The 72,089-nt window shown below is 36.3% G+C and overlaps 1 protein-coding gene across 2 annotated transcripts; it reads right to left on the reverse strand.

The window, feature by feature from the left end:
- Nucleotides 1-11,486: 11,486 nt before the first annotated feature.
- ONECUT1 (one cut homeobox 1) lies at nt 11,487-50,728 on the reverse strand. 2 transcript variants are annotated; one of them, XM_063449065.1, is made up of 4 exons: nt 49,458-50,728; nt 22,114-22,218; nt 19,303-19,395; nt 11,487-13,695 (listed from the first exon to the last, which is right to left on the reverse strand). In XM_063449065.1, exons 1-4 carry the CDS (start codon nt 50,536-50,538, stop codon nt 13,409-13,411), a joined length of 1,566 nt encoding a protein of 521 aa, XP_063305135.1. In that variant the 5' UTR covers nt 50,539-50,728; the 3' UTR covers nt 11,487-13,408. The 2 variants fall into 2 exon arrangements, with proteins under 2 accessions (XP_063305135.1, XP_063305136.1); XM_063449066.1 differs by lacking the exon at nt 19,303-19,395 and having other exon boundaries at nt 49,458-50,727.
- Nucleotides 50,729-72,089: the final 21,361 nt, after the last annotated feature.

The following is a 72,089-nucleotide window of genomic DNA, read 5'->3' on the forward strand; positions in this document are numbered from 1 at the left end:
GTGCACACCCTAATGCAATAGGCTGCGCACGCCTATGCCTCTACATTGAAGTCAGTGTTCTGACTTAGGACTTCTGATACTTGCTCCTGAAAACATCCTGTATCCTATGAAGTCAGTGTTCTGATATTGAAGTCAGTGTTCTGTATCCTGGCTCCTGAAAACATCCTGATCCTCTATTGAGATTCCGTGTGTCCCGTCGCCGGAATCCTTCTGAAACTCTTATCTTCAACTACTGAAACCATCCTCTATCCTGGCTCCTGAAAACATCCTGATCCTCTATTGAGATTCCGTATGTCCCGTCGCCGGAATCTTCCTGAACTCTTAGTTTCAACTACTGCATCTCTGCAAAATCCTGTAAGCAACCTGTACTATATGATACTGGAATCTACTTACCTGTTTCAACTGCTGCAACACTGCATGATCCTGTAAGCAACCTGTATTACATAATTCTGGAAGTACTTACCTGTCTCAACTGCTGCAACTCTGCATATTCCTGTAAGCAACCTGTACTATATTACACTGAAAGTACTTACCAGCTTTAGCCATTTCAACCCTGTACCATCCTGAACCTGGCTGCAGTGTGACATTCCACAAACGATTAATCTACTTGGAAATAACTTCAAACCTACTTGTATATAAAATACTTTATTCATTTACTTCAAGATATCCTGTTTGGGGCATATTGCCTTTATTCTGTTTCAGCTCTCAAAGTATCCTTTTTGTGGCATATTGCCTTAATTCTTACTTTCAAGTAAATCGTTATGTCTAAAAAGACAAAGTTTCAACCAATAATCCTGGCAATTGTCTCCTCTCTGACCTGCTCAGGAACATGACAGTCTAAAAATAAGTTAAAACAACAACATTTTGGACTTGTTCCAGCTGATTTTAGCTCATTTTTATATCTACTTCTTTAGGTAAATGAGAGAACTTTTAATATCTAAGACCATCCTTTATGTAGATAAGTAGAACCAATTAGGTTGATAAATATTATCAGTAATTCTGTAACATTTAGTAGGTGGATAAGTCCTTGTCCAATGGTCAGAGCTCACTTTAACATACTGATTTCTTGTTTTACATTGTAAGAATCCTATAGCAACATTAATAAACAGATCCGGCCTTAGAGGGTTAACCTTTGTTTGCAATACTTGGTCTCGCTTCATTCTCCACATGGAACAAACCTATCTGGATTGGATTCACATCACACGAGTGTGTCTGTATGTGTGATTGGTAAGATGCTCTGTAGGGATGTGGGAGAGATGCACATTGGGAATGTAGGGAGATGCACTAGGGCTAATAAGGGGCAATTCCTTTGGAATACGTTTATGTTCTAGTGAGAGTGAGTCCATTGTGTGGATGTGGTTTAAGGGGCTAGGTTTTAGTGACCAGAGCTGCTGTACCCCTGTGACCTTTGACCTCGACTGCACAATTTCTTGGGCCTGTCCTGCCCCTAACCCAGAGGACAGTAAGGCCTTCTAAATGTGTTGATTTTACCTTCATGATCAGAAAGGTTTAGAGTTGGCCTTTACACAGGTGCAGGAGCAAGCGGTGTGTACATTCCTACAACAAACATACCTATCTCTGCCTTAGGGATTAAAATGGTTGGCTTTATTGCCTTTCCTCTTCCATATTAAATGGTTGTGTATTCCATTGTTTTTGTCTCCTGCTATACAGTGGTTAAGCCTACAGATAAGTATGGGTTTGAGTCTGGGATATGCACCATGTTAATTTTAGTGTGTTACCCCAAACAGGAATCTGCTTATTTATTTATTTATTTATTTATTTCATGCTGGCATTTATAAAGCACCAACTGCAGAGTGAGGGTTCTGAAATATGTATTTGTTTTGATTATCACAATCTTGTACAGCCGGCCAACCAATGTTACTAATAACAAGTATTGCAGGATTTCAAGATAGAAGATAAAACTTGCTCTGTCTAAACAAAAACGAGAAAAACGAAACAAAAAAAATTGGTCCCTTCTCAACTTCAGGAACATTAATAAATGGGGGATACCAGGACCCTTAATTAACTCGGGAAATCTTGATGATTAGCCCCCCTCTTGGGTTAACCCTTTCCCACCACGGCATGTGAGGTGGGGTGAAGAGGTTTCAATATCCAAATCTCCACATATAAAAGAACCCAGAAAAGCAAACTCCCTTACGTGCTAAGGCCAAGCTGTCCTCCTCGAACATTAAAATAAATATTATTTAAATACGTATCTGCCAGGAAGTCCATGTATTGAATAATGTCCGGTGCTTCGTTCTCACTTCTACAAGAATTCTGAAAAACAATACACGGTATTAAACTATCATGAACAAGCAACACTTTATTTCAAAAATCCATTGCAACCAAAGCTGCATAATATTAAAAAAACATAAATTTTATCTTCTCACAATTATAAAAAAAAACAAAAAAAAACACAAACACATTTAAGAAAACATTATTTAGAAATATAAAAAAAGAAGTCTTTGAAAAGTAAAGTGCTGGAAAACCCAGCATTTATTTACTATTTTATTTTCGTAACTACACAAATGCAGTTCATTTTAAACATAATGATTTATTTATTTATTTTAACTCTTTTTCTATTTTACTTTTGTTAAGTCTGTAAAACACAGCAGATGGCAGTGCACTGTTTAAAGTGAAAATTTTTATAAGGCCATAAAATATAATCAAATCGAAAAATAAAAAAAAATAATGGAAAATCACTGAGGGACAAATCACAACAATTATATAATCCTGATTTTATCACATCTGAATTTCACATGATGTATGTATATAAAGGATCTCATTATTCACTAAAGTGCGATTTGCTGGGAATTCATCTCATCAGAGTGACCCCTTTTAATTTGTTTTGGAAAATATTTGGCATTCAAAAGATATATACCATAAACAAATATTTAAATGCCATTCAACAGGAAACATATGCTGCTCTAGCTATGCTGACCCTCTGACTGTTATTCTTCTTTCTCAATGTAGGAACTCCTTTTGACCATAAAGATTCTCCTCTTTCGAAGACAAACCTTGTGGGCGTGATGGTGTTATTTGGACTTAAGCAAAACGGGCAAACTAACTTAAATTTGGAAAAAAAAAAAAAAGACTTTTCATGCGTATAGTGTAATGGCATTGCTTGTTATTCCAGTCATAGCTGTCTTTGAAATAAATCTTTTTTAAAAATCTCACATTTTATTTTTATTCCATATTGTTGTACTTCCAGTAGATGGCACCAAACAGTTTTTCCTGGATCTTCAGTTCCATCTGTGATTTACAAACTGTGTATTCCATTATAAGCAATTTGAAAATAAATTTGTGAAATTAATGGCAAAATCATCAGCTCATCATTTCCTATATAATTTAGTTGTATTTTTTTTTGTAAAAACCAAAATGTAGCATTAAGGCCACCTTTTGTCAGCCTTGTACCGCTGTACATGTAACCAGACTACCCTGCCATAAAAGAATACATAGTCAATTCCAAGAGAGGCTAGTTTACCATCCTGTAGTCCCAATGACAAGTTCTCGGAGCAAATTGTATTCCTTTTTAGTATTCACTCCCCAATATTTATTTGCTTGCATTACCACTTGTACTGTAAGAGGTCAGATATTTTTTCATGTCGAAGATGTAAATTATGATCAACATGTTTACATTGCACAGTTACATGTCAAACTATTGAATCTGTGTGTCTCTGAATGGCTTTCCCGTCTCAAATTCGACATTGTTCCTGAACATGTGTAGGTGTGAAAACATACTCCCAGATTTAAAAATGGGCAAGGTATCTGAATATTGTAGGAATAGACTTAGTTAGGGATGGAATAGACCAACTCTATATTCAGATCATTCTTAGAATGGTTCTTTATATAGAGTGCAGTTACCCTCAATCAGTAATCTGCATACTCTTTATAATGGACACACAGTTATCAAGAGTTCACCTTAGATCCGAAAGTGGACAATGTCTCCAGAGCCTCCACCAATATAGGATTTGAAAAGAGCATTTCTTGCAAATACGTCATCCGGTTGAAATGACTTGACATGGTGTTCAGAGAGAGCTAGACTTAGATTGTGGTTAGGAGGCACTTGAAGGCTTGCATTTTTTAACATTGCTTTACTTTCATCTTATAATTTTTGATAGATTTATCTATTTTGGTTACTGTGTCATCGTTTGGATTCATTGGTAAACGGTATCGAAAAACACATTAAACTGTAAATTTCAAAAACGAATCTGTTTGAAATGTTTCATTGCAATCAACTGTTTGGTAAAGACATCCAGTCCTTTCGTAGATCAATTTCCTTTACAGTCGAATTCGGTATTTTGAATTTACTGTGTGAGATGTTGTAACAAAACAGATTGAATTTACTGTGTGAGATGTTGTAACTAAAGTAATGCTAACATGCATTTTCATTTCACATCAATTTAAAGGGACACTGCAGATTTAAATTGATCCTCTTTTTTTGATGTATTATACAATTTAATACATTTAAAAAGGTTTGCCAGTAAAATGAAAATCATAAAAAAAATATATACTGAAGTTCCTGTGAATTTGCAAATGCTGTTGGGAACATTCGCTAATCCAGGCAGTGACTAATCAAACGATGTTACTCACATAGCTTTTAGTTAGAGTGCTGAACGTAGCCCATAAAACTCTAAAGTTGTAGTTCGGTTGCCAGTTCCCTAAAACTGTACAGTCTGCAATTGGCTTTATTCGTAAAACTATAAATAAAGTTATTGTGCAAGGTAATAGAAAATAGCTGCAGGTTGTGTCCTTTATGGTTGTTTAAAACAAATCGAACTTCAGCTCCCATTAGACCCAGTTGTGAAACATTTCAGATTAATAGGAAAGATCACTTTCAAATTAAAGGGACACTCTATGCATGATAACCATTGCATCTCATAGAATTAGTTATAGTGCCTGAAGTCCCATTGCACCATACCTCCATTCGGTTTAAAATGGAAGTATAGTCCTGAAATGAATGTGCTTTTTTATGCGGGACTACAGGACACCTGCCATTAAAGTGACCTCTCTCCCACTCCAGTTTAATGTCACATTGATATACTGTCTTAATGCTGACTTTTCGTCCAATCTAATGCTTCTCACAGGCGTGCCAAGTGTCACTCTCAGCTAGTAAAATTCTTGAATCTAATGCTTCTCTATGAGAAGTATCGGAAGACATTGGACATCCTCGTGCACGCAGTACATAGATCTTCAAAGATGGTTGTGGGTGCAGAAGCATGATCTAGTGGCTGTCAGGGTGACATGCACTAGAAGTGTGTTTAACCCTGCAATGTAAACATTGCTTTATTCCAAAAACAGCAAGGTTTTAAATTTTTGGAGAAAAACAGCAGGGTCAGTGCCACTGTTCCCTGTAAGGTGTGAGTGTTTGCATGAGTACACCCGTTTTAATTGTAGTGAAAATGACAAATGTATGTGAGCAAATGTCAGGAGCAGGGCCTGTACACCCTTACATGCACCGCGCTGCTCAGTGAATATCGCTGTGTGACGCGCATAGGGGAGCACATCGCAGATTCATGAGGTAATGCAGGCAAAGTGGTTAAATGTGGGCATTGTGGCCAGGATGTGGGCACAATAAAATGGAGGCAAACTGAAATAAATCTAGGCAGTATGGCATGTGGGTATTATAACATAGCTTGAAATCATATTTGTAACATATTAAAACATGCTAAAACAGCCCAGATAGAGAGGACGTGACAAACGTATGTTGAAACAATTTCATGTTTCCAGTTGCACAAGCATTCCGTGTGCACGTAGTTTTCTAACAGGAAGGAAATTAGAGTGAACATTGACCACTGCACCCAACCCAATGCACTGAGATGAAGTGGTCTGGGTGATTATAGTGGTAAAACCATTTTTGAAGAAATGAAAACTGGTTGATGTTCCATGGCTGTCCACAGACTGTCTACCACCGGGGGTATGGCTAAGGCAGAGATTACACTGTTACATAGTCATACTAATTCATACCAGTAATGGGTGTTGTGATAGGCTGAAAGAGGTCGATGGCCATTACCTGACACCATTGGTCCTCAGGCTAATACTGCCTAATTAGCCCATGCAACACAAAGGGGATCAGCACCTCGAGACTCTCGTTTAGCATCATATTATTAACCATTAACCACTTAACACTGAATGGGAGGTTGGCGCCAGGGGACTCCAAAAACTATACCCACTTCAATGAGATGAAGCATTTACAATGGCTACAGTGTCTCTTTAAGTTTTATACTTAAATGATGATAATTGATTTGTCCACCAAATAATCTTAAAGTCAATCATTTTTGAGGTCAGCATGTCCAATTATAAATTGCACCCCCTTCCATGTACTAAAAAGTCAAAAGAATTATAGTTTGAACCCCTTCCCTGTTGGGTAGGCCTAAATCGTATTATCCAGTGTAGTATTTAAGATCACTCCAGCGAAGAATGGGTAAACATAAAAGATACATCAATGCAATTTATTTCATTTCATTTCCTGACATCAAACTAACTGTGATGGCAAACTGATGTAGAACATTAAATGCGCCTTGCATTGTCTGCATAATTAGCAAACACAAGACACAGTCACACAGGAAATCAATTTTACATTACTATATAATAGTGGTGGGTCCAGGCACATATGATACATCTGAAACCCAATATTCCAGTAATCATGGAAAAAAAAAAAGGAAAAAATGAAATACATGTTTTCCTGTCAACACATATTCTAAGTAATTCAGAAACATTCAAATTGGTTTTGTGTGTCTCACAGGTATACAAAACACTTGACTTACAGCAGTTGGCAGTCCAGCTGCCTTTAGTAACTAAACGTATTAATGAGTCAATCAGATGAATGGCCTAGTCATAAATGTGTGCGTACCACCTGTACATTTCACAAATTCACTTTAGAATGACCATTTATTTATAAAGTTGAGCGAAGTTCCAAACACAAGTTAGCTTGTCGTCAACGTTTAACGCCCGCTTCTTTCTAATACCCGTGCTTATGGCAAATTATACATTTATATATATATACATAAACAAATTAATTCATAACAAATGACTCTCACAAATGCCAGTGCTCGATTAACATTTAACAACATTTTGAAAAATGATTTAAATGTGAGGGTCAGACCCACAAACTAACCCCTAAGAAATAAATTAACAGGAAAAAAATGTACATAAATACAAATGACTTTTTTTTTTTTTTGGTTTGAGAACAATACCTTGAATCTTCATATTTAGTAAGTACAAGGCTTGACAATCTGGCAGTGTTTAAAACACACATTGAAGTGTCTGCTAAGATTACTTTAACTTTATACACCCTGCACGATTAAGAGAAACTCATCTCTCCTTCATTGCGTCTTAGCAGATAAATTAAAGATTGTAATGTGATGCTTTGGTTTTAAAAATGTTACTATATACAAGCTTTTTTTTTTTTTTTTAAACTACAGATATAAATTAAGCAAAGTTTAAATAAGCGGAATTAAGAACAAAAAACAAAAATTCACAGCACATTGGAAAAAAACATAAATGGACATTTATGACATTGAACAATGTTTGTCTTTGTTTTACCCTGTGGAAAAAAAAACAACAACGTAAAATATCAAACACGGTGGTGGTTAGGTATAAAAAGCATCTGAAAAGTGGTGCAAAGATGGAAAAGGGGCGGAGTCACCAACTGGTTCCACTGGGTTTCCATGGTGACTGCCCAACTTTTGGTACTTTAGTCCACTTTTCAGAAAAAAAAACACTTTTTTATACAAAACCCCCAAAGTGTGATTGTTTAAAAAAAAAAAAAAAAAAAAAAAAAAAAGAGCCATCTTCATTGCAGTACAATTTTCACAACCTGTCCTGACCCAACACCCTTTGTTTGTAGTAGGAGAATGGGGGGAGAATGAGGATAAAAGCTTCAGAGAGCAAAAAAGCGACTCAAATAAAATGTATTATTAATAATAAAAATAATACAAAATAAATAATATCCTAAAGCTTTTGAATGGAGGTTAACAGTTACCAAACTAGTAAATTCTGTCTTGTCACGTATATTCTCTATACAACATAAGCCTAAAAGATTTCTTCTATTATGAGGTATTTGGAGGAATTGTTATAAGGGCTGCACGGCCTACGTCCAAGCAAATAGGTACTCAGGAGCCATGTGGACAGGCGCAGAGAGAGCAGGCTGCTAAAAGCTAGCAAAGATTAAAACTTTGGTTCATCAGCTAAAAGTGTGAAAAATAAATCCCTTTGGTATAAAAGAAAGGTTCATTGCATGGTTGCATTGCAAAAGCACCACGGTGAAGAAGTGTTTCTTGTTAGTATTATTATTTAATTAGTGGCCTTTGTAAGAGGCTGAGGTATTCAAAGAGTATAAGGTGAGATCAAAGAGGTCAACTGCGGTTTAACACTTTGGTTCAAGCAAGGCACTCATCCTACGAGTTTACAAAGTTTGCAACATATTGCCTAAAGCGTTGCTTAATCTGGGAACTGTTAATGGTTTAGTGTGAAGTTTTCTAATTTGGCCAGTAGGTGTCAGATGACCATGGTTGGACAATGATTATGACCTGGTTTTATGCCCATAATCTTTGTCTATGTGGAATGATTTGCAAATACTGAAAATTAGTCTTGCTTGCTCCTGACACAAAGTCTTGAAAGGACACCCCAAGGTCAATTTACCTTCTTATTTTTAATGCATTTCATTATGTTAAATAAGATACTTCTAGATGCCTCTCTTGTCTATGTTTCTACAAGGATCCCAAAAAACATCTCTTATTTTCTATTAGACCAGGAACTGGCTGAGATCTCCCAACCAATCCTTGGTCTCTTATAATTTTCTATAAGATACTTAGTGAGTCTGTGTATGCAAGAAATGTCATATTTACTAAAGCTCAATAGTATCTTATAGGGAATGCTTTAATGATGCCCACTCACAATGCGATCACAAGTGGACTCTCACTCTTTAAAAAAAATAAACAAATGAGCACCACTTGTTGAAATGAATGGAAGACGCCAGCGGCTACCATTCATTTGAGCTAGTGGTTACCATTCATTTTTGTAATAAATGAGGAGCCAGTTGTACTCGCAGTGTATGTGAGTGAGCTCTATAGCATTCAATATGAAAAATCGAGAACAAACGTATTCTGAAAAGTGAGAAACCTGAGATGGATTAAGGATGCAGGTTTTTTTTTTAATGCAAAATCTCAACAACTTTGAACATATTGAGCAACATATGTTTTTAAAGCTTTAGTGTACATTGGAAAAGCCCAAACACTTGAAGTGTCCCTTTAAGAGTTTGAATTGAGTGTTCAAGATAAGATACATATTAGTAATAGTAGAATTTTTTTAAGGCAACATCACCGAGGAGAAATGATGAGCCAGACATTGATCATGTGAAGCCATCTGGTCTCTCTCTGCTATTGACCCCATCAGTCTCAAGGGGGTATGTGGCACCTCTGACCCTGAAGGGGTTAATTATAATATTTTGGGGGAGAAAAAAAGAGAAGTTATATTTTATGGAGGTCAGGGGTCATGGGTCAGGAGTCAGGAAAAGGTCTCCGAGTGCCTTTAGCAGGCGAAGGCCGTGCAAGAAAAAAAAATCTTTGGTATTCTTTGGTATCATCGATGTGATTAAAATCACGAAATGGTAATTGAGTGAGGTAGCGTCTTTGGTTCACACTTTAAATAGTAGATCTTTACACTTTTCTTTTTTTTTTTTACATGTGGAAGCAGCAATTTCTCAATTTTGCTTCTTTGTCGCAGTATTAGGAAATAGCTACCATATGTATTGTAAAGCTAACCACCCCACAATAATCTAGAGGGCCAGTACAATGAAATCCAACTGACCTCTATAATAGGATTTGAACGCACCATAAACGCTAATCAGACAAAACTGCTGAAGTGCTTTCTCTTTGTTTGCTAAATGCATAGATTTTTTTTCTTTCTTTTTTTTTCAATTGTGTAGAAAAGAGGGACTGTACCGTGTAACTGCGATTCCAGCTCTATTGAGTGGAAGTGTCCTAAGACTCTTTGGTATAATACGGGTTGCAGTGTTAAACAGTAAGGTCAAAACCATCATATGCAAGTAAGCAAAAACATTCCCTCTTCCCAAATGATAGGATATTTCAGATATGGCCATGCATAAAAAAAAAAATTCAAACAAATAAAAAATATTTGGCTTATCCAAAGGCATTTAAAATCAGATTGTACACATGAAAGACAGGTGTGTATATATATATATATCCAGTGGCATTTGCTAGGTGATGGCAATGCTTAGGCTGTCTAATTGCTAAACAACTATAAACAAGAACCTGTTCCCTAAAACAAGAGTTTATTTATAAAATATTGAGACCATGAGTACTGGCCATGACTTGTGGTCATGCATGTGTAAGCCAGTTGTGCATTGATTGACCATGCCTGGTTAATTCTATGTCTTGCAAAAGCGTACCCAACCAACGTCATTGCTACAGAAATAGAACTCTTTGGTATAAGCAAACAGTTGGAGGGTTCCATGCAAGTTATTTCAAAACGATGGAGTATTTGCAACTTTTCCAAAAAATAAATAAAAATAAATTATATTAAAATAATGGCTGGTTTTGCCAAATTATAATATGATCTTATATGTGCAATTTTACTTATTTTTGGTATATCTGAGGATTTTGAAAGATACAAGGGCGGTATAGGGGGTTGTTTCCTCTTAACAGCTAGTTTACAAGACTTGAGAATCTAATGGCAATATTTAACCCAAAATAACAGTACTGGAAAAAAAAGTCCATTATTAGGAATCATCTGACTTTACAATGATGAGCTATGTATATACAAGTGAACTGAAAAGTTAGAAGATGAGGTCAAACAATGATGTCTTATCCTTAAAAATGTGAGATCGTATAAGCTAGAAACCACTCCTTATAAATTCTTTTTTTTTTTTTTTTTTTTAATTTAATCTAGTTTACATTGAGTAACATATCCTGCTTCGGCTTCTACTGCTATGTTATAAATGGATTTATTATATGAGGCGTTTATTTAATTAGTTCGACTCAGAATCAGAAATGATTCCGTTCTGTCAGAAAAAAAACTTTTCAAATGAATTAGCTACGAAAATTTCCATAGACTTTAATGTTGACTTCTGTAGATCAGTTATTTGAAACATTTTTTTTCAACAGAATGGAATCAATTCTGATTCAAATGAATTCAATCGAGGCCATAGTGAGGTCACTGATCACCAAAACTGCTCAGTGTTTAATGACAGATTATCATCATTTGAAAAACGTATCATAAAATATAAAACCAAGGCCCAAGTCCTTAGGTCTGCAGCGGCTAATCTTGGCATCTCTTATATTGTGGCACTGCATATCCCTTTAAACTGGTCAAGCATTAACCAGTCACATGATTTTTGTTTTGATCTGCTTAATCTTAATTTAATCCCTACTTAGGCCTCGGTTTCATAAACATTCCAAATGATTCAATATTGTTAGAAAAAAATCTAAATTATTTATCCACAGAAGTCACCATTGATGTTTTTTCCAACAGTATTGATTCATTGGGAAAGCTTATCGAGGCCTTAGTTATGCTAAATGTCTAACAATTGTGACGTTTAATACAATAGCATATACTGGGTGAAAACAAGGCTCTCTCTTTTGTATTCACCTGGAATCCATCACCCAACGTTAACTAGAATTCTGTTCTTACTTCACTAATAATTCAGCGTTGTGGGATGTATATTGGCTTCAAGCAGTTCCGATAGGTGGTTATAGGTGAAGCATGGAGGAATTAGTAAATAGGTGGGTAAAGGGGAAGATGGACTAGATTTGGTACATCAACAGAAAACATATCTATTTAAAGGACTTTTTTTTAATATTGAGTCTCTTGATCCAGAATTCAATATAGTGGCCAAAAAGATTAATTGCAAAAACTTGAAATTTTAGAGCAGTTCCCATCTCACTTTGCTATGTGGGGAAACAAATATAATTATTCATAGAGGACTGAAAAGGGGAGATGGCATTAATATGTTGTCCAGAATGCAGGGCATATCTCTAAAAAGGATTTGCATTTATTTACCCATCTTCATCAATAACAGGTTTGTGTTTGTTGATGTGCAATCAGAGACAAAAGGTTAAGCTAGGAATATTTGGCCTGGTCGATCGATGCTTAGCCCTCCAACTGTTCTTAGTCTTCAACTCATAATCTCAGCCATCAGTCAATGCCTACTGAGAATGCTGAGAGTTTCTGTCCAACAACAAATGGAGGAAAGCAGTTTGCATGATCCTAGTCTATACTGTAATATTATTGATTTGAACACATTAAATAATGCATTGAATGTTAGGAGGGAGCTTCTGAAGTTTGTATTAATTTAAACTAATTTTGCAAATCATTGGTTCCCCAAATAATGACTGATTGTTCTGAAATTATAATTTGAGAATGGCTGAAAAAAATATGTGAAATAAAACATTTAAAATAAGATTATTTAGGAGAATCAATGTTAACTAAATGTTATAATTCTAAAGATTTTTGTGCTGAAGTCAAACATTTTTCCCCTTGCGGAGAGTTGTGATTTTTCAGAAATGACTATTTTTAAGTTCACTTACAAATAACAGTCCACTTACAATGCATGTTTTTTCTTAGTAAGAAATTAGAATAATATATAACTACACTTCTTCATACATGTTATGTAAAAATATCACTGGAATATTAAAAACACTGGAATAAAACACCTGGATTTATCTATTAAGTATGTTCTTTGGTATTGTATGTCTTGTTTGTGGGAGAGGTTGTTGTGTTTGTATTTGATATACAACCCTTAACAAACAAAGAGAATGCACAGGTCTAGGTGCCAGCCAACAGCTTGAACTGCACAGTCAAATATTGGAACTGCTACGTTCATACAGCACAAGTTAAAATACACTCAGTTCCAATAAACTAAGACGATTGGTTGGTCTAACCACATCCCATCCTGTAGACAAGTTATGACCAAGTTCCCTTACCACTGGTTTGTATAAAGTACTGATACACCATACACCTTCATGGTAAGTGTGTGGTGGTAATGAAGAACCCAATTAGAAAAAATCCATTCAACAACAAGAGATCACTATGGTCCAAACCAGCAGACAGCAAAATTACGGTGAGGATAATGGTGATGGCTGAAGGTGTAAGGCCAGTGGAATTTGTTTCATTATCAATGTTTATTTTATTTTTTTTAGTTTGGTTTGTTGTTTTGTTTTTATTTGATTTTGTTTTTGGTATTTTTTTGCGAGTTGTTCTCCTGGAAAATGTCCTAAGAATAAAAGTCACCATGCAGGAGAAATTAGTCTTTGGTTTCTTTGGATCTTATAAATAATTTTGGTTTTCAAATAGTTCTAAAGTATAAACCTGCAATTTTGAGGTCCATGTCTTTTGTTTTAAAGCTTTTTCACCGAGAGTTTAGTTTCTGGGGAATTTTGTGTTCCCTTCATGCTTTGGTACAAGTGCTTGACGAAGATGATGTGCTGCCCGAGCTTCCCTCATCCTGCCATTTATCTAGACTCCTCCTGCGAGCATTCATGAAAAAATTACTGACAGTGCTGAGCTCCAACCCTAGCTGCTGGGAAATGGTTATTTGCAATTCTTTGGATGGGCGCTTGTTTTCTTTGAATATTGCATGTAGTGTCCTCCGTTGTACGTCTGTGAAGACCAACCTTGGCTTTTTAGGCGTGTTCCCTCTGTCTTTGCTGTGTTCTTGATCTTTTCGTTTACATGCTAAAATATAAAGTAGGAAAACCCATATTAGAAATAGTGTAAGCCTGATAAGTAGCATTTCATAAAATGTTAACAAATGTATTTTACTGATAATATTACATATTGTATTACTAGGGCCATCATAATGACCATACTAGATGAGCTTACTGGCTTTTAATTGTGACCACAAACTATGTTTTTATATTAAAACAACAAGAACCAAGAGCCAATACATGCTGGTTATGGCAACCATCAATTGGATATTCTCTGTCACTTTGGAGATACTGTAAAGTAGGGTTGCAAGAAAATAAAAAAATTTACAGAAGCCTATGGGATTTTTTTCTTTAGGTATTTTGTTAACATGAAGCTATGGAGTATGTAGCTTTGTAGATTTCTCAAAATGTTTTAATAATATATGAAAAGCCTGGGCATAGCCAGAGCAAGGTGAACATGTTTCAGCTGAGTCTGCAGCCTCGAGTCCAAGCCCCTGTGCCAGGTCCATGGTGAATTTAGAATAAGCATTTATAAACCTGTAATATGCGTGTTTGGGGCAAGGAAAAGGGATAGAGTGAAACAAGGGATTGTGCTAGGGAAATATAGCTGAGTATTTCTGTATGTGTGTTGCAGCTAAGGAAGTAGGGGGTAACTGCAAAATGATTCTGGCAGCAGAAGAGATAATAACATTTCCCTGAACCAGTTCGATAATCTAAGGGAGAAAGCAGTCTGCCACTCTTCAGGCAAAACAACTCTCAGTACTTTTTTTGCCTCACTAGCGATAAAGGAAAAAGTGATATGCAAACAGGACATGACATCATATTCCATACAATGGTATACTTCCTGGTATATTTTGAACAATACAGAAAGTTTCTGTCTATGCATGCAGGAGGTGCACACTGCTTTCTTTACATGCTGAAACTCAAGAGTTGGTGCCCTCTTCTCACACCTGAAGGGAGTGAGACTGACTTTGACATTTCCCCTACCCATTCTATCTTTAGAAAAGGAGAATTAAACGACTAAGTAGAAAACACAGTGAAGGAAAAGCGTGAGAGAGGAAGTGGAACGTAACAGGAATGAGAGTGGGCTAGCAAACACGGCAAGTAGAGGAATAGACATAGGTATACAAGGAAACGATTGGTATAGATGGATAAGCAAAGACTGGGATGGATGGGTAAGGAGTTTAGAGACCAGATAAACCTTGATTCTTATGATGGAAAAGCTTAGCGCGAAGAGTCTGGGGAGAGAGGAAAAGAAGAGAGGAGAGATAAGGAAACAGGAATAATGGATAATGAATGAAATGGGGACACAGCTAGTAAGTGGTGGGAAAAAGGAGAACAAGGAGAAGAGAAATATGATGTAAAGAAACAATAAACTAGCATTATTTTAATTTCAATATTGCATTATAAATGCACGCATAACTCACTTTACGTATATTACATATATTAAATGGGCGTATACATCATACTTGTGAATCACACACATTAAACACACCTCAATAAGTATTTACAGTCCTATTAGCACCCATTTATGAGTAAGAGGTGTCTGTAGGGTAGAGAGTGAAATAACTACGATACCCATTTTACATGTGCATGCAGTGTTTAGCTGTATGTGAATATGGTTTTATAGTCGAAATATCCAGTGGTAACGCTTGTGGTGTTATAAACGCTTGCAATGTCTATGTACATCTTTACGCGTATAATTGTGTATTTCTAGTTAATCTATGGCTATAATTAGATCAATTAGTATCTTCAGCTACTCTTCTAGAAGACCTTAAATCCATGAATGAATGTAACCTTCAGCAATGGAAAATCTACCCCCTGTAAAACTAAGCATCTAATTGGGTACTTTAATACACTTTCCTCATCATGCATATTTTCCATCCATAGTTTTTGTTCTAAAATAAGTAACATAACATCTCTGATGCAAAGAAAATAAACACAAGATCTGGAAGATGTTTTTTGATAGTGCATTATTGCCCCTACTTTACTTCCTTCGCCCCTTGTTTCATCACATGCCACCTTTTGCATATGTGCTTGTCCTCTCCTCCCTCCTCTAAAACCTTGAAAAGTCCAACACATACATTCAAATCCCGTACCACCTTCTTCCTCTGGCCATCCTTTTGCTTTTAGCAGTTGAAAATGTGTCTCCTAATCCTGACCCTCCTGCTTCCCACCCTATTAAAAGCTTCACCAGAACAACTGAAAATCTTTTATATACCTTGTCACTCATTGCATTCCTTTCATTGTGCCCTTTGGAATGCACGCTCAGTCTGTTATACCCTAAAATCTACTCTCATTCACAAGCTCCTCATCTCCTGCTCAACCTCCTGGTTCTGACTAAAACCTGTCTCTCTCCATCTGACACTGCTACCCATGCCTCCCTATCTTATGGTGGATTGCACTTATCCCACTCCCCCAGGTCATGCGATGCTAAGGGTGGCAGTGTGGGGTTTTTGCTCTCCCCTCACTGTCCCTTCCAAACTTTGCACCTTGTTCATCTTCTCCTTTTGCCTTACTAAATGGATCAACCCCCTACACACATAATTTGCTTTGTTTCTAACTTCTCTAACACACATTTTCCTCTGTCTGACCTCCATCTTCAAACCTGTATGGTCAATGTGCCCCTAACTCAACATATTAAACCTAGCTTATCTCGGGCTGCCAGAAACCTAAACTCACTTGATCTACATCAGTTCTTTTCCTCTATCCAGTCTCCACTTTCTACCTTCTCAACTCTACCTTGTCCCTCTAAAGCCAGCTCATATTACAATTCTGTCCTGTCTACTGCTCTACATATGGCTTCACCAATCAAAACTCACTTGTGGTGTCAGCCACACCTTCAACCCTGTCATAGCAAGCTCGTCTAATGATTCTCCCATACTGTAGAAAGCTGATGGAGAAAGTCTTGCGCCACACCTGACTTCCTACATTACAAGTGCATGCTACGTTCCTATACTTCTGCTCTATGCCTTGCAATGCAAGAGTATTTACCACTCTTATCAACTACTCTTGTGATCCCAAACAATTATTTTAAACTTCTAACTCTCTTCTTTGCCCCACTGCAACCCTGTCATTAACTAAGCTCACAGCTAGTGATTTTGCATGTCACTTTACTGAAAAGATCAACCAAACTAGCAATGCTCTTTCCTCCTCCCCCTTCCATTTCTGTACCTTCTTCCACTTTTAACTCCTTTCCCCCTGTCTCTGAGATAAAGGGTCTCTAAACTTATCTTGTCCTCTCACCCCACCATGCTCTCTTAATCCCTTCCCCTCTAACCTTGTCCAGTCTCTTTTCCCTAGTCTGCTTCCGTTTCTAATGCATACTTTCAACCTCTCCCTGTCTACTCTTCCCTCGAACATGCAATTGTCATAAAAATGCCATCTCTTGACCCTACCTCTGCTTCTAACTACCACCCATATTACTACTCCCCTTCACTTCTAAGCTTCTTGAGCAGAGCCTTCTTCACCTCTTGTCTCTGTTACAATTTGTAGGTAAATTACTTGTTTCCAAAAAAAAACATTTTATAATTGTACAGTTCTGCGGAATATGTTGGAGCGTTATGAATGACAATAATAATAATATTGGGATTTGTAGTCACTCAACACTTGGATGTCCATTGTTATCAAAACCAGTGTTCTGTAATAATGAGTAAACAATTAGAACAATTCTGTACTGGTAACACTTAACCCTATTATTTGCCTTCATTTATAATCTGCGTCACCATTTGGTGCCGGACCTATCCGTGTCACCCAGAGAACACGTTGCTCTGTAAAGGCACAAGTGGGCAGAAGGAATAAATTAGATTCATCAGGGCAGGTATTAGCCTGTAGGCCACACTTGGTAGTCCTATGCTGATCTCATTTCATGCTTTGCAGTTAGTAACATTACTTCTTAGAATGCTAAAAGTCAACTTTTACAACATTAACCCTCTGCGTACGCTATGGGTGAGCAATGTCCCATTAGAGGTTTATCTTTTGTTTAAGTAAGATCATTGTTCCCATTAGTAAGCTAATAAGACCAAGGAGATTTATCTCTTGCGTGATAACAAGGCGCCACATTGTGTTGTAAGTAGCACTCCGGGTAAAAGAGCTATCTATTATCAGTCTGTAACTATATTGCCCTGTGTGTTCTATTTGGAAAAGACTGTATGTCTGCAAAGTTATCTTTAAGAAAAATCGATGCAACAAATCAATATACAATGCCAATAATTCATATATAATGAGAGCCTTTGCATTTGTTGTTTCTCTTTTTTTTTCAGTCCTATTTCTGTAGAGAGATTATCAGTCCAATTTACGCAGTTGGAATACTATTTAAAGAAGGGTTAAAGTCCATTAGTTTGTAAACCTAGAAATGTCACTGGAAAATATTTTTACTGGTATTAATGACACAATAATAGAAGTTCTCCTGCTATAGCTAGGGATAAATAAATGAACAATGTGTATGTATGTATATATATATACACATATAGATATGTGTGAACATCCAAATGATTTGCACACGAGGACTGGCAAGAACACATTAGGCCCAGTGATCAAATCCTGATGAAAGTTTTTATTGTAAAATTGAAACGTTAATAGAATTTAAAAAGTTAGCTTTAAATTTTTCTACAAAGACCCTGGAGTGCTATACATTTGTTCTGGTTTACATAAATATACCTATATATATATATATATATATATATATATGGTGTGTGTGTATATATCCTTATAGACAGACAGTTATATTTAGGCCTGGTGCAGAGAATAATACCTTATGTATACATTTGTGGAGATGAAAGATTTGCATATCATTCTAACATTGTCAGGGAAAATTTGATGAGTGCTATGCATCTTTGCTCTGGTAGTACATTGCCCTGCTGTTAACTGAGCTCTTCCCTGTGATACAGAGAAACTGCATTGACGTGCCAAATTGTGAACTTTCCTGATTGCTTCCTTTCCTGCCTGGCCATCAGTTGGGTATGTATGTATGGCGCCGTCTGCTTTCTCTCCTATTGATTTTTCTCCCAACTTTTAACTTCCACATTACAGAACTCTAAAACCAACCTACTCACCTAACCCATAATGAGAGGCAGTGCAATAAATGTCAACATATATTCATGCTGATAATACTTACAAACACACACATATATATATATGTGTGCGTTTGATAATATATATATATATATATATATATATATATGGTGTGTGTGTGTTGAGCTGATGAAGAAAATGAGTCCATAACAATTCTTATTGCAACATTACATTTAGTCTAGTATACAAAATATGGCAATATACCACAATTAAGTTGTTTTTTTTTTTTCATTTCCGCTGTTGTGCTAACCCTGGCTTTTAGAACAATGAGGATTTGGTAGTAATTGTCTTTACTAGTCATGTGTGAAAGCGTGTTGCTCCAACATTTTTCTTAATCCAATTAAAAAAGTTAAATATATTCATTCAAATTAAATACAAATATAACAATTTCAGAAATATAATGAATTTATGCCTACATGTACCTACATTTATATACATGTACAATGTGTGGGTGTGTGCGTGTCTCCAGAAAAATGTTCTTATTAATTCAATTATTAAACCGATGATTAACTTGTCTTTTGCTATACATAACTTTCATTTTGAGGTTGTCTAATAAAATCACCTTTATCACTTAGCATCTGTCTTGACAGAAATGAATCATCATTTAGTGTTATTGAATGAGACGAAATAAAAGGACCAGGGTCTATCATATTATCTGAAATTACAAGTAACAATTTGGTTAATGTTGTGGAGATTAGCCTATCCAAAGTAATTAGAATGCAATCATTGCAGCTGTATTTTAATTTACTGTATGTGAATCAATTGTAACAAACAAATTAACTTAATGAACAAATTTGTGACTTCATCAATATTTTATTACGTTAAGTAATATTTTGTCGCATTCACAATACATAGGGCCAACAAACCAACTGGCTGTGTTGTTGTGCTGTTTCTAAAATCTGACTCAGGGTTATTCACTAAAAGAAAGAATTCAGAGAATTTAAACTGAATTTCAAATTTAAGGTCAAAATAGGCAAACTTGAAAAATTCTTCAAGTCATCTATGCTCTCATACTACTTTGGACTTAAATTAGAAATTAATTTCAAATCCACTTTAAATTCTCACTTTAGTAAGTAACTCTTCTTATGTTACATTTTACCAATACATCCAAAATACTGGCATCCTTTTCTGGTATCACGTATAAGTTTCACTTAACATCTATTTGAATATGTTATAAATGATAATGTTAATTTAGTGATGTAATAATAATAATAATAATAATAGTAATATTAATAATATTAACAATGCGTTGTATACCACATACAAATTAAATACATGATGTCATTTTAGTTGGAGGATTGAAACAGCTTTGCAAACGTTCAGGAGATATTACTTGCATTTACAGACAAAGGCTTAAAGGAATCCTATAGTGCGAGATAAACAAACTAGTTTTCCTGGTACTATAGGGTTAATAGGTTCCCCCCTTCCCCGGGCTGCCCTCATGCTGTGCTGAACGGGTTAAATCCCCTTCTGCCATTTACCTTAAGCCAGTGCCAGGCTCCCTCGGCGATAGTGACCTCTCCTCCCCCGCCGACGTCAGCTCACGAGTGGAGTCGAATGTGCATGCGGCGCAGCCAGAGCACGCATTCAAACCGCCCATAGGAAAGCATTACTCAATGCTTTCCTTGACGCTGGACTCCTTGAGGACGTCCAGCACCAAATAGTGCGATTTAGTCACTGAAAATCGCTGAAGCGGCCTCTAGTGGCTGTCAGGGAGACAGCCACTAGAGGCTGGATTAACCCTACAGTGTAAAAATAGCAGTTTCTCTGAAACTGCTATGTTTTCAGCTGCAGGGTTAAAACTAGAGGGACCTGGCACCCAGACCACTTCATTGAGCTGAAGTGGTCTGGGTGCCTATAGTGGTCCTTTAATATCTGGATGGGTTGAACTAATTATTTTTACCTTACACAACATGGTGACAATGAGCAAACTATCAAAGGAAGGTGAATTCATAGAATTATTTACTAAAGTGTGAACTGACATGAATTAAAAGATATTCACACTAAATTTCAAAACGTAGGCCAAACTGCGTTGAAGATGTGGCTAATTTTGAGAATTTTTCTAATTTGACTATTTTGGACCAAAAGTTAAAAATCCCCTTTGAATTCACATCAATTCCCACTTTAATGAAAATCCATATCAAATAGAAGCGATGTACCATGTGCTTCACCTGATTACCCTGGGAAAGAAAGTGTTACTCCCAGTCAGATGATCCATTAATAGATATCCTATAAGCACCTGACTGCAGAAAGATCAATACATAGGATTTTGGTGCTTACCACATTTAAATAGAGAATATCACACACGTTAAATACATACTGTACTATCTATAATAACAATATTCTAATTCTCCTATTTCTGCAAAAGGGAACAAAACAAAGTTAAATTAAAGCAAAACACAGCACGCTACCCTGGAAGTAAATCACATATGAAATTATCTGTCAGTGAGCGGTTAACATGTAGGTGTAATACATTGCAATGGAAAACAGATAATCGTTACAAATTAATTATTGTATTAAAAAAGTTTGTAAACAAATTTCAGGCCACAGTAGCCAAATGGGAAATTCTCCAAGCCAGCTATGTTTTCAATTTGAATTCACAATTTGCATCAGACTGACGTACAACTCCCATGATTCTCAGGCCATCTATTGCATTGAAAGAATTCTGGGAGTTGTAGGTATTAACACAAATGGGCCCAGGATTTGAGAATCCCTGATTTACAATATAGAAAATAATCTTGCATTATTTTATTAACCTCAAGAGGAAGACAGACTGACAGGTTTATTCTCTAGCGTGAGAATTTGAAATGACTTTCAGATTTAAGGGCAAAATAACTCAAATTAAAAAAAATAATTCTTTGTAAGCTATGCATTTAGTTTGGCCACTTTAGCCTTAAATGTCACATTCACTGTAAATTCACTTTGAATTCTCACTTTAGCAAATAACTATGCGAGTTGATCCTGCCAGGAATCAAACCTTCAGCACTGAGGTTCTAACAGAAACTGCAAATTCTGCAGTTGGAACATTAACTGCAAAGATATTGAATTAGAACAGTTCCGGCCACTATAACAGATAGATTGTAACATACTATTTTAGTATATAATATTGAAAGACACTTGCAATTACAGAATGTCTAAACAGTACATTAAAGAAATATACAATATTTAGGTAAATCCTTCTAAACAGTAGTAAACGATAGTTGTGCCAGAATTGATACATTGAGCATTAATTAAAACAGTTCTTCCCATATTACTTGGCATTAACTTTTTGCAAAACTTATAAAAATAAAAATATTACTTGGAAATGTTTTGGGCTATGAGATGAAACAGTTTTTGTCTTGAATATTGCCTCAAGAAATGCATTTATACTCACACATATGATTAGACTGGGAGCTTTGTGATGGATAGCCGATTTTAACCAGGGAGTCTGCAGACAACTGTCCAGAGTGCTGAAAAACCGGATCGGCGGGTACCAAAGCTAGTTTAGCAAAGACATTAAATAATTTAAATAATAGACTTCACCTTTTTAAAACAAATCAGTTAATGCATGTTGCAAAAATGTAGATTCACAATTTACCCCAAAACGCTAAGAGTGTCAAAGAATAGAAACATAAACATACATCTTCATTTAATATCAAGGTGACATAGCCCCCACAAATGATAATAAAATTGAAACATAAAGGGGTTTATTCACCAAACGGGAAGTCAAAGAGCCGATGACAACCTATTTATAAATTTAAGGCCAAATATCAGAGTTGTAAAAAAACAAAACTCACCAGTTTAAGTAAATTGGAGATTTTTTTTCCAACTCTGATTTGGTCTGTAGTTTGTGATTCAGCTGTCAACTCACTATGACTTACCATATAGTAGAAAGAACTCCAGATAAAATGGTGATCAATGAACAAATTGTTACATTTTATAGCATATTTCAGCAGAAACATGATGTCAGGTGATCAGAAAATAAAACCCAACGCGGTTTATTTACTAAACATCAAGTTGTAATGACTGGTATGCCAACTTGCAAAATGTAGGTCCTAAATGGAGGCTATGGATATAATTCCAATTCCTCTAATTTGGATATAATCTCTTCACTGCAATTTTGGCCTAAATTTTGCAAATTGTCCTCAAGTCATCATATTTCAATGTCGAGGAAACAGACAATTATATATTAACAAAATGCCCTCCACCTCCCCAACCTCTATTGCAGTATGTCATGCATTACAGCATTTCTGTTGAGTTGAGAGAAATTAGAGTATTTGTATTAAAAAAAATATTGCTGTAATGTGCAACAGGGTGCAGCAAGCATAATATGAAATGAGATAGCAAGTATAATATGATGTCTGGCAGAAACCCTCAGTTAATGTAGAGAGCTCATTGCATGCCAATGGAAGGCATATAGCTCTGAATTATAATAGGCAGTAAATTCTACCTCTTATACAAATGGTCATTCGCATTTATTTATTAAATGATTTAGAATCCACACATGTACATTACAAATAAGTGCTTTGAGTTAATTTCAATTTATCAACTCCCCATGTCAAAATCTAGTCCAAATACTATATCGCTCTTTCAAACCTAATGCAGAGCAAAAAGGAACTAAAAACCTGCACACAGCAGGGGGCACTAAATCCAGGAAGACTCAAAAAGAACAAAAAAACTTTAAACAAAATAACAACTTAATTATTCACAAATTACATATTATAGAGATACTTTGAGATAAATAATTCTACTGTCCACATCATTATAGGGTCAGGAACACAAGCATGTATTCCTGACCCTATAGGGTTAAAACTACCATCTAGCCACCCTGGTCCCCTCATGCCTCCCTAAATATAGTAAAATATTACTTGTATTCAAGTCTGCAGCTGCTTATTTTGTCCCTGTTTCCTTTAGACCTGCCCACTGCCTGCTGACATCAGCAGAAGTGGTAGCCTGATCCAATCACAGTGCTTCCCCATAGGATTGGCTGATAAGGAGGCAGATCAGGGGCAGAGCCAGCACAATTCAAACACAGCCCTGGTCAATCAGCATCTCCTCATAGAGATTAATTGAATCAATGAATCTCTATGGGGAAAGTTCAGTGTCTGCATGCAGAGGGAGGAGACACTGAATGTTTGGATGCAATTTAGGCAGTCATGACCCAGGAAGGATATCTAACAGCCATCTGAAGAGTGGCCAGTGAAGTTATCACTAGGCTGTAATGTAAACACTGCATTTTCTCTGAAAAGACAGTGTTTACAGCAAAAAGCCTGAAGGTAATGATTCTACTCACCAGAACAAATTCAATAAGCTGTTGTTCTGGTCACTATAGTGTCCCTTTAATGGTAGGAACAGGGTATAGCAGACAAAAAGGAGAATTTCAGCTATGATCGTCTAAGAAACAACATCATTGCAGAATTACAAACTACACACATAAAAAAAAACTATATAAAGCAGTGCATTACTCTGGTGCCTCAAACTACTTTAGATGATAGTCTTATGACAGTCTTTGTGTTGAAATGCACTAATAACATCATTTCTACTTGTTGAGAATAGGAGTCAAAGTCATATTGACTGGAGTGGCTCATCTTGCCTAATCTCAACCTTCCAATCCATGTTATCAGAAATGTATACTGTTGATGGTGTTCTCCATAAATGAGTTTTCTTGGGGGGAAGGTTATAACTGGAAGTTCAGCTAAAGGGTAGGGTTATTCCTACATGTCTATATTTTCAGCCAATCAATTATGTCAAAATAAGAACAAATAGGGATTTTAAGAAAATGGGAACACCCAATGTAATAATATTCAGAATAACAGAAGGACCACAGGTGCCAGAGGGACTCAGGTAAGTGTCAGACTGTCTGAAAATGTTTTGACTGGTTACCATGGGATAGCTGTCACCAAAACCACTACAGTGTTTAAAATGGACCTTTAACAGGGACTGACAGATATAAGCAGTTGCCAAAATGAACGACCTACGTTTTGAATAGACAGGACATAGTTCAGTTTAATCTATAATATGTTAAAATATATATTTTTTATTTCATTTAATGAAAGATTGCAATCATTATACACTCAATTAATTTGTTAAAACAAAAAAGGCAATCAGCGTGGAAACCAAAGGAATGTTGCCACTGATTGATCACATTGACTTAACCCTATATTTATATCCCCCATCATACTGCATAAGTGTCGGCATTATACAAGTTACATGATTTAGAGCTGACTGTGTTGGTTGTGTATAATAATAGGAATAACTGAAGGATGAAACAATTTGCCTCCATTGCCTGTCTGTAAGGGAACGCAGTTTACATAGAATGTTGTTTGAAAATATCTCCTACTGCTGTATCACATTTAGATAAATATTAACCTGAGCAAATGTAGCAGGGCTATAAATCAATCAGGCCACAAGGACAACTGACAACAGACCATTCACCAGGTGGAAGACTTTCTCAGCAATGGCTCCCTCTATCTGTTTCCTTATCATTGGAACAATATTGCTGAAACTGCTCTTCAGTAAACTAAGGGAAAAAAACTGCCTTCCCTCTTAAGTAAGCACAAGAATTAAAGACCAGCTTACAAGATACGCAACTGATTGAGTAACTGCGCAGCAACTGCGTTATATCACTCACCATGAGCCGTAAAATAAGTTATTTACTAAAGAGGGAATTTAAAGAGAATACAAAGCAAATTGCAAATCTAAGATCAAAATAGCCAAAATGGAAAAAAATCTCTAAGTGAGCTGCACTTTTAGTCTTGCTACCCCGGCCTTAAATTTCAGATTCAGTTAGAATTAACTTTGAATTCTCAGCTTAGTAAATAACCACGTGAGAGTTAATAAGTGGAATTCTGCCAGTGATTGTCGTACAGATTCTCAAATAATTACTATTCATAGGTTCCCTGTGTTTTTAAAGGTTTCATTGACACAATACTGACTTTATGACTGAGTAGTAAAATGGTAACCATGGAATCTATTAAGATTTACGTAATATAAACACTAGTCAAATTAATTATAAAGATGCTTTAAGAAGTAGCATACCCCAGCTTTAGGTGAACCAGCCAGGGTGATTTGGTCCTCAGCCTTAACATAGAAACATAGAATGTGACGGCAGATAAAAACCATTCGGCCCATCTAGTCTGCCCAGTTGTGTCTTTTATTGAATAACTAATGGTTGCTTTTACTAAAGCACATTGTGGAGCATTGCAATTGAGGATATTGCAGAATTTAGGTCAACATCACCGAGAAGCAGAATGTTTCCAAATATGTGCAATTCTGAAGCCAGTTCCACAGAATTCCCATTTTAGTAGACAAGCTCTTTAGGGTTTTTCTTTCTTCCAAATCATTTATTGTACCCAACATTATATTTCCTCATAAATACTGGTCCAAGCAAAATATTGCATTACTGTCTTTATGTTTCTCTTGTTGCTATTTTTGTCAGTGTTTTGCCACTGACTGTGCTGTTTAGTACCAAAACAATGCATTGTGGGATTGTAATAAATTTTGAATTAAGCATTTAGTAGGGCATTCATTTTGTTATTCTGTGTGAAACTATTTGCACTTTCACTTTCATGCTTGGCCACCTAGCGGGGGAGGTGGGGATTATATCAGCTCTTTATGATATAGAGTCCTGTTAATCTCATATTTTGAAGATAATTATTTCTTGATAGAAATTTACATAAACTCTTTGTTTATAACCAACCATTTTAAAAAAGCATACACAATAAGAATTACTTACATTTTGTAGATACAGGGCTAAACTATGTGAAGAAAATTGACTTTTATTTGACATTTTCTTCTGTATTCGTTTGTTTCCTCCATTCACTGCATGGATATTGGATATTAGTTCGGTAGTTTGAAACTACCGAACACCGACCACCCTCCTGGCTCATTAAGTTCAAAAGAACCGTCGATTAAGTGCTCCCTGGGTGGCCGCTGTTCGTATAGCCGAACACCACGTGGAAAAGAAAACGGCGGCCATCTTGTTCGCACGAGGGGAGTCAGCTGGACTTGGTCGTCGAGTGTCTGGAACTAAAATCGGACACTCAACCTCACGAACCACCGCTGAAACTACCGAACGCCGGCTTCTCTTACTTACCGAACAGCCAGAAGAGCGGCATTCGGTAGTTATGTTCGTACAGACAAGGGGAACAATCGCTCCTATGAGCCAGGAGGATCTATTCGGTATTTTGTTTGTTTTTTGCCTTTTTCTTAATTGACCGACCGCACACGCTGAATTCGTGGAACTGTTTTGGGCAGGAGCCTCGTGTGTGGTCGCTAAAACATGACTTCCACACATTTTAAGAACCCCTGAACCGATCTTGGTGAAATTTGGATATGTTTGTCCCCCAGATCGGGGCTATCAGGGGATGTGGGGATACCTTGTAGGGAAAGGGGTGTTCTAACTTTTGGGGAAATTGTGTGCCCTCTGCCTGGAGATAATTGATTTATTCCTTAACTTATCTCAAATTCTCCCAGGCAGAGGGAAGGCGTGTATTACTGCAAAACTGTATAATGATTGGTTAATGTATTTGTTTGCTGTGGGAGGTCCTCTTGCAGGAGGATTTTTCATAAAAGCCAGTGTGTTTTCAATAAAGATCATTCCTGTTACACCCTTCATGAAGTCTAGGCTCATGTTTGGGGAATATTCTATTTGCTGGGGAGAATCGTCTTGGAAGCTGCATTCATCTATACTATTCCTCTACTCCTTGCTGCAGCTATAATCACTTATGCTCAGCTGTTGGGAAAGGAATAGAAGACCGCAGTACCATAACCACTGCAGGTCTTAACAAACTGCAACTGCAGTAATTTAAGAAACAGCCTTGTAAAAAATCATACATATTCTATTGTTTGATACATCTCTCCAAGAGATGCTGATGGAAGAAATGAACTACAATAGACCATATTAGACATTTTCTCAACAATTGTTTTTCCATTTTAATAAAATAAATGTTTAATTGTTGGGGGGAGGGAGGTTATGCAGACCTGAACGGACGTATTATTACAGAACTTGTTTAATCTCCATTTTATCTGGTCTATCTGCAAATAGTCTACTGATTATTAGGCAGATTGTAATCCCGATATTGTACTGAATAAGTTGATACTCATATGAGCTGCTCCCGTTGTCCAAAGTGGTAGTTAACACAGAGACCTACTCATCATCCAAGGCCTGAATTTGTGTGGCCTTTCCAGCGATTATTCAATTTGATCAATGTGCCTCACCAATCCCATCTAGAGATTGACGATCGTATTGCATTCAAGTAGATATCCAGCTTGCTATTTGTCACCGATTTACACTAACATTAGATGAGCGGAGCTCACTTTCTCTAATTCTGGTCCTGTGGTCTCCTTCTCATTTCCTGAAATTCAGAACATGATGATCTTATAGGATCTATTTTTTTCAAAACATTGAGATAGTTGTGTCTTTCAAGCAAATATGAGGTTACTGGCTCACTTCTACAGAACTATATGGTTGCCAACACACATATGGACTCCACCCAACTCCCTCAAAGAGATGCAAAATAATATGGGTGACACTTGTTGAATAACAGACCCCTGTCACATCAAAAGGGGTCTGGTCCCTGACAGAATTGTAGTTGGAGGGCAAGACATTTGTTAATAGAAAATAGTAGTAGGGCTAGGTAGCCATGCTGGATACTTCAGAGTGTCAAGTGCTGGGACACAAGCTCTCAGTTGGGGGCTCAGAGGTCTGCACAGTTTGATGATGGTATGTGGCTCCCGAGGAGCTCCACAGTGTATTCTCCTCTTGAATTTAATCTACTGTTCATCGCTGTTTCAATTTATGCCGTACTGATGTCATTATGATGGCATGACTACACTGTGTAACTGTTTATACATAGGCTGTGCTATGAACGGATGGATGAACCAACAGGATCGGTTCAAACACGACGTGGCTTTGGAATAGCCGAATTAGGCCCCGATTGAATATTGTTGAATAAGCATTCCAAATGATTTAACGTTTTTGCAAAAACTTTTACTTAATTTATTATTATAAAAAATATTTTAACATTTTAGTATTCGGGTCGTTTTTTGAATGTATGTTTTATATGTGATATATTTTTTGATATCTTAATACTCTGAAAATGTTAAAAGTTTATCCAAAAATAACAAATCATTTGGAAAGCTTATCTAACAATATTAAATTGAGGCCTTTGTTTGAAAAACAGAAGTTCATATATTCAGCAGCTGGCAAGTGGGCAGGTCATTCGAAGGAGGGACCAATTAGATTTAATGTTTACACCTGTTACATTGTATAAAAACATTACGCTCATGATAGTTTAGCATATTTACTATTATGCTCTAATGCAGGGGTAGGCAACCTTTGGCACTCCAGATCTTGTGGACTACATCTCCCATAATGCTTTAACAGCTATAATGCTTGCAAAGCATCAGGGGAGATGTAGTCTACAACACCTGGCATACCGAAGGTTGCCTACCCCTGCACTAGTAACACAGCACTGTCATGCACTCTAAACAATGACATTCTTGTATTAGGTACACATCATCCAATATAAAATAATAACAGATTTGGAAATATCAATTTAAAAAAAGACTGATACAGGCTTGTCTAACGTAGGATAGCTTTAAAAAAAAAATCTGCAATATATAAGAATAACTTAATTATACGATTCATCCACCTGTTGTGCACAATGCGTTCTCTTTTATTTATTGTTCTATACTGTTAAGTGCTCCTTAACATGCTGCCACCAAAAAATAATAATAATTAATAAAAAAATATAATTAATGCATCTCTTTAATTAGTGAAAACCATTGCGTGTACCAAGCCTACCTATGTGCAATGAATCACAAGCAATGATGTCTTTTTATCTTTTTTTCTAAACATTAGCTAGAAATGTGGTATTTATTTTCCGAAATACCTGATTCCTCCATCTTCTTTCCTTCTTGCACATCTCATATACATCTCTCCTTTGTACAATTCACCCGTGGTGCAGCCAGCAGGTGGTCTACAGATTTTTTTTTATGGCCCTTGCAAAAAGCAGACAAACTGAAAGCTCTGAATATATCTCTGCATGGTAACATTCAAAGGCAATTTAGATGCATTTTTAGGGAATCTCTGTATTCCTATTGAACTTACAACTTTGAAAAAAAATGTGGAATCTACATGATTGTTCTGAATTAGCACAATCAGTGCTAATGTCAGAATTTATATCTAATATTCCTTTATTGAATACCTATATGACACATGTAAATGAAAACTGGATACCAGTGGGATTTCAATTGGCCTTAAATGTATTAATTAAGTGAAAATGCATGGGCAATTTTATCTACTATATCAAATTCATGCAAGAAATCCTATCACTGCCCTAGGCTGACAGTTATCCAGAAGAGCCAAATTAAATTCTCTCCAGAATCAAAATAAAGTATTTTATTTATTTGTTTATTCATATGCTGTCACTGATCTGCAAAATAAAAACGAACAAACAAACAAAAAAAAACCTTGCAAACGTTAAGGCTAAATAATCAAGTAGAGAAGAATAGTGGAGTGTTGGAGATCTTTTTCAATTTAACTATTCTGACCTTTATGCTGCACATTTAGCTTTTACCATATCTCACCATTTAATGAACAAAGTTATCGTAACCAATCACAATGCTGCGTTATTTTTATTTAATTCATTAGATAAATTAATACTTACTGATTGAATTAAGTAGTGTCCTTATGTATGAATTGTGTTGACTGTTCATTCTCAGGATAGTAAATGTTCTAGTGTTTTATGTTCTGAGTGTTTTATCTTTTTGATTATAAAAATAAATGTTACGTTGCCTTTTTGTATTTTTAAAAAGGTTTCTGACGTTAAGATCCTGAACATATCTGACAGATAATGCACTCCAGAAGGAATGAAATCTGGATTTTTTTTACTAGGTCTGAAACGTCTGCCAAATACATCGTTTTGTCCTTCATTTCAAGCTTTGTACATGCTTTGAAGGAATACAACCTAGAATTGAATCTGTTGTGATCATATATATATTATAAAGTAATATTGTATGGACATGCACATTTTGGTGCTCGTTCTGCACATAGTACTATGGCCTATGGTCTATAAAGTTGTCTTAAAGATTTTTTACCAGGATTACCAGGGCTTCTTCATTTGTGATAGTTGAGCTTTCAAGTTGCATAACATGAGCAGTCTATTCCATAAACTAGTGCAGGTTTTATTGGTGCAATACAAAGCAAAATGAACTGAGCAACATTTAGTCACATGACCTAGATTGGGTATTGCTAGTCTTTCATTTTCTGCAGTTTATTGTCTGGTCACTCACTAGTAATAGAACCTCAGCTGTATTCTTATTGGATGCAACCACAAAACAACCAATCGGAATAATGATTCTATTCTATTATTCCTTCTCTCTCCTACGGGGCTTATTCCTGCTACAATCACACATACTAAGTAAATCTTGCAACGCATACATATATGTGATCCTTTTTCAGAGTGTTCTCTCATGTAAAAGCAATTTGCATATAGGCATAAATTAGGATAGATCAAGGAATCATAGTCCTTAAAGGGACACCAGTTGTCTGGGTGCAGTGCCGTGTCCCTTTAACCTTGCAAGTCAAAACATTGCAGTTTCAGAGAAACAGGGTTAAGACTGGCTGTAGTCGGGGTGAGGCGGGCATGGGTTGTGGAGGTAGAGGGACATTATAGTGTTGGGAATACAGTTTTGGAATCCCAACACTAGATGGATCTTTCAAGGAACACCACTTGTCATTGATTTAAAGAGTCTAAATTTGTTCCATTGGGGGCATCAATAAAAGCTGTACTGGTACCGCTGGAGATCATTGAAGAATGGTGAGTTGAGAACCTCTGGGCAGCAGAAGTTACCAACCCAGTTGTCAAGACGCATCAGCAGGCTAGGATGTTGTCAATATCTTCAATTGAGCTGTAATGGGAATTGCCTAAAGGCCGGTAGGTTGGCATGCTTTGAGATCTGAGTTGAGAATTCCGGGCCAGAGGACCTCAGCCTTTAGTATGCTGAAGTATAAAAAGACGAGGTTGCTCATCTCGAACATGAGCTCCTTGTCTTAAAGGTCCCAGAGTCCAACATTTTTTAAACTGAAAAAAGTAGCCCAGCTACAAATATAAACATATATGATCTACCCAGGTCAAATTATCTTGAATGGTGACACAGTGGTATCTGTGCAATTCTTTATCCCTATCTCTATAACTCAAACCTTCAGTAGATACCAATATAGCAAGCTAAGCACACAACACATTTTGAATTGTTCTGTTCTGTAATTAAATATCTCTGTAACAAGAAATGTTTAACACATGATTCATAGACTCAGTAATATCACACTGGATCTCAATTTAATTTGTACATAACAGATTGTCCTTTGTAACGTAATAACTAAACACACTTATGTGATATGCTTAAAGCTTAAATGCTGCCTTGCCAAAGAGGAGATGAGAAGAGAAGATATTTCGATGGAAAACCACAACTAAACTATGCTTTAATAATTTGAGTGTGTACAAGCTAATGTGTGCTGAACATAAAGGTGAAATTAATGGGGCTGATAACGTTCAAATGTGGGTTTTCAAGGATGGCTCCTTGATAGACCATTATAATCCCGTTGATGTTTTATTGATTGTTGCAAAGCATAAACTAAGTTATAAATTAGTCATGTAAATTAGAATATCTAAATGCAATTTATTATAATTTAGATTTGCAGAACAAGTTGCTTTGAATTTAAACAGATTTAAATGCAATTAGGTGCCTCAACGTACGCTGTCAGTCATTTATTGACAGTGATAATTGTAACGTTAAAGCAGCTCCGTCCTCGGAAAGTTTGTGTGCACATAAAATAAATGCTTATACCTCCTCGATGATTATTTAAAAAACTATTTCAGAAGATTTTTTTATTTTTTTTTAATGAATAAACAAGTTGACTTGGCAAACTATTATATATCAAAGAATGAAGGGAGATATTCCCTCTGATATTCTAATTGGCTGTAAGCAGCACATGCTGTCTGCAGACTTTTATTGGTTTGTTTGTTAATAGTAAGTATGTCTCAGCAGGTATAAAGTTTAACCCGGTGATGCATGCCAAAGATGGCCACCTCCACAGCTTTGTCAATGTGCCAATTGCAATTTCTTTTATTATTATTTTTTTTATAGGTTAACCTTATATTAACTGTTAGCAAAGCTATTTAAAAGTAAATTACATTAAGTTGCATTTCAAGCTAAATATTTTTACCTTGCACTGTCTACATTAATACATCTTTTATGGCTGTGTCTCCCCACTGTCTAGCACTATGAGGTCAATTTTCAAACTGGCAGACAAAATGCAGTTAAGGAAAAAAAAATTTTGCTTTTCCGCTTAAAGTTAATAGATTGCACATAACAAAATCTGGAATGGCAAGTAATTAGAAAAAGTTCAAATGTGGCATTCATCCACAAAGGATGCAAGTGAAAATTCCTCTGGTAGTTATAAAAAAATGTAATTAAAATATTTGGGGTTAGGAATAAAGAACACTTCTAGGGCAGAGTTCTAAAATTAGAGCAGTCAGTATAAAGATTACTTTGGTTTCCATGGCGACTTCTCGATTTTTAGAAGTTTGACCAGAATAACACTTTACATATAACACCCAATGTGCTTGAAAATTTACCAGAAATATATAGACTACAGGATACACTTACCTGAAATCTCATGATGTCTTCTACCAGATGGTCACCACAGAGGAGGGAAGTGGGATATGTATAACCCATAATTGCTAAGGACAGCGTTCCCCATTGACAAACATGCTGCCACCAATAGCATTTGAGGGTGTACATGCCCTCACTCACATCCACTCTGTTGACCACCTATGGCTGAAACCAGGGTGCGACCCACTTCAATTAAGCATATCCATTTTATTCTATATTTTTATTGCTGTGGTTCTGTTCACAAAAAGTTGGTACAGGCAAGTTGCTTGTAAAATCAATTACAGCTGCCTTTACATTGCTTGGTTAGTCGGGCTAGACTAGAAAAATGGGCAGTTTGCTGTTGCAAATGCTGAAAGGTATTCATACAACCACGACCTATAACCAAATTATGAAACCAAATTAGCCAAGTTATGTGAACCACGTGGGGATCTGAGTTGACGTACCCCTGATATCCTAACTACAGACTAGTGTTAGGGCAGCAGCAAGCACTAATTTGCCATTCGATAAAAAGAACAAGATCATTGAATATTTTTTTACAAGATTTATGCCCCGTTTCCACTGAGCGGTACGGTTCGGGTCGGTACGGTCTGGTATGCTATTTTGCGTGTTTCCATTATGAAAGTGGCCCATACAACCAAACCAAACTGCACCATTCCTGGGCCCCCTTCAGATGTAGGTCCATAGGAAATGGTTTGGTACGATTAGGGCGGAAGTACTGGCGTCACACTATACATTCCATTGATTGGCGGACAGGAAAACATCAATGCTCACAACAAATGAGACGCTAGGCATTTGGTCTAAACCCCTGACGGTCCGACTTGCAGTGGAAACGCTCGCCTGAATAGGCTGGATAATTCTAACCCTTCCGAACCGTACCAACCCGAACCATACCGCTCAGTGGAAATGAGGCATAAGTGTACTCATTGGGTAACATGATATTACACTAATATCTGGAGTTTAATAATGGCATCCTTGAAAGATACATTTTTCAGATGGAATTCTTAATAAAACCACCTCTTTGTCAATCTACAGGTATGTAAAGATACAACCACAATGACACTAGAAAAACCATTAAATATACAAATATCAATGACTATTAACATATTGTTGTAGTTCTAGAAATGTAGATAGCCATACAAGACATCTGCACTTATTTAAAATAGTTTTAGTGATTTTAAAATGATTTTAAAATGATTATTTATTTGTTTTCTGCAAAATACAAGCCTGAGCAGACATTTTGTTTAGACTATTCCCATAGTTCCCCTGAAATGTGAGTGTAATTTCATTTTTCTGATAGGTTAGTAGGGCACGCCTGTCTGGCAATAAAAGTGTTAAGTTGAGACGTTGTGTCCTCCAACTGTGCACGATGCCTGCAGTACAAAGGGAGGCCAAGTTGCTATAGCAACCAAATCTTGGCTCTCAAATTCGATATATTATAATTTAACAAGTTGAATGACTAATCTAGTAATATGCAAGTTTCCCAGCAAGTACTCTGGAAGTCAATACAACGTAGTCCATATATAGATATATATCACAATAATTACATGACATCTTTTTTTATGTCCAAACCTTATCGTACCATTATTACTCATTTACAAAGCATGGTTTTGTGTGATGGGAGTTTCTTTTCCATAGCTGGTATTTCCTGCTCTACTAATTTCTGCTGATACGGATGAAACACTCTTCTGCGATTAAATGGGTCACACCAGTGTTAATGTATATATTTCCAGATATTTTCAAACTGGAAAAGAAAAACGACCTATATTTGTGTTCTGTTTGTCACTTCGCCCTAATTCGTAGTTTATTAGATGACCCCATGATGATAGCTCTGGATTTCACACATGTGCAGTAAATGTGGATAAAGTTAAACTATTTTCATAGTTTTTTTCACAGATATTTTGTACTTCATTAACAGTAATCCACAATTCCTGATTTTGGTAATAGCCACACAGGCTGGGCTTAGTTACTTTGTCAGGATAAAGTCTTTATAGCTATTTTACTATGAATGTTGCAAGTTGGTTACCAACTAACCACACCAGCATTCACACTGGGCATTCCATGTTAGAACTAAATAGATTTAGTATGCACAAAGAATTCTTTGGAGAACACAACATAAATTTAGGTAGAGGAGAAATTTTATTAAGAAGAAACAGAAGAGGTCATGTCTGATTCTCGTTAATAGTATCTGGGAGAAACCAATAGTTCACATTTTGAGATATATTGTTCCTCCACATATTATGTTCAAAACCAGGAAATGAAGGAGCTTCAAACAGTTATTGTCAAGCAGTCAAGATGGACTCACTTAGTTCAAGGGTAGTAAATATAGCAGTGTGGATTTTAACATTTAGTTTCATTTTTCAGACGTTGCAAACACACAGTAGTGGAATTAACACAGATGACTGGTGCAAGGGAAGGGTGGCTTCTCCAGGGATCCATTGGGATCTGGCTGAGGCTTGGGAGTCTGGGTCTGGTCCAGGTTCTCTCAGTCTGCTCTCTCATCCCCAACCTCCTCCCGCCCGCATGCCAGTAAGCTGGGAGGAAGTGACCTGTACTCACTACCTCTCTCTTCTGCTGATCTGACAGAGGCCCAGTCGTACTGTAAAAGGGCCGGGGATCTGACTGGGCTTCTTATCAGAGATGCCCATCGGTTGGCCACAAGTGTGCCCCGGTGTGCCCAAAAGGCCCCTGTGCATCTGCACTGACTGCCCCGGTGATAGTACCGCCATTGCAGACATATATATATTTTAAATACAGAGGCTAAGTAAACATAATACAAAAATGATGCGATGGTTTAACGTATCTAAATTAGATGAAAACATTTGAATTAATTAAAATAAAATTTTATTTATTCAGACTCACAACTGATATAGTTGCTATTTACTATTTTATTTTAATTTTCACGAGCCAATTTGCCGTACATACAAGTTATTTCAATTAATGATTAAAACCTTTAAAGAACAATAATAACAGTATAATAATAATAATAACTGATAGGACATTCTAGTATGCCATAAAGTAGCCTAATTCAGTATAATATATATATGAATGTTGTAAAAAAGGTAATACAAGATACAAATTTTGAGAGAGAGAGAGAGAAAAAGAGAGAGAGAGAGAGAGAAAGAGAGAGAGAGAACGAGAGAGAGAGAGAAAACGAGAGAGAGAGAGAGAAAGAGAGAGAGAGGGAGGGAGAGAGGGAGAGAGAAAGAGAGAGAGAGAGAGAAAGAGAAAGAGAGAGAGAGAGAGAGAGAGAGATACTAACTACCCGTGGTAGTCATCAAAAATTGACAACACTTAGACAACTATCATGCTTTTTTAATCCGAGTGATATTTTAGTCATTATTTACAAAAGGAAAACATTGGCTCTGCCACCGCTTATCTTTTGGAGTTTTGAAACCAATTCACAGTTCTGTGATTAAGTAAATTCTCATGGGATAAAAACAATGGCTTACTATTCAGAGGTGTTTATTCATTAACAAAGTTACCTTAATGTCACATTATGGCATATAGTCATAAGACTGAAAGTGAGCTAATGGCCAGATATAGTTCAGTGACCTTTAAAAGGGTCACTCGCTGCGATATCTCCACTCACTTATTAATCATAAGTGCAGAGTTCATAGCATCACATCTAATCTAAGGTCAAACAACCACATTAGACATTTTGAGAAATGCTGATTTACTGTGTGGGATATAACTCCTAGAAATCGTACAGTAGATTTATGGAAAATCAAAATATAGTTAGAACCCGGTTATATTATATCTCCAGCCAGAACACTTTAAAGGGGAGTCATCTCGTCCAAGATTTTTTAATTTTGTATTTACTTATCCCGTATATTTAGCTTCTATGTGTTTGTGAGCACTGAATCATAAAGTAATTTTTTTTTTTTAAATCACCCTGCTTTATTTACCTTTACCCTATGACTCGGCGCCTCCATTTAGGCTTCTTGTGAATTTTTGTTATAAGCTCTGTTTGTACCTGTCAGTCAACACAAAGAGAAGAAATGCAATGTGTGCGCTGGCTGTGCCTAGATTGGATCGAACTGAACTGTGATATCAATCAATATACATTTAATGATTATAAATAGTAATAGGCGATTTTCAATGTTTAATTCATTAGTGTAATTTCTAGACAAGTGACGTTACCACTTTTACGACAATGCATTAAGTTTAGTTAAGGCTAGACCCAATTCAATATAGATCGACAATTAAAAAAAGTAATTAAATAATATTTACATGAATGCTGATGCCTCAGCTCTACACTTTCAGAAATTATTGTAATAGTTATTTCTGTTAAAAAAACTAATTTTATTTTATAATATTAAAGCATTAAAGCTCACAAGACTGAAGGAATAGGTCATACTGTTAGCTAACCTTGGCTATTCCAGATGTTTGTGAACTACATTTGCTGTGACCCTAAGCCAGACTAAGTATGCACCTGGTCTGCTAAGTTTATTGCAAACAATGGAAAAAGAATTGAACTAAAATGGCACAAATATTTTTACCAAGTTAATATTGTAATATTATTTTATGGTTACATAACCAAAATGAAGAGCGTGTTATTTACCAGGAACCCATGAAATATTGACATTTGACAGCAGACAGATCTAGTAAATTCACCAAATTACGTAGAAAACCATGGGTATTGCTGTAGATGTGGAACGTTGCAATGTTGGGTAAAAGGTCATAAGAACATGACATTTGATTACCTTTGAAATCTAATCTCTATATAATGTGAAATGCTGCCTTATAATGTCAAATTGTACATTAGTCTAGAAAGATGAAGTTTTCAACATTGTCTAGAGATCTCTATAGCTATCCTTCTCAGATAAATATTATTTCAAATTAATCAAATTACTCATGTCTAAAGAAGTATGAACTTCATTCCATAGATATTCTATAATATCCTATGTGATTGTCAAGTGATGTACATATGGTGACCAAATAAATAATATCCTTCCCTACTGTAAAAAAATGAAACCTGACCTAGTCAGTCTTTAAAGGGATACTCTAAGAATCAAAACATCTTTAGCTTAATGAAACAGTCTTAGTGTATAGATTGTGCCTCTGCAGTCTCACTGCTCAATTCTCTGCCATTTATGAGTTAAAGCACTTTTGTTTCTGTGCACACCTACCTTGGCTGTGACTCACACAGCCTACATGACAAATCAGATGTGACAGCACAGTGTGTTTACTCACACAGGCTTCATCAAGCTTCAGCAGCTAGTAACAAAGCAGGATATAAAGATCATTCTAAATTAAACAGACTGTACAATAAAGGAAGTTTAAACATTAGATCTCTCTTTACAGTAAATGTGTAGGAAGACTGTACAGGTCACATGTAGGGAGATGTGGCTAGGGTTGCAAATACAAAGTAATGAACTCCTTAAAGGCAGGGAATTGAGCAGTACGACTGAAGGGTATGATTTATACACCAAAATCATAATTAAGTTGAACTTGCTTTGGTGCTCGTAGAGCCCATTTAAGGAAATGTGTGGTGCTCCTCCTACCTCACCCAGTGTTTCTTTCTCTGGCTCTACCTCTTCCTCCCAACCTCTCTCTGTTGGTGTCCCTCAAGGTTCAGTCCTTGGTCCCCTACTGTTCTTTATCTATACGGCCTCCCTTGGTAAGCTCATCAGCTCCTTTGGCTTCCAATATCACTTCTATGCGGATGACACGCAAATCTTTCTGTCCTCCCCAATCTCTGCCCGCCCCTCTTGACTAGTGTCTCTGACTGCCCATCTGCTATTTCTAATTGGATGGCTGCCCACTTCCTTAAGCACAACTTCTGGTGTTTCCTCCCTCAGGTGTTGCTACTCCTGTTTCTGTCTCCCTCCAGGTTAATGGTGCTACCATCAGCTCCACCACAGAGGCTCGCTGCCTAGGTGTTCTCTTTTACTCTGTCCTCTCCTTCACCCCTCATGTCCAGTCGATCGCCAAATCCTGCTGCTTCCATCCCAAAACATTGCGCGCATGCACCCCTACTTAACGCCAGATGCGGCTAAGATGTTGGTCCATGCCACTGTGCTCTCTCGCCTTGACTACTGCAATCCACTGGTCTTAGTGCTCCCAACTTGCCCTATTGCAGTCTATAATAAATACAGCTGCGAGTTTCATCTTCCTGTCTGCCTGCACCTCCCATGCCTCACCTCTCTGTCAGTCCCTGCATTGGCTTCCCGTAAGATATAGGGCTCAATATAAAATTCTGGTTCTTGCTTTCAAATCTCTACATAATGCTGCTCCCACCTATCTAGTCTCCCTAATACACAAGTATGTCCCGTCTAGGCCCCTAAGTTCTGCCGAAGACCTGCGTCTATCCTCTGTTCATACTCCCACCTCTGATGCTCGCATTCAAGATTTCTCTAGGGCTGCACCGTTCCTGTGGAATTCCCTTCCCTTTTCCATTAGACGCTCACCCAGTCTTCACTCCTTCTTTTGTGTCATGTTACCCCACTCCCTCTAGCATGTAAGCTCATTGAGCTGGGCTCTCAATCCCTCTATTGATGTGCATCAAACTTGTCTGGTTACAATTACATGTCTGTTAGTCCACCCATTGTAAAGCCCTACGGAATTTGTTGGCGCTATATAAATATAATGATAATGATAATATTAATAATAATAACTTTAGCAGTATTTGTAGTACAGAAAGTTGTTTCAGATGATCATGATACCACATGTTGCCAAATGTAATTTTCATCTCTTTCTCAATGATGCTTTGTCTGATGAAGGGAGATAAAGCCAGTTCATGAATGAGCATATTGTAGTGGTGACATAATAGTCTTGCATAGAGGCAGGCAAGCAGGTTAAACAATGTTTTTTTCATTTAAGATAGACTTAGTCTTAACTGCAATGTGTCTGTATGATGCTTTGGCACTTGGCAGTAGAACAGGTAAGAGGGAAAACCATTACCAGGAAACTAAGCAATGATACTCCAGGCATCAAAACCACTTCAGTTTGGAAGTCACCCTTTAAATAACTCTATTAGTAAATTTTAAAAAATGTTGAGCAATTGCCACATAAATCAAGAAAAGTGATAAGAACATTCTGTTCATTTCTACGTTTATTACAACACTTTGACAATTTTGTCCAAGGCTTCTGTTAGAAATATTTGTATAAATCTCCCCAATTAAGCAACTTCAACTAATTTGAAATTAATTTGTAAATGGTAATTTGTAGGTAAAATGCACTATGTGTTTGCGATAGACTTATCAGAGTAACGATACATGTAATACACTATGACACTTTTTTTCTGAAATTGTCTACACAGGGCTTTACAAACTGTCTATGACTTTCAAGCAATCATGTTAAAAAACCTGTTCACTGGTTTGTTTGTTTGTACGGTTTGTTTGTTTGTACTGTTGTGTTTGGTTGTTTTCTTGTTTGTTTTGTTAGTTCCACAATCATCAACTCTGCTTTGAAAAACTGTCCAATGTTCTAGTTATAATTTCTGCTAAACTTTCTCTAGCTTGGTTATATAATAATAATAATAATAATAATATGTTGAGCTTGTTGGCTTAACCTGATTTAAGTTAATACATATAAGTAGAATATGTAACCATTTTCCATCGAATTTGGCTGTTTGGAATATTAAAAAAATATACTACTCTGTAATATTAAAATGTGGACAATTTAGGTGCAACAATAGGAAATACAACTTTACGGAGGTAGTGTTTGAATGGAACAGCCTTCCAGTGCAAGTGATATGGCCTAATTTAAAAGACAAATTCCAAAAATATGTATTGGACAGCAGTGAGTAGAACATTAAATCACAAATTAGTCTTGAATTGTGATTCTCATTACAGAAAAACGACTACAATCTCAGTATATCCGGGCGTACATCTAGTATTGATCTCATGTGTTTGTTATACAAATGGTTAAAGGAAATATGCAGAAGAAATACAGAACTGAACAAGTCATAGCATATGTAGAGGTGAATATTTGATCTTTAGGACACCTGGAAGAATTAAGTTTCCTTTATCATTTATTGTCATGAAGGTGTCTTGGCTCCTATGAAGGCTGCTGTGAGATGAATAAGGTAAAGATAATGTAAATGATTTCACAGAGCCTGCTTTACAGTCCATGCAGTCTCATCCATCATGGATATATTGTATAACAACATTAAATAAATAAAAGATAAACGTGTTTACATTAAAATATCTAGATTTCAGACTAATTGAACTTGCAATCTTGTTAGGAGATTTATTCACTAAATATTGATTCATTAAAATTTTATTAGGAGGCCAGTTGAATAAGGTTTGTAGAGGATACTCAGTATTTAATCTTTCGGACTCTACATGGGCCAGGTTAAACCTCAGCAAACCCGAACCAATCTAGACATATCAGTTATATCGCAGTAAGATCGGAACTTATCAGTAGGCAATCCTGCAGTTAAAGAGAAATGTCACTTCCAATGATTTAGAATATTATGTTTACTTACTCTTATATTTATCAAATACCGGTATGTACGAGTAAGGTGTAAAAAATTAAATTAAATTTAGAAATCTACACCTCTTTATCCTGTAACTGGACATTTTTTAAAATTTTTTATTTTATTTTATAGAAGTGTAGATTTCACTATAAATTGGCTCATTTATAAATTAACCTTGCTCCACCTTCCCGGCTGTCAATCTGTCACCTGGCCCTGTTACTTCCTGGTTATTTAGCTCAGTGGTGCTAAACCCAGGAGGCAGGCAATTGCCCAGAGACCTCTCATTGAGCTCCAAAAGATCTCATTGAGAAGTGTGTGATTGGACAGCCGCATTAAGTATGAGAAGGGGAAAGGGGGAGGGCCTACAGTGGGGCCTACATATTTTCTTTTGGAGTTTTATCTTAGAGTTTTTTGGGTTTTTTTTTAGAGGAGTATTCATTTTAAAGAAAACCAGTGGCTTACTGATAATGAATAAAATATTTAAAGAAAAATTTTAAACTGTACATAGAAAAAAACAATACGAAAGAAATCTAAAGGCAAATGGATGGGATCAGCAGAAGTGACACTAAGGGCTTATTTCCAATGTTGTTGGAAAATATCAGTCATAAACTGTCTGTCATTACTAGCAACTGGTAGATATTTGCAGCCACTGCAAGTTTCCAAGGTTCACCAGTGCCTTTAATATCTGCACAATACTAATGTCTGCTGCAACTGGTACAGACAGACCACCACGTGGACCATATTGCAAATGGTAAAAAAATAGCACGTGGCAATAAATTCCCATAGCAACTGGGACAAAGTTCGAATTAACACTTTTAACATACTGATCACTGTAGCAGCAATGATTGGAAAATGAATATACATTTTTAAAAATCGATAGAATGGATAAAAAGTGAGGTCCCCTGAATTTCATTGCAAAATAAAAGAAATACGTAAGAACAAGGGAGTCATATCACTTTAGATAGCACTTGAAATTCTTGACTACTGTTTGGTTGCAAGTTGTTTTCCATAAAAATGGGTCTGTTTGAGTTTGCTATCTTTTTAGTTACTTTTTGATAGTTACTAGACCAAGACTAGGCCGAAGGTTGCCTACCCCTGTACTGGACTATCCATGCATTAACAAACTGTGAAACAGTCAAACACATGGAAAAGTCTATTTCTGAAGAGCATTAAGTCTAACTTAAAGAAATATATCATTTTTTGTACTGTGTAAAAAAAAAAGGGCTGATATGTCAACTATAGCATATATTCACTAAAGTCAGTTTGAAACCACCTCTTGATCAATATTTAATTAAATAGTCCGCTTGGGGAAGCCCTTCAAGTCAGCTATCCGTTTCAAGTCAACTAGGTTGCAGATTGTCCTAATTCTCAACTTGGTCAAAGTTTTGGTAGCGAGTAAAAACAGTTGTGATTCAGGTACAAGTAATTAGGCTCACAGATCACATGGATTCATAATGGTCCTTTGTGGATTGGCCCCAGTGCAAAACATTGGGTAAAATCTATGCTTTTATATACAATGCAACAAAAATAAACAACTCTTTGCTTACACTAATGAAGGCCCTCCGGAGATCCAAAATATATTCAACCATTGTTAATACCGCAAGATTTACACTTATGTTGCATGTTCGATAATAATTACCATTCAGCAAGCACACACTTATCAACAAACAACAACGAACAAAAAAACACGTTTCCTGTGGGTTCCATTTATTATCGATAACTACAAGAGTTTTCTTTCCTGAGCCACAAAAAATAAGATGTTCCCTCTCAGAGGGTTATTTCATAAACAGGGTCCTTCGTTTAAGTGAGAATTTAAAGTGAATTTCAGATTTAAGGCCACAGTAGTCAAACTAGAAGCATATCAGAGTTGGAAATTTTTTCCATTTCGGGTACTCTGGTCTGAAATCTAAAATTCACTTTCAATTGTCATTTTATTGAATAACCCTGTAAAGTTAGGACTTAGAATTGTTAGGACTTAAAAGTGTATTTTAAATCTTTGGGCCCAAAAAAATAATCAAATTGAAAATATTCTCAAAGTCAGTTTTGTTTTTTGTTTGAATTGTGGCCTAAAATTTGAAATTCACTCTAAATTCTTCTTGAATTTCAATGTAAGTTTACACTATAGCGAGCAACCCTCTGGGGTGAAATTAATTTGAGTCCATGAACATGGAAGCTGGGTCCAATAAACCTGAAATGCATAGTTCCAGATTAAAGGATTTCTAAATTAGGGCACATGTTTTTTAATGCAGTGTGTTTGAATGGTATTGTGCTACATTTGATTTCATTATTAATTTTTAAAATACATTTATCACACTTTTTTATATATATATTTCATACTTTTCACCAAATAAATAAATAAGATATTTCACCTAGGTAGTGTAACACGCAGCGATTATAATATAAAGCCTTTTCATTATTTGTGACCAGGGTTAAAGCAAGGCCATTTGTATTAAGGTAATCTTAAATCATATGTAGTTAAAGGGGGTTAAATTCAACAAAATACACAATCTTAGATTTGAAATTAAATTAAATTAAATCTTAATTTTAAATAGCAAGATCGCCCAAAGGGACTATTTATAAAGTGAAATTGTAAAACAAACTTCTAAAGGTTTAGCTGTCACCATGGAAACAAAGGGTCCATAATTTCCTGTTGATTGTTTCAATTATAAAATATTGTCATATCATTGTATCCTATATATAACCAAATTTGTTTCATTTGTGCATCTTTTGCATATTCATTTTTATTAATATTTAGCAAACTGTACTTCCTCATTCACACAACAATTTCCTTATTTGATCTGTTTTTTTTTTCCAGCTGTCCTAAAGGTAATAGCTAGTATAAAATGGCCTTGGTTTATAAGATATAATTCTGTTAATTTAATGTAAAGTGTACCTATATAAAATTATTGTAAGGAAAGAAATTCTCTGAAATAGCCTAAGGAGTCTAAACAAATTAAATAACATTCCCTAGCTACAATGTATCAGATTAATCAAAGTGTGTTGGTCTGGTTGGGATTCTAATACTGAATACTGTAGAATGATATTTGTATGTGTGTGGGAATGTAGGACAATGCAAACTTCTATTGCAGTTTCTAATGGCACTAAAGGGGTTACATGAACTCTTTTCTATATAGCAGATTAAAAACAAACAGAACTAGATCTGTTAATCTGCCAATAATAGTCAGATCAGTGAATCACACTGATAGTTCTGCAAAGGTGAAATCCCATTGACTGATAATGGTGTCCATTTATTGCAAGTAATGGAGCTAGATTGCAAAGAAGAGGCATACTGCACAGAACAAAAAGTATAAATCCAAACAGAATGCTACAACTATACCTATTGTGATGGATGAAAATATGTCCCAGATGCATTGAACAGGAATGTATTGGAAGTGAACATAATAGCAACATTTGGTCACCCATAGAGGACAATTATTGTAGAAAATCATTGTAATTCAAAGAGTTGCCCAGGCGGCTATAAAATGACTTGTAGGTCTCAGGACACAGGTCAAGATCACTGAAAACAGGTATGCAATTATATTCCTGGAAGATAAACTGGGATTTACAAATAAAACTACACACAGCCAATACAACAAATGAAACTGCAGTGATCTCTAAGCTCCTGAATCACATATACAGGAGAAACACATCGAGTGCAACCTGCAACTTGATTATTGGAGAATACAAATCTACAAAATGTGTACACATCTACACAATTCTCCCTCTTTCCTCTTTCTCCCCACAGTACATATACATTAAAGTTGTATGTATGTATTGTATGTATATATATATATAAATATATATATATATATATATATATAAATATTTAAATATATATATTTTTTTACATTATATTAAATTATATTATATTTTATTATATTATATTTTATTATATTATATTATATCATCTAATTAAATGTCATTGGGTGCAGCAATTCGATGTGTAGAGCTGATGTAAATATAGATTTATTTTATTTTTAAAATCTGCCTATAAATATGTGAGTATAAAGTTTTTTTTACATAATGAACCTGAAGGAATGCAATGTAGTGCCTTATGTATTTTTTAAAATCAGGAATATACTAGAAAGCTGTAAAAAGTATTTGTCGCAAAACAGAATTTTTTATTTTTTTTTAAATGCATTTATATATATATAGTGTATATTAGTGTGTTTGTGTGTGTGTTTGGATATGTAAATTAGTTCAATGTAGTGATGACACGTGGGTAAGAATTTAACTAACTAATTTACATATGCAAAACTCTAAGCAAAGTTTTGATGTACTACACTACAATAATCGATTGGTAGGATATAAAGCATCGGATTTATTTTATATTTCCTCGGACTGTAATCGTATTTAGAAACGACAAAGGTGTATATCAATAGCAATCAATTTATAATTTATTATTTTAATTACGAATGCCTTAGTATAAATGCAAAGGGATTTTACTTATTAAAATCTGATTTGTCAAACTAAAAATGACACCAGCATTGTTTGTGACTTCTAATAACTACAGAATTTCTTTTTTAGTGCAACTTTTAGAGATTTGTTTCAGAGGTTTTTTGTTAATTGTTTAGGTTATTTTTGTTCTTGTTTTCTATATTATTCTATTCGTGCAATGCAGAGAAACGGGCTGCGTTAAAACTAGTAAAATATGTCTTGTGCTAAATATAGTAATTAATTCCATATTAATAATGGACAATAACTGGTTTGTTAAGATTTTGCATGATTTTTTTTTAACAATAATTTTCTTTAATAGTTAAAAAAAAATTAAATATAATTCTTCAGTAACCGATCTATAACGCTTATAGTGAGACTAGATTAAAATTATAATAAAAAAAATCTAAATACCAACTCGCTAAAATAAAAAATAAAAAAAAAACAATTGAAAAAAATGAACCGACTAAAAAAAAAAATTCTGTTGGGAACTACATTAATTGCAAATATTTTTTAAATGGTTATTTTTTTTCAAATATAGTTACTACGCTATCAAATAGTTAATTTCTCTATTAATTTATTATAAATTGAATTCTTCTTAAGTTAGATTCCATTACTAAATTGATATCCTATTGCTGGTAAAAAAAACAACAACAAAAAAAACGCTGGAACAATGACAATCAGTCAATAAATAATGATATCACATCCAAACATCTTCAGGTAGTGCTTCTCTATAGGTGTGTATAATATGTGTGTTTGTATGTGTGTGTGCTATGGTACTTAAATGGCTGGCAATAGGCTTTGGACAATGAAATCATTTGTATTCAGTTAGTAACTACTCTACAGCAGACACTTTAGAGTGGCAGATTTAATGTTCAGATAACGCCAAGAAGGGGATCCTACATTCTAATTCAAACAGCTGTTTCCACTATTGATTCATGTAAATAAATGGAGATTCGGGTCGGCCAAATTGTAGTAAAAAATACACTCCAAATGGAAGATAGCTCAGACTTGATCAATCCTCAGCTTCACTGGAATCTGGCAAAGGAACACATTGAGCCTCTTACAGAATTCTCTAGTTTATACTTTGTTTAAAATTCTCAATATTTTATTTACTGTTTTGTTTATTTATGCTTTTCTCAATCATGTGTTTTGTTTTGTTTTTTGCTTTTTTTATTACACGTAAGAATACCAATTCTAATATTAAATATTATGTAAATGGTGCTACAAACACACACCTTCAGATATTAAATATACACTATGCCCAAAATGAATGTGTCTGTGCATATATAACATTAATTGGATTTCGGTGTATGTTATTAATTTTCTATTTTATTATTATTATTTATTTATTTTTAATACAAATAATACAATCCTGGTATTTAACAGTACATAAGGAATACTTAGATAAGTCAATACATGTGTACAGTGTAATGAAACAGAAAGTGTTTATTATAAGGCTGTTAAATATTTTGCACTGAGAATGACACAACAGCACCTAGAATAGAATCCCCCCTCCTCTCCCCCCACCAGCCCAGCACAGTCACCCAGCCTTGGCAGATCTTTATCAGAGTCATACTAAGAACAGATTGAACACACACACAGACACAGGGCATTTCAAGTGGTTGTGGCCCTACCCTTTCTGTCTGTATAGCAGATCACCGCCTCTGACAGCACCTCACATTGACTGCATGGCATTCTCCAGGGATACATTAATGAAGAACTTAACAGTTAATTAACAAACCCTCACATAAGGCACCGCTTTCTCTAAAACTAGCTAGCATGCATTGACTTGTAAACACAAATTAAAAAAAAAAAAGAACACACAATGGCCTTCCTCCACCTTCCACCCAGAAACAGTGCAGACTGGGCTGAGGAGACCCAGGGCAAATGCCAGTCAATCTATCCATTAAACCAATGGGCAAATGATTGTTCCTCTTGTGCCACCTCTCTCTCTGTATAACGCAGCCATATAGAAAGGAGAAGGGGAATTCGATCTATAGAGACATAGAATCCATACAATATAGCATTGGAACCATCTCATAGAGCAAAACCCAAACACAGCTCTAGATGCACTGCCCTCATTCTCTGTCATCCGAAACGGATTAAAAAGTGAATCATTTTCTAAGCTGCATTAAAAAGGGAAGTGTCTATAGTCTGGTGCTTGGGCTCAGCCATCCTTATTGTCACCCACCAATAGCCTACATTTCCAGCAAAAGCCAACACTAAAGAGGGGACTATTCCCAAATCAATAGTCTAACCTGTAATCTGCTCCAGACTACACTGTTCCATCTGATAATAAATTGTTTAGTAATCACAATATTTGCACAGAACATACAAAGCAGGCTTTAGAATTAAGGAAAGCCCTACTTTGCTACAGACTCACTGAGAACCCACGTTGCTGCAAGTATTGGTTTATCGATGAACAGATATGTATCAATCAATCGATATTAATTGTTTGACAAAGAGAATGGTTGGTAGATAGGATGGTGGTCGAGGGGAGTGTGAATGGGGGTTAAGTGTCATTTTTAAAAGCTGCTATTTACATTATTCTTGGATTTATGTCCAAACTGCACAGATATGTTGCAATCATTTATGTTTGCAATTTTTCTCGAAATCTTCAATGTGATGTGGCAGTAATGAGTAGAACCTTATGCATTGTGGTAATATAAAGTGTGATCTGCTGTATTCCTTTATTAGAGTCACTTAGTTCACATAGAATAATGGCAGGACAGGACATTAGACACATAGTAGCAGAGTCTGGGTTAAATCGAGGTGTGTGTGGAGAGAAGGGGGGGGGGGGGGGTGAAGCTCTGCTTATTCTAGAGGGAAGAAAGATCCTTTCTTTAAAATGTCAGAGATTGCAGATGTCCCTTTTCAGGAATCTGGCTAGAGTTCACTGACAGCTTGCATGTGATCACTGCATTAAATCCACACATTTACTAAGGCTTGGAGACAAAAGCTTGTAGGTTGCAGATTGTATAATATGGAGTACTGTGCAAAAATAATACTGAGGAACAGGAAATCGATAGGTGGGCACTAGGGGCATTAATTGGGCTATAGTGTGATATATATTTTTGGAGTCTACATTAAAACAGCTTGGTAATTAATGACATTGAAGCCCCCATGGTGAAGTGTGTAGAAATGGGTGATTTTACAGGGCACAGAGTATAAAATAGGTTCTCAATTTGGTATGGTCTCACCTGCTAGCCTCAGTGCTGACATTCTCTGGAATTCAGGCTCCTGAAGCCATTTCCACATTCTCCTGAAGGTCTCCCGGCCAGATTTCAGTTTGCTCCAAGGTTTGGGGTTCCTCAGAAGATCTGAGAGGGTCCCTTGTGACCTGCACAGCACCCTCTGGGCAAATATCGCCTGGGGGATGCTGTACCGCTTGAGCTCGGTGGTGATTCTCTGAGCTACTTCTTTGGTATTGATTTCTTCCATTTGCCCTGAATTACTTCCATTGTTGACTTGTGATCCAGTCACAGAAGATGGATTTTGCTCCCTGCTGGAACCCAGAATCTGTCCATGACTCTGGGCATTTAAATGGGCATGAGGGTGATGAGGGATTCCGTTGATGGGCACCATGCCAGCAGATGGTGGGGTAAGATGTTGTTCCCCATGCCTGGAAAGCATGGCAGGATGGTGGGCTTCAAACCCATTGGGGGTGAGCATTTTCTCACTGGGCATGGTGGCACTGGGGTGAGCATAATGGGGTAACCCTTGTTGGGCATTGTGGATGCTGCCAAGACCAGATCCAGATAATGGGGATAAGCTTTGTCCCATCCCGGTTACATCCTTGTGGTAGGGGGTGTAGAGATTGTTCATAGATGTCAGACCCCTATCATCCCTCATCAGGGTGAAGCTGCCACTTACATTGCCAGGTATCCGCTGGTGAGGGTGGTGATGGTGGTGGTGATGGTGGTGGTGGGGGAACTTGTCCGATACGGTGGATATGGGGGGTAAAGGCTGCAGTGGGGTCAGCGTCGTGTAGGTGCTGCTCATGTTCATCCCAGGAGGGGTCTCACAAGCCATGGTCATGGTGGGATGCAGGGGTCCGGTTAAAGCATGGTCTGGGGGTCTGTGGTGGTGGTGGTAGTCTCCGCCGTCAAGGATGGAAGCCATGCCCATGGACCTGGGGTGGGCAGACAGATGGTTGCTCCGGTGGGTTACCGAGCCTCGGTGGTGCGGGCTGTTGTTCATCAGATCAGCGGTGGCCGAAACAGACTCATGGCTCACCCCATGCAGATCTCCCATAGAGTCCATGGTCAGCTGAGCGTTCATTGTTATACGTGCAGGATGGTGGTCCACACATCTATCTGGCGTACAGGAGAAAAGTCAAAGGAATTCCTTACATTGGGGCTCAATAACTTCCCTTCTTCCTTGGCTGTATTCTTTTTTTTTGTCTCTGTTGTTGCTCTTGTTTTTTTTTTTCTGTTTTTTTTTTTTAATTTCTTTTTTTGTTGTATCGTTTTTTATTTTTTTATTATTATTATTTTTTTCTTTCTATCTTGAAGGCCCTCTTGCCTTGCTCAGATCAGCAGCAGTGATTGAAGTCTGCCCATTCCCCTCGCCATCTCTTGCCATGTCTCTCACTTGTTACAATGTATCACAGAGCAGCCCCTTGCAGCTGCCGAGGCTCAAGGCGCATGCGCACTGAGGAGCTCTGGGAAGAGAAAGCACACACAGCTAGCTCCCTGTGACATCACTGCCCTCTCTATTTACCATGTAAAGTCCAGAGACAGCCAAGGAGAGAAAACCTCTTCTCATAAAGGCAGCTACATGGTGGAGGCAGCCAGGCATAATATTACAGAAACACAGGGATCCAGAAAAATGCAAAAATACAGTGTAGCATACAAAGTGCCCCCTCCCTGCATGCCTACCCCATGGCACCCCATTCATTACAGCCAGCAGCAGCACATGACATGTGCCACTATTAACCCTTTCCATGATGCAGGTATTAACCCTACTAATAGGGGGGAGGGGAGAGAGAGTGAGAGTGTGTGTGTGTGTGTTTTTGGTTTTTTTTAAGGTCAGAGATTATATGCATAGGTTAACCCATTGCATGCCAGTTCCTTTGTTGTTCTATTGTCACACGGTTCAGATGTGGCTTTAACGCCTAATCACAATTTCTAATACTATTAGTTTTGGAGAGCTGTATCTATCAAGGCAAAACAGTTGCTATTGGGACATTGCGTTGGTTTCCATGGTGACTGCTCCTCATTTAGCACTTTGCCCTCAAATAGCACCTGTTTTTACCTTGAGAAATCCCCCTTGTAGTGATTACTGTAGGTGAAATGAGACCTGATGCAGACACATGTTGATAGGGGTTCCACATCAGACTCACAGTTAATTAAATCACACCCACTCTCCTCTCCACCTCAAACATGGGCGAGTTTACTTTCTTAATTACACCCCCAGGACCCTCCCCTTCACTGACTTTGCATTATAAGTGTGTGTGTGTGTGTGTGTATGTGTGCATGTGTGTGTGTGTCCTCTCAGATTGGACTTCCGGATTTTTCCAACTCAGCACATGAAGCAGAGAAACATATGCAAATAAAATTCAGATTGAGCCAGCTCTCATGTTAGTGTGCACAATTATTGCTAATATGCCTAAATCATGACAGAGACTGGTTTTAAATAATGAAAGTTGACTGCATAAAAATAATGACAGAGACTGTCCCTAAAAATGAGTGATTACACCTAAATAATGAGAGACAGCCCCTAATAATGACAGTGATTGCATCTCAAATAACTAAGTTGTATATTATTGTTCTGTTTCACACATCTATCAGCATTAGCAGATATATGACACCTTTCTTCATTAGCCTTATTATCAGCATTTTTGCTTTCTATTTTAATTATTGTAATCCCCATCATCTATCGTGTATATAGCTCCATAATGCATTTTGTGTATGTATATATTATTATACAATGTATGTGTGTATTATTATATATGCAGTGTATGCATTATTATATATACATTGTAACCATAGTGTATTTACATATCGTTTTATATATATATATATATATATATATATATATATATATATATATATATATATATATATAGTGTATGTATGTATATTATATATACAGGGTATGTATGTATAGTATATATAGTGTATTTATGTATTATTTATATACAGGGTATGAATAGTATATATTCATATATATAGTGTATGTATTATTTAATATACAGGATATGTATATATAGTGAATGTATTATTTAATATACAGGGTATGTATAGTATATATAGTGTATGTATTAATATACAGGGTATGTATGTATAGTATATATAGTGTATGTCTTATTTAATATACAAGGTATGTATGTATAGTATATATAGTGTATGTATGTATATTATATATGCAGGGTATGTATGTATAGTATATATAATGTACGCATTATTTAATATACAGGGTAGGTATGTATGTATATTGTACATATTGTGTATGTATGTATATTATATGTGCAGGGTATGTATGTTTGTATATTATATATATAGTGTATGTATGTATATTATATATGCAGGGTATGTATGTATATTATAAATGCAGGGTATGTATGTATATATAGTGTATGTATTATTTAATATACAGGATATGTATATATAGTGTATGTATGTATATTATATATGTAGGGTATGTATGTATATTATATATGCAGGGTATGTATGTATGTATGTATAGTATATATAGTGAATGTATTATTTAATATACAGGGTATGTATGTATAGTATATATAGTGTATGTATGTATATTATATATGCAGGGTATGTATGTATATTATATGTGCAGGGTATGTATGTATGTATAGTATATATAGTGTATGTATTAATATACAGGGTATGTATGTATAGTATATATAGTGTATGTATTATTTAATATACAGGGTATGTATGTATATTATATATGCAGGGTATGTATGTATATTATATGTGCAGGGTATGTATGTATGTATAGTATATATAGTGTATGTATTAATATACAGGGTATGTATGTATATTTAATATACAGGGTATGTATGTATATTATATTATGTATGTATATTATGTATAGTGTATGTATTAATATACAGGGTATGTATGTATAGTATATATAGTGTATGTATTAATATACAGGGTATGTATGTATAGTATATATAGTGTATGTATTGATATACAGGGTATGTATGTGTTATGTTATATGTAGTTTATTTTAAAAAGAACAATGAGATTAATATTGTTCCCTTTTCTATTTCACAGACCAGTCTCTCTTTATATCATATCCGAGGACAGGATGCACCCACTATGCAGTATCACACACATAGACATATTACATTAAAACCTTTTTTTTTTTATTCCTAGAATAAAATTTGGGCGAATTCTGTCGCTCTGGGGGGATTGTGTCTCTAAACAGAAGCCACATGCAGCTGTTAAGAGAAGTATAGGATTTTGCTGAAAGCAAGGACAGATGTGCCTATTGTGTGACCCCCATGCAACAGCAGATCGCAGCGCTCAAAATGTCCTTTCATTTGTCCAAACTGAGCTACAGCAAGAGGGCTGGATTCAGGGGTCAGTCTGTTCCAACATTAACCCTTTGCTGGCAGAGGCCCAACAACGCATTTCTGCGCATTACAGCAAATAAATAAATAGATAAATAATAAAAAAAAAGACATTTAAAAATTTAAAATAAAATAAAACAACTTATTAATCTATGGATATATATATATACAATAATATAATATAATATAATATAATACAATATAATAAATTGAAGACCTTCGACAGATAAAGCCAAATGTATTCTTAAAAAAAGAATCTAAAAGAAAATGTCGACCTTTGTATAAAATGTGTGTAAGAAATCAGGCAAAATAAATATATACCTAAATATTCAGCCACTCAGATATTCATCAAATCATTAAAGACTTTGTTTAGCTACATAAAAATAGAGTAGAGTTCATTATAAGCTTGTTTTATTATGCATCTTAAAGACAAATAGGACACGTATTATATCAACCAGAATCCAGCAATGGTTCATATATGATGACTTTCACTGGCCAACACATGATCTCCTAGCCCCAATAGTGCAAGCAAGAGAACCCAAATGCATATCTCATATTTAAACAAATTAACAGGACCTTGAACAGTTCTCTGTGCACCAGTATCTCTCCCATGTGTAGGATTATGAGCAACACCAGTATAGACAATCACATAAACAAAATAGATTTGAACGACATATATTTACAGACATATTAATTTTATTTTATACACAGAGATATTTATACAGGTTAAAACATAAAAAAAAAATATCTGGCTAGCACTCTCCCATTCTTCACAATACAATGACAATGGAATGGGTAAACCAGTAATTGTAAGAGGAAACATCAATACAAAGTATCATGGTTGTCTATTCTGTTCCAATTAGAGGTGATTTCTAATTAGCATCCAGGGTGATGCAGTTGGAAGATGCTGACGCCTCCTGTCCCCTCCACCTCTTGCTGTCCATGTGTTGGGGGTGACAGCTTGCACTGGTCAGTGGATGGAAGGTTCTGCTCTTCCCCAAAAGGCTACATGTCAAAGGTGAGGCTTGAAGACTCCAAAAGCCAACAGCTACCAGCTGGACACTGGGGCTGCTTTCAGATTCTCTCCCCTTGCTCAGGCTACTGGCTAACATATCCATCCACTAATACAACAGCTACATCTGTCACTGGGATAATGGAGGGAGAGAAAAAAAAAAGTATGTTATAAGTAGGAAAACAGTAAAAAAAAAAAAAACAGTCCAATTAACTGGAGAGATATGTGGATATAAGACTGAACAGAATAAATATATTTATACTGCAACTGGAAAAGTAAATTTTTATATTAACACGATTTTAATCAAATTATGCCAACATCATTATTATTTGTATTATTATCATGAGTTGTTCTTTAAAATTTGAAATAACTGTAATAGATCATTGCACCCATTATGCTATACGTGTTCAAACTCCTACGTTCTATTTTAGAAATGACTCATATTATTCAGCCCAGTACACTTTCTTTCTCTGAGTGTCTGATAGTAAGCAGGTGTAAATCTATATATACTATGTAAAATCTCTATTCTACAATTCACACTGTCTATATATAGACAGACAGAGGGAATTATAAAATGGAAACTTTACAGACAAGAGAGAGAGAGATCATATATATATATATATATATATATATATATATATATATATGTGTTTTGCCCTGATGAAAGCTCCATGTGGGAGCTGAAACGTTGACTTTTTAAATGGATTTGATAAAAGTTACATTTTATTTGAAAATCTCTATAAAGTCCTTGGGGTGCGGTCATTTCTGGTGGGGGGTGGGGGTGGTGTGTGTGTGTAGCTATGTATATATAATTAGTTATATAGTGATATATAAATACACACACACATTCACGTTTTTTTTTTTTTTTGCTGCTCAAACACGTCACACATATTTATTTTTAAATTGTGAGTTTATTTCAATATAAAATGTATTCTTTCCATAATACAGCCAGGACTGATATATGTGTGTAAAATGACGATTTGAATTCCTAAAGTTACCTACAGCCAGGCAATGCCCACTGGGTGCCCAGTTTACACAGGGTGGCATACAGCGTGCGGAGTAAGGAGGGCTTTGGTGGGTTGTAGAACGTGCAACATCTGCTCAGATTCTCAGAGTGGTCGATATTCCTTCCTTATACACACGCGTGGCGTTCTGCTTTGCAATTGAGGAAATTAGACTTTTGTTAAGATTCATTCAAGCGGCCTTAGTATGTGTGTTTTTCTCTTATAGCTGACAATTTGTTCAGTAACAAACAACACCTATATACCTAGCGTTGGGACATCCACGCTTACTGTTATACAATGTGGTCTCTAGTCAGTAAGTCGTATATGGTGGTCATTGAAGAGGAAATCAATATATGTTTTTTCTTGAGATAAATATATTTCTTTAAAACAATGGCATATTCACTAAAAATGATTCTGTATAGAATTAGTAGATTCTCTGTGATACCGACACCTTCCCAAACTACTATGTATCTGTATATCTATATTTATATATAGAAAATAAAGATTCAGAGCACTCCAAAGGTCTTAGTGAAAAAAATATACTTTATCTGTGTAGAAGGATCAACGTTTCGACCCGCAGGTCTTTATCAAGATTTTGTTTATATTTATATATATTTACGTATGTGTAAATAATAATAGATTGCTTAAATGGAAAACTATTATTTGCACAAATTAATATTCTGAACAAATATAAATTGTATCAGTAATGCGAAGTTAATTGGATTTTCCATGTGTCAAGGAGTAAAAACATTTTAGTTTAGTTACAAAAACAAACAAAAACACATTGTTATTATTCGGATGCTAAGCACACCACACAGCAATCCATTAGCAGCCTGGCAGAGATAGGTGCACATAGTATCTGATTTAACCCCTTCACCACCTAGTGATCGATATATGCATATCAGTGCTGTGTAATCTGTGCTAAATGGAAAGGCAATTGGCTGCTTATGTGCATGAGAGAGAGGAAAGACATTTGTAAATTCTGTCCATTAAATTTACAGCCAACGTGTTTGTATGTGTGTAGCTGACACACGTGTAATTTGCATACATACAGACACACACATACCCCCCATCCTAGCTCCCTCTCCCTCCCTTCCAAGACCTATCATTCCTTCCACCTCATTATTCTTCTCTCCCTTCATATCCCCCCATTTTCCTAGGTCTCCATTACCCTACCCCTTCCAAGTGATCTGTTACCCCTTTTACATTAAAGCTCTCTTGCCCTCTATTTTTCCCAACTCTCTCTTCCCTCCCTAGGTCCCCCCCCATTCCAATATCTCTCTTCCTTCGTCCCTTAAAAACACTCTCTATCTGCCTTATAGGCTCTATCTGCCCCTGTCCCTCTCCCTGTCTCTCTTACTCTATATCCAGCTCACACACCCATCTCTCACTCCCCTGCTTTGCCAATCACCTTTTTTTTTTTAAATCAATTTCCCCCTCCCTCTCTTCTTCTCTGAATACAAAGATGATCAGGGAGGATTACTGAAAAATTAGGCCAAACTGAAAAATCTTAAAACTTAAAATTCCTTGAATTAATTCATTCTGATCCAATTCCTGTATTGCCTGTTGCCAGCTCCCCGCACCTCACCTTTGTGAATACACCAGAAACACACAAAAGTAAAGTCTCTCTTCTGAGAGTCCAGTGTACATAAGAATGGTGTGTGTGTGTGTGTGTGTCTGTGTGCTGGGAGGGGGTGGGTTGGGAGATACAGTTCAGGTTGCAGACATTGTGGCCCTACCGACTTTCAAACTTTAAAGTTGTAATATTGAGGGAGACATAGATGTCTGTATTAATTATTTATCTCCTGATGCCTTCCTTAGTTTCTGAGTTTATTATTAATTAGGCGCCTCTAGTCTTTGCACAGAGAGCTCCACAGGGCTGGTTGCAGCTTTAAATATGAATTAAAAGCAAATCCAAGCTACTGTAATGCGAAAATTATTCCATGACTTGTATGGCAGAGATGAATAGCTGGGCCAATCAATACTGTGAAGCTATGCTGCAAACGACAGGGTTATTGATAGCCTGTATTAATGATCTTAATGATGGCAAAGAAGGAAAAAAACAAAAACAAAGCAAGATCAATGGATAAACTTTTTTTTTTTATCTGTCCTACATACAAATAATAAACAAATTAGAAAACACGTTAATAAATCCCCGAGAAAGAAAGAAAGAAAAAAAAAATCAAAGAAAATTCTAAACAATTATTCAACTCAGCCAATTTATTTATTTTTTTAAATTTCCTTTTCTATGTCATTCCTAAAGGTTGTCAGTTCGCTGTTTAGTAACTAGCAAGCCTTTTTTTCTATCGCTCATGTAAGCGTATGAACTTCATATCGTGCCCTATCCTACCAAAACTAGGAATAAGATTTAAAGAAAAATCATGTAAAATGAGCCAGTGAGTTAGATTCTATTATTTTGTTTGTTATCTCCTCTCACACTTTGTTTTTTATTTTTTGAAGAAATGTATCTATATTACACGCACGCAAAACGTCCTGCTTTTAATAAAAATCACTGCCTACATAACTTCTAGAAAAACAGGCGTGCTCGTTGCATTTAATACATATACTTATATGATTGCAATCACACTCTGTGCTAGTTTAAAAAAAATACAAATAAAACACGAATTCAAGAAAAAAATATTTGCTTTGAAATAAATCTCCAGTATTGATAGGATGGTGTTTCCACCTATTTGGTCTATATTTTACAAATCTACGTTTCGGTTTCATTTTCCAAGTTTGTTTTTAATCCACCACAACACGCCGTTTAGTGAACAAAAAAAACAAAAAACAAACAGTTTGTTAAAGTATTCATAACAGAAATATAAAAAGTGGTATTAAAAATATAACATAATAATATTTATATTTATATTTTCATTTGGACCCCATTATCCATTCCACATATTTGTTCGATATTTCAAAACATGAAAGTACTATTTGAACTCTAATAATTAATCCTTAAATATGAAACACGAACTATTTAAAACATAAATATGTTTATCAAAATAAACAATAAAACAAATAAAATAAAAAAAAATAAAAAAAAAATCAGTACCATAGTTTTTCCCCTTCTATTTATTTTTTAAAACAGGAATGCTCTTGGCATTTTTATTTCTATAATAAATGTACAATAATAAAAACAATACATATATAACACAACACCTATCGACCATAAATTTCATTTTAACTGTTTTATTTTCTATTTTCAATTATGTAATATTTTCCTAGTTAATCCACTATCAACATTACTATATTTTAAAAGGCATCATTCTATATAATGATAACTTAAAAAAAACAAAAACAACAACAACAAAAAAAAACGTTTTAAATAATGTGTGTAGGTTTGGATGAGTCACTTGTATGTATAATAATGTTCCTCTCATTTGATACAAAGTGACTTAATACTTGCAGCCAGAAATTATGGCGTTGCTAGGATACTACGTAGTTACCTTGTTAAACAAGTGGTGGTATCATTGTTTAAATATTCAGAGGTTAACACGTTATACAAAAAGTTAAGGATTTGCAAAAGATATTCAGAATGATCGTCACTTTAATTAACTGTATCTCCCTCCCTACATATTTGTAATCGTGGTTATAAAATAGAGTGATAAGGATTGCAAACATTTAATATCAAACACGAGGTTTAAAAACAGACTTGGATTTAGAATAGAGGCAGATGCAGCGTTCAATAGTAAATTGATTTTATTGGGATTTTAACCACACTGGTTGGTTCTGCATCCATCTATAATAAGCGATTTGCTAAAATAAACACATTTAAATGCCAGTGAATCTTTTGATGGAAAAAAAATGATCTCTTGTAGTAAAGATGTAGAAAAATAATAGAAAAATTAATTATATTTAGTGTTCACTCCTCACAATCATAAATACAATCCAAAGAAGAATATTCTTAAAAATAGAGGCACAGGGCAAAATAATAGACAAATAATCACTGTCACAAATATCAAGTCATCTTTGGAACTCTTAATATTTTAAAAATATTTTAATGCATTTAAAACAACATACAACTAGCCTCTTCAAACAGGCAATATAATGTAATCTGAGACACAGGCAAAGGACACAAAATTAATATGAGCATTTGAAAGATGGCTTATTGACTAATTTCAATAGAAATAAGCAGCTAGTGTAATTGATATATACAATTGCCTTCTTATGAATTGATAAATGTTTCCAATAATATTATATGTATCAATCATACAATTTTACTTTCAATTCCCCCTCATTCTATTCATTGTTAAGGTTTAGCAGTGGATTCTAAATATTTTTTTTTAGAAGGATTTATCCAGAAAAAAAAAAATAATGAAGGATTGAATGTACTAAACAGTGAAGTCTTTTCTCTAAACTAGAAATTCTGCTAAACTGAAAGGCAACGTGAGCTATTAGGCTGATATAACTCAATGATCTGATCTACATTTTTAAATCGGTTATTCTGTCCTCAAGTCACAATACAGAGAATAATCCACCCCTCTGTTTAGTGATTCTCAGTATATTCATACTGAGTCTAACCAGATCTATTTATTGGTAACATACAAGGTATGAAGCTATATATTGAGAATGGTGACGTTGAGCCCTGATTTAAATCGGATTTATTTTCTAGTACACAATCTGTGATGATTTCCATAACATTTACAATATTCTGTGCAACCTGTATTGAACAAGAGACTGCAAATGAGAAAGAAGCCCAGCCAAGGACTGCAGATATCACTTCATTCAACAAAAAAAATCGATGTGAAAATTAGATTTATTGTATTCTTATATGGTTTAAATGGAGAACAGCTACTTTCATTTTCATACAAACACAGAGGAAAATATATTTACTGCAAATAATGTTCTGCCCTTTCAAGTATCATTTTACATACATTTACTTTTTGTCTTTTAGTTAAATAGTGCATACATTCGTATGGTAATGCATTGCATAGAATTCTATTCCATTTCAGCAAACAAGACAGGACAACTACGTCCCTTATCAAGATTAGAACCCAAACTGGGTACACTTTCTTTTTTTTAACACAGAGAAAACCCTTTGTGTTATTTTATCTGTATATATAATTTCAATTGTAGCTGTTTAGCACTTAATGCTGATTTATATCGATTAGTTGGCTTTCTTCAGAATATGGACATCAAGCAAGAAAAGTATTTTTAAGTGATTGTATATATTTACAGAATCTCTCTCTCTCTCTCTCTCTCTCTCTCTCTCTCTATATATATATATATATATATACATAATTACATATAGAGAGAAACTATAAATGTGTTCCACACAGAGATTAGATAGACAGACAGACAGACAGACAGACAGATTTATAGATAGATAGATAGACAGAGCCCACTGGTTGCAATAAAACTAGCAAGCCCTGAATTTGAAATGCCTTTTTAAAAATATGATACATGAATATTTTGAATAATTACACCTGGTAGTTATCACTATAATGTTATATAATTGTATTTGCTACTCCAGTGAATTGTACACATCCACACATAGCAAAGAACGAGCAAGAACATACATACATATAGACATTACCCAATCAGATTCATACACAGCATTATTACTATTAGCTATATGCAGGGATTTCCCTATTAGGTATATACAGGAATTGCCATATTAGCTATATGCAGGGATTATCCTATTAGGTATATATAGATATTGCCATATTAGCTATATGCAGGGATTATCCTATTAGGTATATACAGGTATTAATTACCCTTTTAGCTATATACAGGTATTGCCATATTAGCTATATGCAAGGATTATCATTTTAGCTATATACAGGTATTGCCATATTAGCTATATGCAGGGATTATCCTATTAGGTATATATAGATATTGCCATATTAGCTATATGCAGGGATTATCCTATTAGGTATATATAGATATTGCCATATTAGCTATATGCAGGGATTATCCTATTAGGTATATATAGATATTGCCATATTAGCTATATGCAGGGATTATCCTATTAGGTATATATAGATATTGCCATATTAGCTATATGCAGGGATTATCCTATTAGCTATACACAGTGATTATCCTATTAGCTGTATATAGGTATTGTCCTTTTAGTTATACATACAGGGATTACTCTATAAATTATATACAGGGATTATCCTATTAGGTATACACAGGTATTGTCCTATTAGATATACATACAGGGATTACTCCATAAATTATATACAGGGATTATCATATTAGGTATATACAGGTATTGTCCTATTAGTTATATACATATTATTTATTATATATTATTTATATTATTTATTCGTTATATATTAGTTATATATACAGGTATTACCATATTAGTTATATATGTATTATCCTATTAGCTATATACAGGCATGACCTCATTGGTTATATATAGATATTGCCCTATTAGTTATATATATACAGGGATTACTCGATTAGTGATCTATACAGTTATTACCCTATTAGCTATATACAGTTATATATATGGATTATCATATTAGCTGTATACAGTTATTACCCTATTAGCTATATACAGTTATATATGTATTATCATATTAGCTGTATACAGTTATTACCCTATTAGCTATATACAGTTATCCTATTGGTTATATATATATATGTATTATTCTATTAGCTATATACAGGAATTACCTTATTCGTTATATAGAGATATTGCCCTATTAGTTATATATACACATGGATTACTCGATTAGTGATATATACAGTTATTACCCTATTAGCGATATACTGTTATCCTATTAGTTACATGTATGTATTATCCTATTAGCTATATACAGTTATTATCCTATTAGTTATATATATATATATATATATATATATATATATATATATATATATATATGTATTATCCTATTAGATATATACAAGAGTTGCCATATTAGCTGTATGCAGGAATTAGTTATATACAGGGATTATCCTAGTAGTCATATAAAGGATCACCCTATTAATTAAATACAAGCATTACCCTATTAGCTATTTAGCCATATGAAAGCATTACTCTAGGATTTACAAACAGGCATCACCCTATGAGTTACATACATACAGCGCCATATTAACTCCATACATGCATTAATTAGCTCACTAGCCTCCTGGTCACTACAAAACATTTACCATAGGAATGCCCATTCTCAATATGTTTAAGATGTGACCATTTTACATTGTATTTTAAAATACACCGAATTTTCTCCAGTTAAATATAATATTATTAACCGGTGATTTGGGAAATAAATTCGTTTTCAGCTATTCTCCTCTATTTATGGTAATTGCTGTGTGCATGCACATAACACACTATCAGACACTGGTTCCTGGCTGCACACAGCTCTCTTATTTGACCATATAGCTTCACTATTGATTACTACGTCAAGCCTCATCATAAATTCTCACTGTGTTTTTTGCAAACTACCATAGTATTTGGTTTTAGAATTTTCAGATCCAAAGGGCACAGCCCCATTTAATTATGTATACTAGCCAGAATAAAATGCTGTTATTTGCAGTATACATGCAAGGTGCATTGTCTGTAGTGCACACAGCACAGTCTTTTAGAATCACCTGAGATTATGAACTGATTGTGTGCATGGATGTGTCCTGACTTGCATACCAATTACCAGGCACTTTTATATGGCCAAAACGTCATTTCCGCTTCGCTCAAATCATCATATAGGATGGGACCAAGTTCTCCAAATTATTAACCATTTCACAGCTAGAATAGGCTGCTAGCCTTCCCCGGTAGAGAGTTAATTTTATATTTCTGAATTAAAAGACTCTAGTACACTAATGTACTCACTCTCTCGTTCTCTCTGCCTTTACACACACATGCATGTATATGTGTTCACCTATTTTATAATATAGATACATGTGTGTGTGCGCTATGTATATATATATATTTTCTGATAACGTTTCAATTAAGGATTATTATTAAGGTCAATATTGATAATTAAGGTTGGTAGCAGAATCAATCAGACAAGAACTGACTGTGATCCTTTCTACAAACACCTGGGGTCTGTTATCAGAGAAACATTGTATACACAGAAGTCTAGCTAATACAGGAAAACCAACCCTTTTAATTCTTGCACACACACTATGTTTGTATATACATATATTTATATATACTAAATACATATACGCACACATTTTTTTTTTTTTTTTAACTAAGATTAAAATAATTGGTCACATTGAAGTAATAGACACTCGGATTTATACTTTTCACATGTTATAAAATAACTTGAGATGATAAGACCATATTATTTTTCAGTTTGGCTCGACTAACAGAAACCAATCTTGTTTAGATCATACGAATGTATCGAATGTTCCCACTTCAGAAAATGAAATTTCTCATATTCACATCGTGGTTAGTGTGCTAACACAGAATGCTAAGCTGCAATATACATTCACACACCAATTTCCCCTCCTCCACCTGCCCCTTCACAAAAACTTTCATCCATTATATTACCAGTTTAAACAGAGTGCTGCCACCCCATTGAGCCCGCCCTCCTGTATATCAAGGGTTAAATAACCAGAAGGAAAATCAGGGGGATGTTATTAAAACTTTCTGATCAAAATAAACACAAATATACACACAAACACACATACATATACACACACAAAGTCCAGTACACACATATATGGAGAGATATACAGTTACACACACATGTATATCTATATAATTGTATCTATTTATTTCAATGCATGTGATCACTTAGGAAACATACATACATGTATTTAAAAAAATTACTATATATATATATATATATATATATATATATGTATATATATATACACACACACACACACACACTTTACATGCCCAGACATATCTATCTAATCTATCTATCTCGAATACACACACATATACATATATTATTTTTTTTGCTTGGTGTACACGTGTTAAAGATATAAAAGCTATCCATTCAGGTTATTATCTCCTTACATGCCTATATATATATATATAGATCCCAGCCCCGTGTCAGAGCTGCCCATTGAATGACCCTAGGCTGGAGCAGTGATGAACACTCAGTGGAGCAGAATGTTATCCTGTGACTCTCTGCCGACCTCTGAGAAGCACTAAAACCTTGCTTTGTGCCCACTAAACCCAGCAGGGTGCCAAATACCCCCCTCTCCATCCTCCTCCCGCATGCCCTTAGCCCCACACTTGACGGTGTGTACCAATGCCCTGGTTATCATGATCCAGTGAGATTTGCTCTCCCCCTTGATCCAGAACACATTAGCAAATTTCATGGCAAGTTGCCTCTTTGACATTTCACCCAAGGTCCTTTCCTAGGTTTGATCCTCTAGAAAGCAATGCAAAAAAAAAAAAAAATGCTATCTGAATCATTTCATTTGAGAGAAGAGACGTCAGTGCAGGGAGGGGGTGTCTGTTAGTCCTTTTAAAACACCAGACAGCGACCCCCTCCAAAAAACAAAACAAAACACCAAAACAAAAAGAACAAAAAACAAAAAAACTAATCAAAAACATAAAAATGAAGATAACATATTTATTGAAAACTACAGTAAAAAAAGAAAAAGAAATGAAGGATATATTGTGACATGATAAAACACTGATACCTCCTCCATCAGCATGGTACAAGAGACACAGCCCCTTAAAAATGCCATAATCTTCCTCTATGTAGTCTGGGTCTGTCCCTCCTCTGGAGATCTTGCAGTATCCATTTCCAAACCACCTCTTCTTCCAGCATAGGTCAAAGCATCTCTGCAATATTTGCTCCATCCTTGTTGCCAGCATCTGGTCCATATCCTCACCTGCATTATTGGTGTGTGTGCTTGCAAAATTAACAGCCTGCATCCATAATAAAAAAAAAAAAAAATATATATATACACAAATAAATCTGTATTAAAAAATAATAATAGAAAAGATAAGAATTCGCAGTGTGCTTTTTTCCTCACCCTGTGGCTTTTTGGTGAGCCTTGCCTTGCTTGCATTTAAGGATGCCTCATGCATTTGAATAGCTCTCTGCCTTGTTATGGATCTGGAAGCAATAGAAGAATCAGTATGCAAATTGTTTCAGTTACAATCGAAAGATTCGATCTGGCAATAGCTGCCTTGGAGGAAGTTGTCAGCTCCCTCTGCATAAAAGCTGCATTTACCTTCTTCATGTGGGCCTTCTTGGCTGAGCAACATCCCAGGGTCTAATTAAAATCAGAAAGCAATGGATGCAGCTCATCATTTAGCTTGGGTGTGGATGGATTACATTACATGGTATTTATTAGGCAGCAGGTGCTAGTGGTTCTCCTGAAATAAAACATTTATAAATGGTTAAATGCTTACACTGAAATAAGTTGATTAGGTTGCCTGTCTGAGCCCTCCTGTTCATGCAATATGGGCTTCGGATCAATATGCTTTTACTGTAACTTCACTGATTGCAGGAATCACAGCTCTCATTCTTAAAGGCGAAGGATGCTTTAGCAGGGCAATGTGCACAGGATGAAAAAACAGATCTGTTTATTTACTGCAAATTGTGCTTCTATCAAACCCCCCATTTCATGGCTCTCACACTAAAAACACATGCCTGCAATCAGTAAGTCCATGTGAAAAATATTTTTTTTTTTTTATTAATTCAATAAGCAAGAAGAACAATTTGCAATGTTAAAGGCAATAGAACATAGATATACATATAGACAGGCAGACATAGAAATAGATAGAGAGATAGAGATATATAGAGAGATAGATAAATAGATAGATAGATACATAGATAGAATGTAAATGCTAGCAGAAAAAAAATGCATTATATTACATCAGAAACAAAATATTGTACTATTTGTTTTAGACTCTGTCAATCATGCATCCTTTGTGATATCTGATGACATTAATGTTTCATATTGTATAAAGATAGGTAAATATAAGACGTTATCTATAATCGATGAGCATAAACATTAAAGGGCAGTTTATGTCCATCACTAAACAACATGTTCACTGAGCACATTAAATATTAGAATAATATTGACATTTAATCTTGGCCGTTACCGTCCTGCTTCTGGATTGATGGGGCCCTACGTCATTTTAGATGGGGTCCTACGTCATATTATGTAAAGCACGCCCATACAGCACCATGCTGTATAAATGACACTTTATGCCTTGCTTTATTGGAAGAGACATTAGTATTAAACACTCCAACGCTACTACAGGAAGGCATACATAAACAGCAATCCTAGAGCTTTGTAATAATTGTGGCCCATATCTGAATATGGATTTCTAAGCCTCATCTAATTCATGTTGGGGGTTGCAAACATGTCTCATTTAATTAGAGGTATCCATCAACATCACCTGTTTATTGTCTCCCCCCCCCCAATGCCATTCTTCACATTAAAGACAACACAATGGACCAAAACTGGAATTGATAATGTACTGACCTTTAGCAGCACAGCTACTATCATTTAACTGACCCCTGTGACCTTTCCAAACCTAATTCACAGATCCTCTGTGCAGGGCAGTTGCTGCCCAGAGATGGGGATTGTGTCTGGAATAATTGTTCACTCTTATTGAGACAATAATAACCTTCTCTATAATTTACCCTTAGTACATAGAGATAGTACGCCTCATCCCATCGCACAAGTAATCAGAATGCCTTGTTACTTGGAATTGCAGGTACCCTATCATTTTTCTTCATTCCTTTCTTCTTCTAGCAAGGATTCCGCTCAATACCCAGAATTCCTTTCTTACTATAATGTGGATTATTATTATCAATTAACATTTAGACATGGAAGTTAAAGCATGGCTCAACACAATAATGCAATAGGTAGGAAAAAGGCTATTAGATTAAAATCCTCAAGATAAATAGATAAAGCAGAAAGACTGTGTTTTCTAGATACATCGCACAAATGGAAGCAGAAGCAGTTCGGTGGCAGCATCTATTCATACCTAATGGGCTTGATTTATTGTCAAGCTATGTGCGAAGATGGATAAATAAACAGATGAAGAGTTATATTCAAAATAACTAGATCTATCTATCTATCTATCTATCTATCTATCTATCTATCTATCTCTCTCTCTATCTATCTATATATCTGTCTGTCTATCTATTTTTTTTTAATTATATTTGAGGTTTAACTCATTTGACGGATGTCCGATTGAGAATGTTTGAATGTTCAGGGTACTGTGCAATGTAACAACAAAACAATACAATAAATAATGAAACATTTAGGGGAATAAGTAACGAATAGATGAAGCTTTATTTAAAAAGAATTAGAGCCTTAAAGAGGTTGGATACAGCTGTACAAAAGTGCAATGTTACTATAAATGGAATATAGAGTGAACGATCTATAGTCTGAATTTAGCTATGCACATTATTTAAATACACTATATGGCAAATTACAGCGCTGTACAATTAGTGGAGAACGTACAATATACATAGACAAATACAAAAGGTAGAGAGGGCCCTGCCCATAAGCTGTGATCAAGCCATTGAAGCTCTTTTATACAACGTGCTTAGCTAGATAGCCCGTGAGCTTACAACCTAAATAGCAGTGAAAGAATACGAATGTGAATAAAGGATCACATCAGATAATACACCTTTTGAGATGTTATTTGGGGTAGCATTCTTTAGCGAAGAGCTAGGAGAAAACTAAATTATGATAGAACAATTTAGGGTATTTTATAAGAATTGGGTATCCCATTGTACTTTGGAATCTGATGGCGCTATATAAATAATAAAATATTAATAATAAAAAAATAATAATAAAAAAATGAAATGAACAAAGGATGAATTAATGTTATTGATGAAGTGGTAGAACTGAGATGATGTGTAATTCAGAGCAGGCCCGGACTGGCCATCGGGCACATCGGGCAAATGCCCGGTGGGCCGCGATGGCCGTGGGGCCGAGGCCGGCAGGGGAAGGTCCCAGGACTTCCCCTGCCGGTTTATGCAGGGCCGGCACTATCCGAGCGCCGGCCCCGCTGTATTCCATGTCGGGCCGGTGGGGAGATCAAAGATCTCCCTCACCGGCCCACATGCTATCCAATGCGGCCGCCGGCGGGGAGAGAGAGGGAGGGAGACAGCCTGCACGGAGAGAGGACCGGAGGGCCGGAGAGAGGCCATGGCAACGACCGGATCTCGCGAGAGTGAGCTCTAGCCCACAGGCTAGAGTTCACTCACCACGAGGACCACCAGGGAACACTGCCACTCTGCCTCCCAGTCCCAGGTACCAGTCCCCCCCTCCGAGGCTAAAGGTAAGAAGGGAGGGGGGGACATAATGCCTGTTATTTTATTTGTTTACCCCCCCCTACACACAAAATACATTCTAACATTTATACATCACTCACACCCATCACACTCAGCACTCTCACACCCATCACTCACACCCATCACACTCAGCACTCTCACACCCATCACACTCAGCACTCTCACACCCATCACACTCAGCACTCTCACACCCATCACACTCAGCACTCTCACACCCAGCACTCTCACACCCAGCACTCTCACACCCATCACCCACAGCACTCTCACCCCCAGCACACACAGCACTCTCACACCAATCACACTCAGCACTAACACCCACCACACTCAGCACTCTCACTCTCAGCACTCTCACACCCATCACACTCAGCACTCTCACACCCATCACACTCAGCACTCTCACACCCATCACACTCACACCCAGCACACTCATCACTCTCACACCCATCACACTCAGCACTCTCACACCCATCACACTCAGCACTCACACACCCATCACACTCAGCACTCACACACTCAGCACTCTCACCCACATAACACACAGCACTCTCACAACTATCACACACAGCATTCTCACACACAGCATTCTCACACACAGCACTCTCTAACCCATCACACAGCACTCTCTAACCCATCACACAGCACTCTCACACCCATCACACAAAGCATTCTCACACACATCACTCTCACACACATCATACACAGCACTCTCAGACCCATCACACACAGCACTCTCACACACACACAGCACTCTCACACACATCGTACACAGTACTCTTACACACATCACACTCAGCACTCTCACACACAGCACATTCAGCACTCTCACACAGCACTATCACACTCGGCACTCTCACACCCATCACACACAGCACTCTCACACCCATCACACACAGCACTCTCACACCCATCACACTCACACCCAGCACACTCATCACTCTCACACCCATCACACTCAGCACTCTCACACCCATCACACTCAGCACTCACACACCCATCACACTCAGCACTCACACACTCAGCACTCTCACCCACATAACACACAGCACTCTCACAACTATCACACACAGCATTCTCACACACAGCATTCTCACACACAGCACTCTCTAACCCATCACACAGCACTCTCTAACCCATCACACAGCACTCTCACACCCATCACACAAAGCATTCTCACACACATCACTCTCACACACATCATACACAGCACTCTCAGACCCATCACACACAGCACTCTCACACACACACAGCACTCTCACACACATCGTACACAGTACTCTTACACACATCACACTCAGCACTCTCACACACAGCACATTCAGCACTCTCACACAGCACTATCACACTCGGCACTCTCACACCCATCACACACAGCACTCTCACACCCATCACACACAGCACTCTCACACCCATCACACACAGCACTCGCACACACAGCACTCACACCCATCACACTCGGCACTCTCACACCCATCACACCCAGCACTCTCACACCCATCACACTCGGCACTCTCACACTCAGCACTCTCACCCACATAACACACAGCATTCTCACACACAGCACTCTCACACACAGCACTCTCACACACAGCACTCACACACAGCACTCTCACACCCATCACACAAAGCATTCTCACACACATCACTCTCACACATCATACACAGCACTCTCACACCCATCACACACAGCACTCTCACACACATCGTACACAGTACTCTTACACACATCACACTCAGCACTCGCACATTCAGCACTCTCACACACAGCACTATCACACTCGGCACTCTCACACCCATCACACACAGCACTCTCACACCCATCACACACACAGCACTCACACCCATCACACTCAGCACTCACACCCATCACACTCAGCACTCACACTCAGCACTCTCACCCACATAACACACAGCACTCTCACAACTATCACACACAGCATTCTCACACACAGCACTCTCACACACAGCACTCTCTAACCCATCACACACAGCACTCTCACACCCATCATACACAGCACTATCATACACAGCACTCTCACACACATTACAAACAGCACTGTCACACACATCACACACAGCACTCTCACACACCACATTCTTACACACATCACACACAGCATTCTCACACACACCACTTACCGCACCCTCACATACCACTTACCGCACCCTCACATACCACTTACCGCACCCTCACATACCACACCCTCACACACAGCATCCATCACACACAGCATCCATCACGCACACATACTGCACCCCTCACATACACACAGAACCCCCCCAACACACTGCACCACACACATACACAATAGTTCCAAACACACACATATATATACATACACACACACACACAGCACCCCTCACAAATACTGCACCCCTAAACACATTACATTCCAGACACACACTAAATCCCTTACCCAACTCTGGATCATCTACACACATATAAACACTAGATCCCTATATACACTCTGAATCCGTTATAAAACACACACTCACTAGATCTCCTACACATTCTGGGTCCTTCAAACACACACGACTCCTATACACATACACACACACACACACACACACTACACTCTTAACATACACACTCTGAATCCCCTATACACACACACACACACACACACACGATTCCTTGTAAGCAAACACATACTACACCCCTAAACACACACTTTCTACAAACACTACATCACCTATACACACACTCTATAGCCTGTTTGCACACATGCTACATCCCCTTTACATACATTCTCTACAGCCCCTAGCCACATATGCATCACATTACACCACAGGCACAACATGTCTAAAACTAACCTTATTACACAATACCACACCATAATCAGCTCACTCTACACACACGCAATACCACAAGCAGACTCCAAACACATGCACAATACTCTTTCCTGGCATTTTTGTCTCCTGGTATCCAGTTATAGAGACACCAGAGACAAGTTGCAAGGAAACACAGTGCAAGCATGTTATTAAATTTGCTTGCACTGTGCAGAACAAATACAGTTTTTTTTTTCTCATGCTAGAGCTCTTCAGCAGAGCTCTGCGCATGGTCTGCCCTGGAAGAGCATTGAACC

This window comes from Pelobates fuscus, chromosome 3 (assembly GCF_036172605.1).
Source record: "Pelobates fuscus isolate aPelFus1 chromosome 3, aPelFus1.pri, whole genome shotgun sequence".
Lineage (NCBI taxonomy): Eukaryota > Metazoa > Chordata > Amphibia > Anura > Pelobatidae > Pelobates > Pelobates fuscus.

Coding starts and splice junctions, on each gene's coding strand:
- ONECUT1 (XM_063449065.1), bottom strand. CDS start 50,538: ATGAACGCTCAGCTGACCATGGACTCTATGGGAGATCTGCATGGGGTG. Junction 19,396..22,113: donor CTCCCAGTCTAATCATATGT/GTGAGTATAAAT, acceptor TTGTAATTTCAG/ATAATATGATAGACCCTGGT. Junction 13,696..19,302: donor ACAGATGCTAAGTGATAAAG/GTGATTTTATTA, acceptor TTTATATTTTAG/CATGTAAACGAAAAGATCAA.